The following is a 72,089-nucleotide window of genomic DNA, read 5'->3' on the forward strand; positions in this document are numbered from 1 at the left end:
GTTTTTATTTGCTTGTGTTGGCACTGATCTCTGAAAGACAGTAAAAATATTTATTCAGCACAAGCAGGGTGACAGATATCTCTTGTATGAAGAACTATTTGATGAGCTGTTAGTTTTGAGTGCCTTTCCTATTCATTGAACTAATTAGCTCTACAAATCTTGCTGTCAACCAGTCATATAGCCACTTATTTATTTCCCCATGTGCAGAATTTTTACTTTGCTGCATATACACAGAGCTGTAAAACCAAATGCACCAAAAATTGTCTCTTAGTTGGATCTAAATGGAAACAAAATACACTTGGAATTATTATTACATGTTCCATTAATTTTTATTTGAACTGTCTTATAAAAATGCCAAGCTGTTTTCATTGTTTTTCACTGTTGCACTCATGTAATGAGTGTAATGCTCGTTTCCTGCATTACTGGGAGAGAAGGAAAATGCCTGTGTGTGGGACAGGGAGAATTAGAGGCTTTAGTGCTGACCACATGGGCACCTGGAGACTCCAGCTGTCACTGACTGCTATGGTTCTGTAAAATTACTGCTTGGTTTTAACCTCCTCTTGTGCTTTCTCTCCTTCTGCAAGCTTTGCTTTTTTTCATTTCTTTTTCCCCACAGCCTTTTAAACATCCCAGTGAGCAGAGTTAAGCATTTAATGCAAATTTCCAGCTCGTGCTCAGTCGCAGCAAGCCTGGCTGCTGCTGGCAGTGACAGTGCAGAGGGCATTCTCATGAAAGAGATACAGAAAATGTGCTTTGTGGGAAAGAAAAACCTGAGTTATGTGATTCCTGGCACAAATATCTCTGGTGATCTGATTGCTGTGGTGTTTCTGATTTGGGGACAGTATCATGTGGGCTCTAGAGACACAGCAGTATCTGGACCCAGGAGCTGAATGAGCACCCTGTGAAATGCAGCCAGATGTTTTATAGCTGCACAGTTGCCTTCTAAAATTGCCTGTAATCCCTGGAAGTTCTGTGATGTAATGGCCAACTGGAAATGCTGCCTGTTGGAAAGAGTTTTTCCATTTTGTAACCTGATATCTCCAAAGTAATCACAGCCAAAATTCCTCTTCAACATATGCATTTATGTACATATAGGTGCTGTAAAATACTGTTGTGGTACTCAGCTCCTCACAACTTCTGAAGAGGAGAAAAAGATTCAGTTTGTTGAGGTAAATGGAAAGATTTTGCTAGAACTGTGTGGGCTTTTGAGCCAAGAATTAACCTGAAGGGCATTGAGACATGCCTAAGGAAATTTATTTTAGAAGGAAATACATACCACATTAGAATAAATTACAAAGTAATGGGGTTTACTAAAGTGGAGTTTGAGAGTTGAAACTGGAGTGGTCTTTTAATCCATGATGGCTGCTCATTTATTGTAATAGTAAGTTTACAGAACCTACAGTAAAAGAGACTATAAAAGATGTAACTTTTTAAAATTATGCTGTAAACCCTAAGAATTCCTCTGTATCCAGCTTAAAGCAAGCGTGGCATTATGTTAAAAACATGTGTCCTTACAGACTCTTCCTCAGGGTGACAAATCTCAGTGGTGTCATTTTCCAGATGTGTTTGATTATAAGTCATGCTTTTATTTCAAATTGTAGGAAGCTGAGTGTTCAGGTTTATGCTTATCTTTGAGTTTTAATTCAACTTATGGCACATGTAATATTTTCTTTAGTCCTAGCACGTCGTTGTCAACTCTACAGAGTATATTTTAGTAGAGTTTTGAAACATTTCTTTGGTAGTAAGCACTTCTGTCTTGGCAATATTAGAAATGCTTTTCCATATCAGCAGCAGTGCATGAATGCTGAACACTCACTGGAGAATTGGGCTGGGTGTTGAGAGAGATTCTAATTCAAAAAAGCAAATGCATTACTGGTAATCGTATTTGGGAAGTTAATGTAATAAAATTAAGAATTAGTCATCTGTGATGAAGTATTTTTTTCATATACAGAATTTTTCACATCCCAAAATTTCTGAATAAAAGCACACCCTGGAATGAATTATAACAGAGGAAAACCCTCCCATTGCATTTACAGCACCTCAGGACCTTGGGATCTGTTTCTACATCTGCACTCAGGGTGCCACAGGGGAAGAATTCTCCTGTTTCAGAGAGGTTTTGCTGCCTGGAGGTACCTGTGGCACACACAGGTGAGCTGGGCTGCAGCATCTCTGCTCTTCTCAGGCTGTCCAGGTTTAGCCCTGAGCTGCAGCAGCTTCAGGAACTGCCAGAGTCATCAGAGAGGAGTTTTGACCTGGAAAAGATACAAATTATGTTTATAAAAGAGCATTTTTATTTCTGTCATGTCCTTATAATAATGTATTAGTAATTTTGCATTTCCTCCCAAACTGGAGTTCCTTCTCTCTCACCAGTACTTGAGTGTTTGAAAGCCAGGGTGGGTTTTTTTTTCACAGACATTGCCAGTGATCCACAAGGATGCCTGTTAGGGATACTAGAAGGATACCCACTGAAGCAACATTTTATTCTGATTTATTTTATCAGAAAAACTTACACTGAGGAAAGCCAGGGCCATTTTTAATGCTGCTATTCATCATTTATCATTTAGCAGCTACAATAAAATTTGGGGAAGCAACCAATGTTCTCAGTGACATATTAGTGCAGATCTCCTCGGACCTTTATTGCCATGCTGGTTAACTCTGCAGGGGGAGGTGGGCAGAACCTCTGGGAGGGCTGCACTCAATCCTCTATTTAACAGCAGAGGGGGAAAAAAAAGCCTGGTAAAGTTTTTAGTAATCTTGGCTTGAAGGGTAATTTTCTTGTCAACTCTATAATTAATGCACCACACATTACAGTAGCCCATTGTTATTCCAGAATGCCAGGGTGCATTTCAGACTGAATGGCTGTTTAACAAAACACTTGGCAGATTTATTACCCTCAGGTGATTCTGTCAGTCAGCATTTCCCCGTGTTCAACCTGAAGGAGGCAGAATCAATTTTGGTATCTATTTTGTGAAAATCCTGGCTCTTTAAATTAAGCCACACACATACGCAAAGGCCCCTAGAAAATCAGGACTAGTATTGGATCTTCATCTTTTAGCAGGAAAACAGGAATTACCCTTGCAAACTCCTTGGATTTTTCCCTCCACAATTGAGGCATCATCTGCCACTTCCAATATCTCACAAGAAACATTTGTGGTCATTTTCACATCATGTCTTGAGCATTATGTTTGTTTTTTTGTTCCTGTACAGTGAGTACAGAGCACTTATTTGGCAGTGTCAGAAACAGGTTCAGCAGTGACTTGGTATGGAATGAAAATCCTGAAACAAAGGAGGTGTCATACTGAATTTCCTGTTGCCAGCTCTGCAAAAGTTCACAGTTCATAGAGACTGCTGCTCTTCTGGCTGAGCTGGATTGGTGCAACCTCTGCACTGTAGGTTTTATCCACTGGAATTGAGTTACAGTGCACAACAGCTGGATAAATTAATCAAGTGCTGGCTTTGAGTTCTTGTAGATGATTTCCTGGGCTGGATCCCTCCCTGGGTGCCCTGACTGGAGTAGCAATGATGTGACCTGCAGGGATGACACTGCAGGAAAAGGGGCTGGAGCTGGGGGAGCTCTGCCCAGAACTCTCCCCAGAAAAGTCTCTGTAGCTCTGGGCCAGGAAAGGAGCACAGCTCTCCTGAGCCAGAAGCTATGTTAGCACTGTTAGGTTTTTTTAGGGATTTATTCTCTGTGATGTGTGTCCAACATCTCTTTGAGTTTTTATTTTACACCCACAGAGTCTTGTGGCAGTGAGTTCCAAAATACGAGTTGTTCTGTTGAAAATGTCACCAGTGTCCCCAAGCTCTTCTAGAATGAAATGAACTTTTTTTTTTCTTCCTTTAGTGACTTTTTGGTGCCATTCTTAATGTCATAGACTTCTACTGTGGCAGATTCTCTCTTCAGTCCTTGAGCATGTCTTAGGGCAAAGCAAATCCAAGTAAGGGACACCTGTAAATGTTCTGATATAATCCACAGCAAAACAGAGCTTGAATCCTTGAGCATGTAATGAATACACAGTTGGCTCCAGTATGTCTGTGGAGAGATTTTTCAAAGTCTCAGGCATAATTTGTCTTCCAAGGGAGACAGATGCCAAGCTGTCCTTTGAAAACTTCCTTTTCTACTCCTTCTCCCTTAGTACTTACTGTGTTTGATTTCATGCTCACCTATAAAATTATTGTTGTCAACCAGTTTGACACTCAGCATTATGCAAGAGGTTTTCTAGCCCCTCACAGCTGGTTGTGGTTTGGCATGTTTGCAGGAAAATGTATAGACCTAAGGATTTCACAGATGGAATTTCAACCATACCCTGAGGTGTGCTGTTCTGGTGGTTAATTATCCCAGAAGTTCTGTTCAGCTTTACCTGTGGGAAATGAACCCACTGTGTTTATTCAGCTGCCATTGCATAAGTGGATGAGCACTGAGGTTGTTTTCCAGATTGAAGAAAACACACAGGGAACTAAGAAGGCAAATTTACTTTTATACTTCAATAAATGTGAACATGAGCTAGAAAGAACTTTCATTGTTTTTAGTAAACAGGATAAATCCTTTTACTTGTGTTTTATTTTATGTGCTTCCACTTGTTCCATGCCTCAAGGAGAGCCACCCCAAAATATAAAATGATGTCTATGAGTAAGGAAGTGAAAGATCAGCCCCATATTTGCTGTTGATTATTTCTATGCAGGTGTAGGAATTAATATTTCTCTGTTCCTTAAAGATCTCTCTTGCTCCACAAACACTGTATTTGCTGTTGCATTGTCTGAGTTATTTTCATAATTCATAATTACCTTGGTTCTTAAAAATTTAGACATTCATTTAAAAGCATGATCCAATCTTGCCTGATTGCCACCACATTGTGTTTGAAGTAATTACCATTCACTTGGCTTTTGAGGCTGTTGAATGAATTTTCCACATGAGATTCCTTAATTTGTACATATTTTATTGCTATAAAATAGGTATTGGCAAGCTGCCTGAACTGTAGTGAAGGCCTTTAATTCCTATTCCTGTGTTATGAAACAAGTGCAAACGAGGAGGCATAAGAGAGACTCCTTAAAAAATATTTTGTTGACATTTCCAAATTGTCCTTGCGCAGGTGCAAGGTGCAGAGGTAAAACCAAGGTAGCTTAGTTCTGCACTTAAAGAGCCAAAACCAGTTAGTTTTCATCCAAGAAAGATAATGTTCTTTTATGGTATAAAAGCTCTCTCTATCCTTGAGCTATTATCCCCACGAGAAATGTTCTCTGCTTGAAGAGGTTATTAGTGCCTTTGTGCTGGCTTCCTGCAGACTAAGGAAAACCTCCAAGAATATTAATCTTCCCTGCCCTGTACATCTATTCTCCTGTGGCTGAGAGGCTGCCCTGCTAGCTTGGCTTTAGAGCAAGGAGGTGCTTTAAAATAGCCAAGGTTGGGGGTTGTGAAATAAGAAAATTCCTGCTCTGTTTCCTCCTCTCCCAGGGAAAAATCTTGGGGCCTTCCTTGAATATGGGACTCCTTTCTCCCCACCAATTAAACTGACACTTTCCCCTCTGGGTGGCTTTATAAAAAGTCTAATGATAGATTTAAATATGTCAGAATGATGTAAGTAAGGAGCAAATTCTAGAACTGCTCTTAAAGCAGTCAGGTTTCATAGCTGTGTTGTCCTAAACAGTATTACAACAAAATTTTAGGAGAAAATCTAATGTTAACAAAAAAACTGAGGAAATTTTTTTTGGTTTTGTTACTAATTTACTGTAAAGAATTGCATGGAAGGATCTGCCTGTATCCCTACCAGGGTATTTCAGTACAGCCTTTAAGGAAAAATAACAAAATAATAATTCTTGGCACATGCCCAGGAATAACTGGTACAAAATTCTGCCCAGCCCAAACTAACAAACCATCCCTGGTGGTCTGGCATTTCACCATCATGATCTCTCATAAATCAAACAGCAAGGCTCTGGAGGCTTTGGGTGGTACTAATGAGCATTTGCTGGCAGCCAGGCATTCCAGGAGAAATCCAACCTCCCTTCGTGCTTCTGATGGGAGCTCCAGGAGCTCCCTGAATGCTGCTCTTGGTAACAAACCTGGCTAACTGTAGGAAAAGATTGAGAAAAGATCAGAAATCCTTCCAGATTGAGGAATGGACTGTGCAGGAACACCAGGGCTTCCACAGACAGGATTTTAGGGAATGGAATAAGCGTGGAGTGTGCCCTGAAGTGATGTTGAGGTGAGTGGTCTGAAAGTTGATGTAAATGTGTTGGGTTACTCTAATTCAAACCTGCTGCTCTTCAGCCTCACTGAAACCATTGCAAAAAGGCAGAAATTGCAAAAAGCTTGAAGGTTTTGAATTTGAGATCCAGATTTGCAACTTCAAACGTAAGAAATAGATGGAGAATAAGGAATGTGCCTGATACTGGGCACCACAGGGAGCAGCTCTCCCTTCCCCTTCCCTGAATATTCTTACCCTGTTCCATTAGTCTTTACTGAGGCTGAGAATCCCAGAGAGGACAAAGGCTCTGTTGTATTGTGGCAATAAATGACTTAATTTTGAGGCAGATCACAGATTTGTGCCTGACATTTCTACCTTTCAGCTGTTGCAAGTTTTTCAGCAAACAGTGGAGGAAAGGGAGAAAGACAAAACCACCATGTTAAATGTTAACATGCTTTTCTTCTCCCTCTGGAGGTAGAGTTCAATAAAATGTATAACAGTTTTAAATCTTGTTCCAATACATTTTTATGTGAAAATATATGAAGTATAGTCTGAAAGGACAAAAGACAAGTCTCATTTGTCCTTTAGGCAAAGGTTTTTAAGTGTTCATATATAAAATATGATTGAGAATACCAGTGACATTTCAACTAGAGACAAAAACAAGGTTAAAAACATTCTGGATTGTCCTAAAAGCAGAAGTTTCATTCCTAGGTTCTTTATGAAACCTAATAAATGAAGTGGTGTGCAATACAATTGAATTGCTGAATACAAATGTACCAAGTTAAAGGGAGAATTCAGCTGGACAACAGTGGCTGAATTTCGTGGTGTCAGTGGCACTGTGTCCTGGTTTGTTGGTGGTCTTTCTCTTCCAAAAAACAGACAAATGTACAGATTTACTTCTGTACAGGAAACTTCCACCTTAACTGTCAATTCTTAGGAACAACCTCTGCAGCTTGGTTTTATCACTTGAAAAATAAAGCCCCAGCCTGGACTCAGAACTGAAATGTGCAGGTGTAACTTTCTGTCCCCCTGTTTCAAGGAATATTCCTTATGTTCCTAGAAACAGCAATACTCCATCAGAGGGGGCTGTGGTTAAGAAAACAGCACAGGTGAACTCTGTGCATTCACAAAGAGAAAAATCCCCTTTGTGTTTCAGGCCTCAGCAGAATGGCTTTGCTCGCTGTGAGGAGCAGCTCCTGCTCTTCCACTGCTGCTCTCTGGATTTGGCCAGTCGTGAAGCTGGGAGGTGCAGAAGTGAGGAAACCTCAATTTGTGCCTTTTCCTGGGAGGAAGAGGAGCAGTGTGCTTGTGTCTCAGCCTGTCAGTGTGATGGGACTTGCATTCCAGCTCACTCAATCACTGATCTACCTGTTGCTGCAGTGTTTCATGCTGGCTGCAGCAGATTCCAAGGGGAAAGATGGGACAGGGGGATTTTTCCAGGAGTCTCGTAGGAGATTTCTCTCTTATTGTCTATTATATTGCTTTCCCCTGGCCAGTGCAGTTGTGGGAGTGCCTGAGCCCCTGATGGAGCAGGCAGGAGATGCACGTGGGCAGAGAGGATGGAAACTCTGGAATTCTCCTAGGAAATGCAACAGATCTCAGCTTTGAGGTTCTGCTGGGATAGAGCCACCCCAGCTTGGGACAGTGTTGGTTGGCAGTGTGGAGCAGTCTGCTGTGTGCACTCTTCAGCGCTGATAGTGGCACAGTGCATTTTTTGGGAGGCTGATTTTGTTTGAGGAACCAATAGAATGACTTTGCAGTCACTGGGGGTTTCACAGCTACACTGCAGCTCTCCAGCAGGTCAGGTTGTGACTCGGTGCAGGCCACAGCTGGCTGACAGGTTGGATGGAATAGCGAGTTGCTGGATAAAAAAAGCCCCTCTTTAGATGTCTCCCCTGACTTTACATTCCTAATGTGTGATGTATGCCCATGTTTCTTATTTACATTTTATTTTGAACAACTTTTATCAACTTGTTACAAAGGTGTCATAATTTCTTCTTCATAGCACTAGCTATTTATTTAGAATTTTTTTTTTTTTGGGTATTGTTTGCAATCCAAACAGGCCTTCTTGCTTAGCACTTGAAAAAGAGATGTCCTGCTCACGTAAGGAATGCCTCTAGAGAAGGGCAGTCCTGCATAATTTCCAGTTCTCTCAGAGAAACCCTTCATATTGGAGAACTGGGGAATATTACTTTCTGGCCCTGCACACTCTCCTGGGTAGAAGGGTCCTGAAACACAATTTATTGTAAAACACACAGTGGTTACAGAGCTAGCACAGTCAATGATATTCCTTTTATTACCACTCAGATGAGAACACAAAATGACATTGGAAAGCAGTGAACTCACCAGAAGGGCAGAGAAAGCCATTAAATTCAACACGCATCATATTTCATAATCAGAATCCTGCAGTCAGAGCTGACACCACTGAATGAGTTTGTTGCAGTCATGATAATATAAAACCTGCTGCATCTGCTTCCCTTGGCACTTTTCTTTGTAGCCCCTTGCAGTGTACGGGCTATTAATCATCAGTAGCCAGGGACACTGCAGACCAATGCACTTTGTATTGCATAAATTGAAAATGCATCACTATTAGAGAGAAAACTGCCTTCCCTACATCTCTATTTAGATAGGCAGTTTCCTGAAGAGCTGCCATGCTATTATGGCTAACCACTTAATTGGAGTTCTTTTCACAGCCTGGTAATTGGGGTTGAGGGGGGGGGAGGATAATGCAATCCCTTTTGTAGCACTCACGAAAACAAGGCAGGGAGAGAGTTCCTTGCTCTACCTGGGAACCTGACAGGGCTCCAGCTGGAGGTGAGAAAATGTAGAAATGATCATTTCACCTCCCTAAATTGACTTGACAAAGCAGAGGGCTGGGTGTAGCTGTGGGGGGAGAGGGGTGCTGTGCCACTGGTGCCTTCACGTGTTTCCAGTGGCTGCGTGGAGCGACAGCTGAGCCACGGGAGGGCTGCTGCCTTTCCTCCCATTAGCTCTCTTCACAGAAGAGGGTAAGGCTAGCTTTAGGAGGATGAAAAAGTTTTAGTGGCAACCTGAGAAAAGACAGTTGTAAATCCAGCCCTCAGAGGTGCTCCTTTTAAAGAGAACCCGTTTTATTCTACAGCCATTTGTCCAAGTTTTATATGTAAAGAGGAAAGATGAGCATCTAATGAAAGTGGGACATATAAAGTAATTTGTAAATGAAATTATAGCTTTTGAACTACTTGTGTTTAACTGTACATTTCTTCATAGTTGGAGTATTTTCTCTTGAATGGCTGTGGCCAGTGTTTGGAACTTCATCATCTTTGGTTATAGCTGCCCACACTTAATTCTCATTACACCTGCCGTACTCTGGGGATCTTGTTTCCCAGGGTGTGCAGTGATGTATCAACAAGGCATGAGTCTGAGCTGAATGATACGAACTTGTGTTGAATCCCACATCTTCTGACACCTGCTGCTCAGACACAGGTGTATCAGCTGAACTGCTCTGGCCAGATCCAAATCAGAACAGAGTTTAAATTAGGATTTATACACAAAGTTAGTTCTGAACTGTGATCTTCAGCCTCTCCCAGCTGCTCCCTCACATGGGTGTTCGTACATTTCAGCTCCTTGATGATGAAGAACATGGAATCGTAGAACCATGGAGCATCCTGAGCTAGAAGAACCCACAAGAATTCTTGAGTCCAGCCCCTGGCCCTGCACAGACACCCCAAAAACCCCACCCTGGGCATCCCTGGGAGCTCCTGGAGCTCTGGCAGCCTCGGGGCTGTGCTCATTCCCTGGGCATTTTCCTGATATCCAGCCTAATCCTCTCCTGGCACAGCTCCAGCCATTCCCTGGGAATGCTGTTCAGTGCCTGACCCCACTCTGGGGAAAAACCTTTTCCTCATATTTCCATCTTCAACTGGAGGTAACAAGGAATATGTGATATATTAAAATAATTGAGTGGCTTTCTGTGCTGTAATCAGGAAAGGAGGAAAACTGTATTTTATGTGAGTTCAGCACAGGGCAGGCTAAGCTGTGGCTCTGGGACTCATGTCTGTGTCTAATACCCAACCATTAATTCTACCTGTAGAAAAAAAAGGCAAAATGCATTTAGGGAGATTTTGTATGCTCTCTGCTGTCAATCACAAAGGACTCTGAAATCTTGAGAGCTACTAGATCTGATTTTAAAATGTAAGTAGCTACAATAACCACATTCAAGTTATGAAAAAGCCCTTTTGAAAAACAAGCAATGCTGTCTGCTCAGACTATTGCTGCTGCTCAGTGTTGGTTTCTACAAAGTTACCTGTTCAAAAATACTGAAAGTTTTCCTCTTTAAAACCAGGGATACAAAATCCCCAAATCCACACACTCACTTTTAATGTTATTTGTGCATGGAAGTATTTTGTTGAAAGAAATAAATTATGCAGAGGTTCCCTAAATAATTTAGCAGATAGAGTAAGCAAAAATTATGACTTCTTACAAAACACCCTCAGCTTGCTGGCATTTTGTTCCTGTGGTAACACATGTGGATTCTGTGTTTTGAGGCTTTAATTTTAATCACACAGTATCCTGTCCTTTGTCAGAGCAATGTTGCAGATGCCATGTCCCAAAACCCTGTCAAATTCTGTGCATCCTGTAAAAGTTTCTCCCGTAAATTAAACATTAACATTGTTTTTCATACTATTGACAACATTTTTCATTGTGATTGTGATTACAGTAACTGTTCCCTACCAAGAGCTGATCCTGCTGTGGGAGGGAATGGGCAGGAACTTCAGGATTCCCAGTTTAGGAGCACATTGAAGTGAGCTGAGGAGTCAGACAGTGGGACAGTGCCAGAGTCAGGAAGAGAAATGACTCATTTCAAATTCTCATACCCATCTGCACATTATTTCTCTAGGATGACATGTGCTGCTGCATCCTTTGAGATGAAGCACATCAGAGGAGGTACCCACTGTTGGCAGTGCTGCAGAGGAGAGAGTGGACTGCACAGCCACTGGCTTAAGATCACTCAGCAAACTTTCTTTTCCTTCCCTTTCTATCTTTACATTGTATTCATTTGCCTTTTGCTTTCTTGAGTGTGCAGAATAATAGGAAATGGGTTTGCCTGCCTCGGAGTGCAAGAGTGGAAGAGCTTTGGTCTTGTCCCTGGCAAGAGGCAGCACACAAGGGAAGGGCAGCAAGGTCAGGCTGAGTGTCTGTGCCAGCCCCAGCTGCTCTCTGGGCATAGAAGGAAGGTAAGAACTGAGCCCCAAGGTGAAATTGCTTCACAGGTGCTGAGAACAGAACAGTTTGTGTAACACCACCTGTCTGCCCTGGGCTGTGCTACAGACACAGTGTAGTTCTCTCCATGGTGAAACTGCTCATGGATTTGACTTCACTCTCTGTGTGGGAGTAAATTGGAGGTGAATTCAGTGGCACTGCCAGGCTGTGGGGTTCAGGCTGGCCTGCTCTGCTGGCAGGGAAGGGAGGCAGTGCTTGCTGTGAGCTGGCTCAGCCTGGTGCTTTACTCCAGGGGTGTCAGCGTGGATCACACACTAAAATCATCCCCAGGGATCTGCCTGGGAGCAGACTGTGCTCTGAGAATCCTTCCTGGCACCACTGATCCTGCTGACTGAGTGCCATTCCCCAGCTCCAGGGGACACCGAGGGATTCCCTCACAGGCTGCAGTTGTGTGTCCCATGGAGTCAGCTGGGAATGGCTCCATGTGGCAGCAGCCTGGTATTCTCACTGTGGGGAAAACACAGCTCTGAAATCACCTGGTCATTTCTGTGAAACAACATGTTCAGGATTGATTACTTACTTCTGGAATCTCTTGCAGCTGAAAGTGGAGCTGTTTAAAGACTTACAGGAGCAGCGAGTCAGGGTCATCCACGTAAATCACTGCCTGCTGACAAGAAATGTAACAGTTTGGCTCACTTGTTAGGAAAGCATGCACAACTGGTTATGTTGAAATCTTAATGGTGCTTTTCCTTATTATTTGATAGAGCTAGTAAAAAAAAACCTCAAACAATAAAACTCCCTCACCACAAGTTTTAATTATTTTATGAAGTCAGCAGAAGCGTCTCGAGACTTAACATTTGGAAAAAAGCTTCAGCTGATCAAAACCAAATCCCTCCCTCTGTGTATGCACAAACACTTGATTTACATTAATTTAATATTTCAACCAGCTATATTTGGAAAAATCATTATTACTAGCTTCCCTGTCATCTTCTATTCTGCTGAGCTCCTTTGCCATATTGTAGGCTGAAAGCATTAATGCAAATACTGAATATACTTTGTAGGAACACCAGTCTTCTTTTTCTATTCTGCAATTTTTGTTTCCATTATGGAAGACATTAGGAAAAGAATACTTAATACTAAAAATATAGTGAGTTCTTTGAAGTTATACAGGGTTGAATGTGGAAATGAGGTACCATTTTATTTGAAATTCATGTTGTGACTGAGTACAATCCCTTCTTCCAGCCATACCATTCATCCTCAGGCCCCCAAGATAATAATGTTGTTTGATTTGTAAATTTTAACAACCTGTGGTTTTGCAAATATAACTCAAATTCTGTGTACTGGTTTGAGTTAGATTTATAGTATAAAGAAATTGCCACTTAGAGTGAATTTCTCTTGTAGAAATTCCAAACGTGGCTCTCCTAAAACACTAAATGCCCCCCTTCATTCCAACACATAACACGTGTTTGCAAAGCAAAACCAGAATTATAACAGCAGTTTTCACAGCTCCAGCTTGTAGTATTGCTGCAGAGAATATCACAAGGCTCATGTTAACCAGGCAGAGAGGAAGGAAAAGGTCAAAATTTTCCTCAAAACAACTTTGTCTGAAGTAACCCCCACAAAAACAGAATCAAGAATGTTGTTGGGCATAATCACAGATCAGTGTTTTCTATTAACAGCAGTTTGTAGCAGTTCCAGGTTCTGTGGCAGTGCTCATTAGAGAGAAGCCCCAGCACAGAGTGTTTGGAACTCCTCCTGCTGCTGTTTACACTGTGTTTTGTCAGGGGCCTTGTCAGCTTTTGCTCTGCTGGGTTTTCCTTGAGCTCTTTAAAGATCCCTCTTCAAAGTTACATGGCTCTTAAAATCAAAGTAAAACAAAGACCTAATATCACTGTTTAATATTTGCATTAATTGTAGCTTATTAATTGCAAAGGACAACATCTTGTTTTGTTGTACTTAAAGATTTTATTAGTAACAGACACTTTTAGTTAGTGTTTGTTGCCCCAAGAGCTTTAGAGGAACTGATTTTCTGTCAGAAAAGATTGGAATCAATTGCATTTCTCCCTTCCAGATAGTGCTAAAACATTTATTTAAAGGTTTATATGCTCACCCTGCCTTATCTGTATTCCAAGTCACTTGTCCAATGAAATAAAATTCATTCATGCCTTCCTTCACTGTGTTATTGACAAAGTAAGCTTTATGTGGCTGGAAGCCAAAATTCTGTCTTTTGGGAATACCTCTCTCTAAACTTGTCCAAAAGAATTATTTTATTGCATTTTTCATGCCACTTCAAGTGTGTTTGGATGGTAAATCCTAGAAGCTGGGCTGTCTGTGACCATATCAGCCTTTTCAATTAGGAGCAAGCACAGCATGATCTAAGTATGAGATTTTAAGGAGTGTGTGTGGCTATGCAATTTTTAATAGAATATTTTTTTCCCCCTATATTAACCTACATGACACTACTTGATTCTCCTATTGAAGAATTAGGTCAAATAATTATTTTTAAATGCCTGGCATTAAAGTGATGGAAAGTTTGCCAGCAATGAATGTTCTTTAGCCCATTCTCTGTGAGCAGTATGGGGAGAGCAAGTGCTAAAATCTAGTTTCATCAAATGTTTCATTTGAGGAAAGGGAACATCTGCAGCTGCTGTGTCCAGCCCTGCAGCCAGTGCTGCAGGAGCCACATCCAGCTGGCTGTCAGGGTGGGATACAGAAAAGCTGCTGTGATCCAGGTGGTTTCTCTTCTACAAAAGATAGAGCAGGTCATCACCGAGTTAAATATTTAACAAACCAGAGCAGCCTGGCCTGGCAGCCACAGAACTGCTGCAAGAGTCCAGAAACACAAGCCAGGTGTCACTTCCCTTCTGTGTTGGCACAGAGATCCTGTAAAGCCAACGAGAGGGAGAGGAAAGAGGAGAATTCAGCAGTGGTGTGCTGGTCTGGGACTAGAAGGTGGCAGAGGGAAGCAGTGATGTTACCTTTGCTTCTGTCACTGAGCACGTTCCCAGAGCTGACCCTGGAGAGAACAATGTGCACAGAGGCACTGGGATATCACAGCACTTAATTCCACTGCCTCCACCACTAACTAATTAAAAACCCTCTGATTCTACCAAAGCCCTTCCTCTCTATTTTCATTTCCTTTCCAAACAGGAATTCAGTTTAAATTTGACAACCTTTGGGAACTCTGCAATAAATAAGACTATTTGAGTTGTTCTAGAGCTTTCTTAAGCTTTCCTCAGAGAAACTATCTACACATTCAGAGACGTGGATGAACTGAGAATTGAAAGCTGAATAGATCCAATTGTTTAAGTTCTCACAACTAAGGGTAGAGAGGGGGCTGGGAAAGAGGAATTAATCCCATTTCTCTTCCAGAAGCTGCTTTCTCTCTAGTGATGCTCATGAGATGAGCCAGCTTGGGGGAACCCAGTTGTGGGAAGAGGTGACACCCCAAGGCTGAGGTACCCTGGGCTGCAGAGGGTGGGAGCTCTCAGGGAAGGGGGAGAACATCTCTATCACTGTGCAGCTGAGATAGAGAGCTGTAGCATAAATAATTCACTGATGAATTGGCCTCTGCCTCGATAAGCAGAGTGTCTGTAAACTCTCTAAGGTGATGCCAGGCTGGGCACCCTTGGCCCAGCCCCAACCCAAGTGACTCACATTAATGAGCACCAAATCCATTTCTCACAGAGATGAGAATAGAGGTGGGAGAAATGAACCCTTCCCCTTAGGGCACACACCCGAGGGCACAGAGCTCCTCTCCAGCCCTTGGGGTGCTGCTGAGGGGCTCCCCCAGGGCACCCCAGGGTGAGAGCTCAAGGCACAGACCCCTCCTGCTGTCCCAGGGGCAGCTGTGGGCTCAGCAAATGTGATGGAACACATCCCATACAGCAGGAAATGGAATCTCAGTGGGAGAATGGGAGCTCCTAACAGAAATCAAACTCATTCACGAGCCACACGTGCCCCAGGAGCTGCTTTGCAGTGACCTCATTTGCCCTCTGCTGTTACACCTTTGTCCCAGCAGCACTATTATTCCACAGGCAGCAAACATTTTAAAATAGCTTCAGATATGACTAATCAAAGACAAAATGTTGCTTTCAGCTGCTACTTGGCAGCTTTCACCCTTCTGGTGGGTAGGTGGTTTAAAGAGGTAGAAAACAAATATTTGGATTCTGGAAAAACTCTTACTGCACCTTGTTTGTGTGTTTATATTTGATTAAACTAGCAGCTGAATGGATGAGTAATTCTAGAGAGATGGATACATAGAAAGTAAAATGATCATTTTGTGTTCAAGCCAACTTGCTAATGCAAAGCTGATACTTTCCTGATGGGCCAAAGTAATTTTCCTTATGATTATGAAGAAACTCAAACATGTTTATGTGGAGTTTTCCAAATTGATAAATTAGGAAGGGAGGATTTCTGCACTGAAAAATAGGCAAGTCTCCCAGCCTTCATCTTCCAGAACATTGCCAAAGAAAGACCTGTCCAGAAGCTACAGTGCCTGTGTTGTTTCTGCTTATTTTATGAGGGGATCCTCTGATGTTAAGACTATGATCTGAATTTGAAAGACCTGAATGCTCTTTGCTGTGAAAATGCTGGGCCAACCTTGTCTAGCAACCTTTGACATATAAAGAAGGCTGGTAATTGCCATTTTCATTTCTAAATGTTGTAAATGACAGAAAATTTGATAGGATCTATTTTTAGATCTCACTGTAAAAGACAGTTTCAGAGAATAAATCAATTTTCTTCTCCCATACTTTTGGTTTACACTCCTTCCCCCAGCAAATATCTAATTTTAATGTTTAATAAACATCTGTAAATGAGCCTTCCACTCCATAATCCACCTCCTATGTTCCTGGTTTATACTGAAATTAATAAGCTCAGTCTATTTACCATACTACTTAAAATAATGCTTTTAATGCTCTATGCAACTTCATTGTCTTTTACTAGGAGTGAAAAAAGCATGGAATTAGGGAATGATCATCTTTGATGGGTCTGGGTTCAACACCAGAGACTTCTAACCTATGAATCTACGAACAGAAATGCCAGTAAACAGATTTGCAGAAGTGCTTGATCTGTTTTCCAAGAGCATTAATTTTCATTTTTATCCTGTTTATCCTTCTGTGTAATAATTCCTCATTCTTGATTTGGAGAGGAGAACCATGCATTATCATTCAGAATGCCACAAAATTCAATTAAGGGCTGGCTACAGCATCCCTTCTTGGTTTGTGAATGATTCTGGAGAGAAAAGCAGATGACTTTTTCCATCACACAGCCTGCCTGCTAATTTTAACCGAGCAGACAGCCTTAAGCTATGCAAGCTATCATTAAACAATAAAGAAACATTAATAAAATGGCTCAAGGGGTAGTCTCATTCAGCCAGGGGTAAAACTATCCTTTGAACATTTTAGGGAGTGAGGACATAAAATAGTGTCACATCTCAGATAATGGAATTCCACATCCACCAGGCTCCAGCCTCTGGAAGCTCAGCTTGCTCCTCCAGCTGGATCCTGGCAATTCTGCTGTCTGTCAGTCAAGTGTCACCACTCTGCTGTCAACCATCTTCACCTCACAGGTGTACAGGCACCTGTCAGCTTGATGGAAGCAGCCTGTATATAATGACAGGGTGAAATGTTGATTCTGCTCCTCTGACATCATTATTATCATTTTTAATATGTATGTTTCAGTTTACTTTTCAAGATGACCAAAAGTTGCCAATGCAAGCTTTAATTTTTCTTATTTAGAAACCCTGAGATATCTTTAGGCATTTGGAAAATGCCTCACTTTCCCCCACAAGTATTTAATGAGAATTTTCTGACTTCTACCCACTTAGTACATAGTCATGTTTTTAATTCTTTACTTCATGACTCCAGGGAGAGAGGCATGGATTAAATGTTCTATTTAAAAATGCTTTGACACATTTTGTTGAAGCCAAGACAATTCTGTTGAAGTATTATCATGATTTACTTGAGGTAAATCAGCAAATAAATCATGTTGCCCCATAGGGCCACTCAGCTGAGCGTGTGTTTTATAAACACTGAGCCCTATAGCGGCAGCAATTGGCACATTTCCTTCAAGTCAGAGATTACACACTAAGACAGAGACACTTAGAGAGCTGCTGCTGGTGGTGTCTGAGCCCCTAGGCTTTGTTCAGGCAGCTCCAATCTGAATGGATCACTTCCTTACCAAAGGAAACAACAACAGCAAAATCTCTGGAGTGCAGTGCGAAGTGTTTTCCATTAATGGCAACGTGAACGTTATTGCCGAGCCGAGTTATGCCAGATGATTGTATGCAGCAGAAGGTAATTTAATTCACCAGAATTTTCCTGTGCTTTCCCCTCCAGGTTAAAAGTCTGATCAGATGCTGGCTCTACATGCAGAATCACTGAGTGAGTGCAGCAGCTCCTGGGAGAACACAGAGCTGCATCAGGCAGCAGCTGGAGCATCCCCACTTTGGGGGAGCAAACACTGGGGCTGGGGTTCCCCACTGCTGTCCCCAGCCCTCAGCTGCCGAGGGAAAGCTTCCCAGAGGCAGAAGGAAAAGGTAAGTTGGAAGTAAGTAAGGAAAAGGCTGTTGTGCCCAGGAATTCCTGAATTCCCAGGAAAAGGCAACAGATTTCCCCCCCTGAGACCACGCTCACACAGGATACAAACTGCTAACATGAACTCAGGACGGTATCACCCTGTTCCATTATTATTATTTGAAATGTTGAGTTGTTAGTTTTAGCATATTTACCTGCTGAGCATTTAGAAAAGCTTTGGTTTAGGTATATTTTTAAAGAAGAATGGAAAAAAAGCTATCCCAAGATCCTTGGTTTTCATTTCATAAAAACTTTTAAGAACTCTTTTAATTAAATTATTAAAAAACAAAATAAAATTACTTAAACTGAGAGGAATACTTCATTTTCTTGAACATAGTTTTTCAATAATGAATTTTTCAACAGAGTTGTATTAAAACAGGACTACTTGCTAACGAGAACCTGCCATCATGTTTAGAGTGATATTCTAGGGTATTACTAGTACTGTGCTAATGGCTTCACAAGCAGTTAGTTTCTCAAAAACAGATTTAACACATTTCCAAATAGAAAATGTGTGTATTATTTTGTGGCTTAAATCTGTTTTATCATGCTATCACTTCCAAAATACTGAAGATATAAAATGCTTTATAGTCCAAAAGATAAAGCAGCACAAGCTGCTACGTTGGAATATAAGAAAGGATCTGAGAAAGTGCTAAAAGCTATTATTACTGCTACAGAATGGACTTGTAAATCTTTTATGCAACTTGATCAGTTCCCCTTGGAACCACAGTGTATTGTTTTCATAAATAAACACCCAGAGTTGCTGTGCACAGTATTTCTGGTCTATCACACACTGCTTTTGTGCTTTAACAGGGTTTGTGCTAAACTGTAAACTACAAACATTCCCATGAAAAATCCTCGTTTGCAGGTGGTGGATGCATCCTTGTGACAATCAGCACAGCCTTCATCCTTCATCCTTCACATCCTCCCTCAGGTGAAGTGCTGCAGCTCCCAGCCCCGCTGGGAGGAGCAGCCCAGCCAGAGCTTGATTTCCTGACCTTGAATTTGTCCATGGTAATGAGATTTAGGGGATTATTCCCCCCCTGCATTGGTTTCTTTTTACAGGAAGAAGCAGTAGAGAATAACCCTCCATTTTTATCCATCACAACTCCAAAAGCCTCCCCATGCTGGCCTGTCTTTGCCTGCATTTAAAGCATCCAGCTCCCTGGGTTGTTGCTCAGGATTCTCAGCCAAACCTGGCAGGTAAGTTTGCATTTATCCATTTCCAGTAGAAATGAATAATTTCCTTCTGTTAGACCGTTATTTTCCAGCTCAATTTTAAAATGGACTGCTCTTCAGAAGATCACTGGTTACAGATCAGTGATTTAAGAAGGACAAAGCTCTACATCCTGCAGGCTGGAGCCCCCAAAATGCCCTTGTTGTGCCAACTCCTCACACTTGTGTCACACTCACCCTCCTTCCCACTCAGGAAGATTGCAGAGATACCTGACAGAGGAAACACAGCTTGTCCAGAGGATTCTCATGGCTTGGTTGCAGCTCATATGATGTGCTCCCCAGTGAACTACAATCTGAGATTGTTAAACTCTAAGCACTGCTGTTGATAAAAGTAAAATTTAATAAAAAACCAAAAACTGACAACTCTGTGAGGATGTGGAAGAGGTGAAGATGCACTCTGATGAACAGTGGCAAATGAAATCACACAAAGGTAGTTTCAGAAATAAGGACTCTTGAAAGGAATTGTTGGAGAGTCTGTGGAGTCCAAGACACATAAAAAGCATCTAAACTATAAATATTGAAAAAAAATCTTTTGGTAAGAGAACAAAACATTTTAAGTGCTGCACAGGAAAGAATGGAAATCTGTGCAGTATAATTGTGCATTTTATAATTCTGAATTAGTGACAGAAAGGTAAAAAGGGAAAATTGGTGTAGTTATCTTTTCAGGGCACTGATGAGAGGTATTCTTTAAATGTTCTTCCCTGAGTCAGGATCCAATACTGAAGTCAAGTAAGACAAAACCATCTGCAGCTCACCATTGTGCAGAAAGTGTTTCATTCTGGGGAATGGGACAATTTAACCCATCATCTTTTCCAGAAGAGAAAACCCATGGCTGTCTACATGGACCACTTGGTGCACAGATGGTGGTACCTCAGAGAACAAGATGTGAACAAATGGAAGATTTGGCACTTTAAAGAAAAACATCTGTATAAGCTCTGAATGAGCACTAACCTTGCTGCCATGGAGTGGCAATAATCTCAGCATGCAGCAGCAAATAATTTGTCCCAGAATGGTTTAAGTTTCTTAGCCTAAAGCAGAAATTCCAGTCTCCACCCCTGAAATGCCTCCAGGCTGTTCTGTTGGCCAGAACATGAGGACAGCTTGGAGAGAGAGGAAAGAACTCTCAGTGCATGAGGATCAGCTGGGATCCAGACATTCATGGAGAAGTTTCTGCTCTTCTCTGAGCCTCCTGCTGTTTACACAGAAAGGATCATTAGCTGTGTCTTGCAGAGGAATTCAGAGATTTGCTGTGAGTCTCACATGGACTTGAGCCAGAAACTCAGCACAAAGGCCTGAAAGTTGAACTTCAACGGCCTGAAGCCCAGAGCCATCCAGAACAGGGCAGTGGATGGACCACAGGACTTGTTACAGAGCTGTGCTGGTCTGAAATGAGCTGAAGGAATGTCTGCAGTGGCATTTGTGCAGCTGAGCCCCAGCTTTGCATTGGGACCCTTTATTTTTCCCTCAGCTGATGGAGAGTTGAAGAGATACTTTCAAACCTGATTTCATGTGACAGGTTACAGATCCAACCTCTGAGGACTAAACCAATGGTTCTGCACCTCCAAAGGAATCTGCAGGAATTCAGACACAAACCAGAAGCAGTTTCAAGGTTGTGCCTTGGTTTGAACCAATTCTGAGGAAGACAGAAGAAATGAGCAGCCATTTAAAGCACGTGCTGCTGTTAAGGCTCATGAGCTCTACCCATGTAGCAGCTCTCAAGGATATAAAGTGGACTTGAACAATAACACTGGATATTTCCTTCCCCTTCATGCCACAAAAGGTAAAGTTCATCAAGTGTCTTTCATTAGAAGCCATGCAAAAAATGCACTGCTGCTGTCTCATTATGTGTTTAGAAGGAAATTAAAGAGAAATAAAACCTTTGGCCCCACAGCCAAAGGAAAACCCAAAATGTTTCCTGTATGAGTGGAAAGCAAACACTGAAGGAATAAAAGTGGATATATAGGAGCATGTGCCTATGCACACTGACAAGACATAATTTAAAGAGCTATGGGGCTGCTGAATATGAGGTCACTTTTGCTGATATCTGTTGAAAATCACTGTAACATAACTCATACCCCAGCACAGAAAGATGTCAGGGAGCAGCAGCAAAAATACAGCTTGGAAAGATTTGTCTTCACAGATGGTCTAAATTGTACCACAGAGCACAGACTGTGTTTTCTCCTACAGCATTTTGCAGGTTGTGTATCCTGTATTCCCAGCTACAGCGTTAGGAATGGATCCTGAAATAAATAATTTCTTAGTGCCAAGTCAGCAAATTTTAAACTAGTGAATGAGCCTTGACTGAACATGACTTTCTCTGGGTGCCAAACCAGACCTTATGCTAGGACAAGCTAAGATCTACCAGTTCTGATTTCATTGCAGATATCACAGAGAACAAACAAACACTGAAGGAGTGGAAATATTGGTCAGTGCTCATCAGGACCAGCTGTCAGCTTTTTACTGAGCCAGATGTGCTGGTTTAGGTTAGGTATGTTCAGTTTTGTTTTGAAACAAATGGGCCTGCATTGCAGTGACATGAAGGGTCACAGGGCCAGCAAATTCTGAGGAATTACAAGGCTTTTCTGAGGATGCCACATGTACTGAAAAGTACCTTGCAAAATCTGTGCCACCCTTCATGGTTCTCCACTCATTTGGTTTTCCTCATGGATCTTTTTTTGCTCACAGATCACCTTCAGGATTCCTATTTACTTCCTCTGCACTGATTTTATCCATGAAGGAGTCTGGCTGCCTGCAGCAGTTCATCTCTCTCCTCTTCCTCAGTGGATTCCTTGGTATGTTCCCATTCTAATGTGATGCATGATGTCTGCTTTGATTGCCTACTGGTCAGAAGTAGTTTATCAATAATCCTCTGAATGTATCAACTCTCACCAGCTTAGAAAAAGAAGAGCAGAATTTACTAGTAACTTTTCAGTAACCCAGAAAAATTCTTTTGGCTTTTGTTTGTGTGGCTCCTGGAAAGTGAGGGGTGTGAGAGAAAGGTAGAGCCAGTCCATAGTCTACTATGAAAATTAACTTTAATGGGGAAAATAATGTTGAATACAAACCAAGGAAGCTGCACTGCATGGGAAATAGAGCATGAAAAGGATTTGTGCTGTGATGTCAAGATTAGAGACAATAAGCAACAAGAATTAGCAAGTGGAATGCAAATATTGTACATTCAAGTGTAACTTCAGTGTAATATCAGAGATGTGGGTTCATAAGGAATTAGAGCATCTCTAAAATAATATTCAAACTTGTGCTGTCTGCAGACTGCAGCCCATGCACTGTGGCTTAGGTGGCCCCAGCCTTCAGTGAGCTGATGCTTTCTCCTTCCTCTTTTTTATCAGTATTTATTGCATGAAATTAGAGATTTTGTTTATGCAGATACATTGCATTTAGGTCAGTGACTTGCTTACAGGAACACGTGGAGGTGGACACAGCTTTGGACAGAGATGGCAGCAGCAAAGCTTCTGGTGCTTCTGGAGGGTGAGAGCTGAGCAGAACAAACATCTGAGGGTGGGGACAGTGCCAGGTGGGACAGGAACCACAGACTGCACACCCAGCCTTCTGCAATTCTCTGAGGATGAAGGAACAGGGCATCTTTTAATAGAGATGATTTCTAATAGTGCACCATTATTTAGTTTAAAGGGTGCAAAACCACCTTGCCCCTGAATGTGGAACCCAGAGTTGTATGAAACATGGTGCACTTGACAATAAAACAGCAATTTAAATGATTTACTGAATCAGGGCTGTGATATACTAAAAGCTTCCCATAACTGAAGGGGTTGGACTGGGAACCTCCTGAATGCAGACAAGAAAAATAAGTTTCCTTATGTAAAAAAAAAAAGAAATTTAAAGTCATTACGTGTCCTATGGGCTTGGAGGAAGAAGTGTTTCAAAATAAGAGCAAATGTTCAGTTTCCTTCAATTCTGCATGAACAGAGCAGAATTTTCCTTTTTCTAAAGGACAGGCTCTAGGTCTCAGCTTGTCTGTGCCATTCATGTCCAGTGGTAAATTTAAGGATGATCAATATTACCTCCTCATTACCAGGCTCTCTGCTTGTGAGCTCCAGACTTGAATACAAAAATGAGAGGTTTAAGGCTCACACCATATAATTCCTTCCTATTTTTCCCTAATTTGCAGGTTTAATGCCACAGAAATTGTCTTCTCTCACCCTCATTACTTGCCCTTTCCCCCCTAAATTGTGTAGTTGCATTGCAGAGACTCCACTTGTCTCAACAGCTGTCTTCTGTGTGCATTGTGCTTCTCCACTTGACCCAAAATCATCTCAGTACTTCATTTTCGGAGGCATTTAATTGCTTTTCCTTAAGGAAATTAATTCCTTCCTTGTAGAAGAAAGCCAGCTTCTGTTTTCCACTTTTTTGGGCAGAGAGGGGAGGAGGAATGAAGTGGGTGATTTGGGTTTTTAAATCAATGAACTGCCAAGCTACAGCACTAGTGCAGGAGGGCAAGTGTGTAATTTTCTCAGTAGCAAATATAGCTACATGTATCTAAATCTGAGCCATTCATCAGCTCCTTTATAGGATAAGACAGGGCTCAGAAATGATTTTCTGTTTAAGTATATAAGATCAAACATGTTTGTCATTTTAGCCTTCTCTTTCTTCTATCTGATTTCAAGATCTTCAGACTCTCTTTAGATGTCATTGCTTCAAGCTTCTGCTTTTATCACATTAACCACTCTTCATGAGCTTTTCCACATCAAAATGTATTTAGATACATTGCTGAAGAGAGCACACTTGTGAAGACCTCAATAAAAAGTTAGAGAATTTGTGCCTGAAACTTCATACAAACACACTTAGAGGAAATAAAAACATTGAAACAAAAATGAAACACTCTAACAAAAATCCACAATGCTTCACTCACATTTTGCTTTTTCAGTGAGAAAAAAAGATGTTTTCCTTATGTTTGAATAGAGCTTTGTGTGCAAAACTCCAGACACAGTGAGCCGTCTCCTGCCTGTCAGATCCTTGTGTTTGCTGAGGTTTTGTGGTTTTGAATTCTTCTCTTCCTGCTCTATGAGGCAGAGTGTTACACCAAACTCTAATTAGGAAGTCCTGCACTTTCTAATGAATTGTCAAGGCCTTTATTGAGCCACTTCTTCAGGTGTCTGTGGATCTATTTGAGTTTTTGACTAGAGAAAATGACATGCAGGGCATTGAAGCTCTCATCCCTCACACATGCAGGATTGGGCTCAGCTTTGGCAGGAGCCGTGTTTGTGCCTGCAAGAGACTGTTCCAGTGCACACCAGCAGTGTGGGATGACAAGGGGACACCAGCAGGATGTTTCCTCTGCAAGCATTTCAGACTGGCAGGTTTCTTTATCACTTATTTTTGGGATAAGGCTGCTGCTTTTGCCACAGCTGCTTGCTGGACTGGAGTGAAGGGCTGTTAGAAACTCCAGCAGCTTTTCAGGACATGTTTGTGGCTGGGTTCTGTCACCTGGGATGGGGAGCTGCAGCAGCAGCATTTGCTGCAGTATAAACCTCCTCTCTTCCATCAGCATCGCTGTGCTGTTGGAATTTGGCTGAAGCATGACACTGATGTGACAGCATGTCAAATGAGATAAAGCCCAGTCCCCACATTTGCATCACCAGGTCTAAGGGTCACATGCACCCAGCTTGCTCAATTAATACATTCTCCTGCATTTCCTCAGAATAACTGAAGCTTTGTTTGAAAAGTACCTACTTTAGTTCCTTGAATTAAAAAAAGACCAACCCCAAACAATTAGAAAAGAGTACTGACATGTGTCTGGCCATCTCCCAGGTTCTGCTGTGGAGTTTGTCTCTCAGAGGAGGGAGGCCACGTGCAAATGCACTCACATCCCAAGTGAGTGGAATTTGTGAGTACAACATAAGCACTACAGGGATGCTTAATCCAAGGTGGAAAGCCATTGGCTTCCTTGTTAGAAAGGAAAGGTGCATCTCCTACATCTTTAGCAAAGATTTTCTTCCCTGTCCAGGAGGTGCCTGAGCAGCACAGAGCCCCCTGCTCTCAGCTGGGTCCAGCTGCACAGCCCACACCTCCCAAACACTATTTCCAGAGTGTTGCCTGGAGGAAGTTCAGAGCAAAGGTGTTATTAATCACTAGGAGCAGTTTTCCCTCAGCCATTTCAATTCTTCCATTGCAGAGAGTCCTGTAATGTCTCAGCTGTTAACAATCAAGTCCCAAAATGACCAGTTCACAGTCCTAATCAGTTCTGAAATTAAACACCCCTCCCAGCACATCATCCCTCAGAAACAAGACTATTTATTGAAAGTCTAACAAAAACACCCCACACTCTCAAACTCATGCAGTGTGAAGATAATGAGCAGTACTCTATATTTTTGGTTTAATAATTGATGTCTCTTAGATATAATTGCATTGAAAAGGAAAATTTGTATTTAAAATATTTTCATAAATGAGACCCAAAGGAAACATCTTAATAAAATGCAGAAAATCTTTGAACTGAGAAGACCTAAATGGTAAATTCAATTGTCTTCCATTTTCCACTCTCAATAACACAGGATAAAATGGTTACCTTACAAAGGAGATGTGTGACACCCAGCTCGTCAAAAGGTGTTACTTCCTTAAAGAAGGCTGGGCTTGAATACCTTGCACTGGATTTTGTAAAAGATTAAATGCTAATAATCAGATCAAATGTGGATATATGAGCTGGGAGATGAGGCTGGGAAATTGCTTGCCAGACTGAGCAAAGAGGAGGACAGCAGTAAAGTTATTAGCTCAATTAAGGAGAAAGATGGTTTGGTGAAAACCTATATTCACAGAAATAAATCAAGTATTTAGAATATTTTAAAAAACCACCAGCTTAAATCTGTGGGCAGCTTTTCTCTGACATCCTCTATGCCAAAGTAACCTGAAGATTTCTGTGTTTGTGATTGAATATTACAAGAAGTTAACTACAAGAAATAAATATGACAACATTTAGCAGCCTTTCAGTATTTTAGTTACTCAAATGGATCTCACAGATGGGAAATTACTGTTATCCTTGTTTTTTATGGACAGGAAGGGACAACACTCATGGCTGCAGCTTTCCCTGTTCTAACCTGCATCCCTCAGGCTCAGGGCAGTACATGGCTCTCCTGGTGCTCATCCCCTTGTGGGCCAGCTGTGAGGCCATGAACTCTGATTTCAAGATTGATTTCAATGCTGAAGCATTAAAGCAGCATTTTAGGTACCAGTGATCCCCAGTGCAAGATATTGGTGGATGTTTATGAAGCATTTTCTTACATCCCAGTCTGTTAGCTTTTCATTAATTCAGGGATAGCTCTAGAAACATAAAATGTGTAACAGTGGATTGCCTACGTGATATCTAAAAAAGAAAATAACTATCTTAAACTCCAGAGACCCTCACTAATTGACCTGACATGCTTATTAAGCAGTTTTGATCAGAAATAATTAACATAATCCAGCTAGACCAATTAGAGCTCAGAAAAGGGAAAAAAAAAAAGAGAAATTGGAACATTGTAGAAGCTTCAATTTGAAGAGCATCATTTGCAAGATGAAATACCAGCTGATTCAGCAAACAAGTATGAGTTCAGGAAAAAAGTTATAACCCCTCACCCAGGGAAATAGTAGATAAACTGAAAAGCCATGACAAGATGTTTTCTTCATGGCAGACATGCAGAAGACCTTTAGAACTTTATCACCTCTAGAAGAGGTGGGCAGAAGACAGAGTAGTTTAGCCAGTGCAGCAGCACTAAGAGAATAATCTAAGAGTGTTGGTTCTACACCAGAGGCCCCGTGGATAGGTGAGATAAACAGCTTGTGGGAAGCCTGCTTTGGAAATTTACCCCTGAGAGACACTTTATTAATTACTGTTTGTTGTTTCCCCTGCAGAAGACTGGAGATCTCAGATGTAACCATCCGAAAGGGAAGAGAGAACTCTGCTATGAGACTGAGCAGTGAGTGCACACACAGGAAAAGGTCCCCCATGTGCTTTAATTAAACTATCTCAGTACCTCTCCTGATGAGTTTTCATTCCCTGCAGGATGGCCTGGCCTTGTCCTGGGCACACCATCCCCAGCTTCACCCTCCAGACAATCCCCAGCCCCGTCCTGAGACACCTTCTGCAGGCCTGGCCACATGGGAGGAGCAAGGAGCACTTGCTTGTATCAGCAGGAGGAATATCAAGCTGCTGTGACAATGGATTGTACAGATTTAATTCTTTTCTGGCAGAAAGTTGTCATGAGAATTGTGAGCAGGTGCTCAGAGAGACTGATTTTTAGAACAAATGTTTTGGTTGTTAGATATGAGATAATATGGTCCCAGGGAGAACTTTTAGTAAAATAAGTGTATGAAAACCTTTGTAAATGGAAGTTCCCTGCCACACAATATCACGTTTATAATGGCCTATTTAAGAAATTTAATGTCAGTGGGGTTGGTTAGAGGTTTTGTGCTTTTGTTAATTATTTTTGATCATACCTGTTTTCACAGACAGGGGTGTTCATCTGTGTGTAACATGAAGTTGTCAGATCCTGTAGGAAAATAGCAGCAAATCTCAGCATCTCAAGATGCTGTCTTGAAACTTCATCTTCTCTTAGTGGCACCAGAAAACTAATTCCTTTGTGCACAAAATGAACAGGTTTAAAATCTCAAACTTCATGTGAATATGAAATATTTGAGGAAATTTTTTTCATCTTCAACCTTGATGCACACTTTGCATTCCTGCACATCCCCAAAATTCCTGTCATCTCAGGGAATGTGGATTTCAAGGCTTGGATTCAGTTGGACTGACTAATTACTTGTGTTGTAATGATCAACCTGCTTAATTTATCACTTCTTTGAACATTTAATTAGCCAACAGTGCAAGGCAATTTAGTTCTGAATTAGGATAAATTAAAATGCTAGCTTTGCAGCTTTAAGGATATGTGAACTACCACCAATTGCTGCTATGAAAACATTCAACAAAGCAGAGAGAAGAATGCAAAGATCTCAGCCAGGTTAATGATTCTGAAGTAACAGCCTTTGAAAAGCTAACTGTGAAATGTGTCTGCTCAATCACATGTCAATCTGTCTGTGCTGAAGGATAAAAACAAGAAGCTGAAAATGGCAATTTCCTCCTCCTCCTCTTCCTCCTCCATGCTCAGCTCCAGCTCCTTCCAGTGCAGGAGGCTCCTCAGCCCATTCCAAGCCCTGTGTGATGGGATCCCAGTTCAATCCCTGTGCACATCCATTTGGGACAAGCTCACGTGATTTCCTGTAAGCAAAGCTGTAATTTGTATTTCTAAGTACTCTGAAACTGCTTTGGAACTGCCCTGGTATCTGACAGTTAAATGTTCTCAAACTGATAGGGAATAAGAAACCTGAATTTAGAACTTTAATTGGAAAAATGAGGTTTTAAGATCAGAAATCCACGGAGATGCTTTTGTGCAGATACCCAAACTGCTTCCATTATGTGTACTGTCATTTGGCTTCCATGACTGAGCTATTGTGATAAACTGAAAAGGACAATGGATAACACTTTTAGGGGTGCTAAAGGATCACAAGTCAATTCTTGCTGGTTTTCTGAGTGGCTCATTCTCAGCCTTGCACCTGCAGCACACATTTAGGTGTCTTCTTCATATATTTCCATCCTCACTGTGGAAAGGATGAAACTCCTGATATCTTTGTGTGTCTTGATATCTTGGTCAAAGCCACAAAAGAAAAAAATTGACTGTCCAAATCCTTGGGCTGTTTTGACCTCTTTGTTCTTGAGGTGTTTATCCAGAACATGAGTGCACATTGTTTGTAGAGCAGAGATGAGGACCAGTGAATCCATTTCTTTCTTGTCTAATGAATGTAACTCTGCAACTGCAGCCACCAGTGAGCTGCAAATGCATTCAGAATCTCCCAAAGAGCTCTGAGAGATGCCCACATGCATTGGTATCAAACATCTCCTGACACAGAAACCAAAGGTGGCAAGCAGAAATACCAGTTCAGTTCCAAATTAGTCTGACTACACTTTTCAATGGTGTATTTAGTGCTAATTAGTCCATTTTGAATTGTTTGCCCAAACTATACAATAATGTCATTTCGTTAAAAAGGCTTCAATTAAAGAAGAGAGGAAAAACTTCCCATCAGAAAGCTATCTGCACACTTATTATATCTGCACACCCCATATATGTGCACTGTATAATCAGGCATGCTCAAATTAGAGATGAAATTACAGCTTTCCTGTTACCATGAGAACAGCAACATTTCTCACAGCCTGTTAAAATTATTAACTCAAGTAGCTTATATCTTCTTAAACTTCATTATTATTTATCTAGGGTTGTATAAGCTTTGGCTGTGCCCACACTAGCCAGCATTAATCACAGCTCAAGTGAACTACTGCCAGCATGGAGAGAGCCTCCACCATTTTTTACCAGCCACTATAATTAGCTTTTATCCTTCTGTTGTCTACATTTTTTTTTTTCCTGGTAGCCATGTGTGGACATTACAGCAACTGCTACAATGAAAAAACCAGAAAAGCTTACAGGAATCTCACAGCCTGTGCTCCTCAGCAGTGAGCAAGATCAGTGGTGCTCTCAGTTCAGCGGTGTGGGGTAAAGGAATGATGATGATGATGATGAGAGCCTCAAAGCCTTGCAGGCAGTGCAGGTCCAGGTCTCAGGGAAGGTTTTGTCACCCTGAGGTTGCCATGGCAATGTGCAGGGATGCCAGCCTTGCTCCAGCAGGACGAGCTGTGTGTTTTCCCATCTGGTGGTGGCTTGATCCTCTGACGCACAGCCTGCCCTGTCCTCTCCTTCTCACCTCAGCAGCACTTGGAACAGTTTTGCTTTCAGCACGGAGAGGGTGAGGAAAAGCTGCTGTGAGTGTTTGGCTCGGTGCAAAGGAGATTAACGGCAGGAGCGCGGGTCTGAGGCAGATCTGAACCAGAAATCCTGCTGGCAGCGAGTGCTGGCGGCAGAACTGGCCTGATTCGTGCTGCACTTCATATGCTTTACATGTCCTGGAGCCTCAGAGGAGATGGAGGGGACATTCGGAAAAACAAAGGATTCCAGCTGCCTTGTTACCCGCTGACACAGGAGTCACTGTGGCTGCCTGGGCAATCCATCATGCTCTGGCTCCCACCTAGCTGCCAGCTTTCAGGTTATTCCAGGAAAAGGGGACTCATTTGGCCGTGTATCAAAAGGAAGCACAGGTGAATTCAGTTTTGGTCTGCTCAGCTGAGAGGTGTTTTAGGCTTTCCTCGTGACATGCTCATCATTAGATTCCTGCTGCCATCCCAGAGAGGGGCAGATAAAGGCATTAGGATTTCAGAAGTCAAATTCACAGAATTCCTTGACAATTCTGTTTCTCTTCTTTTGTTTAATTGTTACTCAGATACAGTCAAAGAGGCTTTAGGGACTTTGAGATGAACTGTGTTGTCTCCTTTGGTTTCCAGTATCAGAGCAGCTCAAACAGGGGCAGTGGCACAAGCCCAGGAAGGGAAGTGAGTGAGTGGCAGCTCACCTTGGGACACCTGAGCAGCCTCCAGGAGCCCTCTGGCTCTGCAGGTGCTCCTGGGACCACCATACGTGTGCAGAGCTTGGGCCACACGCTGCAGTCCTGCACTCTGTAAGTGCAATGTGGGTAACAATCACCCTGGATTCCTGTTCCTTCTGCCTGCTTTTTCTGGGGATGAAAATAACCCCTGCACTTGCCAGTTTTCAGTTTTGAGACTCTTGGGGGCTTTGTGCCCCATGTCTGTGCAGCAGGGCCTTCACCAAGAGCTGAGCTGGAGGCCACACTAACCTGTCCTGCTCTCAGAACAGCTCTTGTGCTTGTAAATCACAGAGGTTAGTGCAAACAGCTCAGAGGTGCATTCCAATAAATCTTTGCAACCACATCATTTTAGTTTTGCTGGAGTCCTTACAAGGTACAAAATATTTCCAGAGGGAAAAGGACCTTATGATTGGAGAGCAGCTCTTTAACCCCCACTGCAGCCCATTTTTAAGTATGCTCAGGCATGAGGCAGGTAGACAGACCAGTTCCAGTACAGCCAGGTTATTAAAATCTGTCCCCCAACCGTATAAATTTGATGTGTGCACTTGATGTGCATTTTACCTGTATGAAAGGGGCCCAGTGTATTTCCTGCAGCATTCACAGTATAATAAACTAAGCTGACACTTCTCAACACTATTGGAATTACTAGTTTTTAAATGACTTTATATTACTTTGCTATCTATTAGATTTTTGGTTACATGTAAACCCAAAATTTCTTCTTACCCAGCTCTTCCTGTAGTTTTGCTGCCTCATCTTTTAAAGACTCTAAGGCTTTTGTGATCAGTAGCCACTTACTGTTTTGCAAACAGAAGTAGGATAATGAAGATATGTTCATGCTAACTGTGAGGGTAAAGATAAGATAAAGGAGGAATGTTTCAATAGATGAAAATAGTTTTGAAGAGAAGGAATGCCCATGAATTCAGGGGAAAATAATAAGGTTCCAGAGATAAAGTAAACTATAACAATCTTTATGATAATGGGAGAGGAACACATTAAGAATTTTATTAGCAAGAACTACAAAAATTAGCTCTCTCCAATTTCATCTTAGAATCAGTGAACATTTTGTTTCCATAATAAAAACAGCAATGAAAAGAAAATTGGACACAGGGCATTACACTTTTTCCTCTGTAGGGGAAGATGATTTCTCCTCTCTGAGGAGTAATATGGACAATCAAGGCTGCAGCTCTGCGGGACACGGTGCAGGTCAGGGTGTGCCACCTCCCTCCACTTCACAGTTCCCACTGCATTTGATGAGCACAGTCCTGGGAGAGCCCCATCTCCTCAGCTGGTCACCCCAGAAGAGGAATCATCATAAACAAAGGGGAAATGTTTCCTTTTTTCCTTTTCTGCTCAATGACTACAAATGCACCTGGGGCAGGAGTGGGTATCCACAGGGTGTCCCAGCTCCTGGCAGATGCTGGCCCTGCCTGGCCTGAGCAGGCCATGAAGCACCACAGACACCTTGAGCTCAGGAAGAAAAAATCTGGGTACACTGAATGTGCAGTGAGAGGCTCCTTATGGCCTCCTCCCTGCCTGCTTTAAGAATCAGGTCAGGACTTGGGCATTGCAGAGTGAGCGTGAGCAGCAAAAGGACTCACGAGATAAAGTTCAGGAGAGTGAAAAAATCCTAAAAACAGAGCCACTGGTAGACCTGCAGGGAGCAGAAATCATCTGGGGACAGCTCTGGATACATTCCTGGAGCAGAGGGAAGAAACTCTGCTCAGCTTGGCTGAGTCTTAGGTTCAGCCTAAGGAGCCAACATTTGGCACTCAGTTACTAGAGCCATTTTCATTTTCTTAATCTCTGTCAGGAAGTGTAAATACTACAAAGCATGTGGTGCAAGAACAGCTTTGTCAGAAAAAAAAAAGAGAATTAAAAAATTTACTATCAATTCAACATTAACTTGAATTCAGATTCCTTAGGTTTTGCAACATGGCAGTTACCACCTGCAGCTGCAAGGCTGTAGCTGTGATAGGCTTCAGGATTAGAAATTCTTGCATCTTTACTTTTTCCTAAATACTTTTCAGCAATCCACATCAGCTGCATCAGCCCTTCTCAGCACCATCCTAGAGATGTAGAACTTGAAGTTCATGAATGCCTCATTGCCAAAGCCCAAATTGGGTTCCAGTTGGTTACTGAAGCCTCACTCTCTGGGATATTTTCTCCCATCTCAATAAAATGTGGGTGGTAGTTCAAGACCAAAATGCATCCCCTTGTAATGATCATTATGCTGCATTTTGAAGCCCATTTATCACTTCTCAGGAGCCATTTGTAATATCTTAACTTTGCTCGCTCACTCACTGTAAAAAAAATTAGCTGTTTCTAACATCTAATCCTGCAAGAGGAGGTTGAGTGCAGTGATTGCTCCAACTGCCTTGCCAATGAGTCGAAACACTTTTTGCTAGGGCCATTAAGCAGACCAGGGGAACATTCAGTTATGTTTAATGCTCAGGAAATCAGTACAATTGAATTCCAAGGATCAGGGAGAAAACAAGTAAAATTAGAAAGGCTGATGAAATGAGCAAGGGAAAATGTGCATGTTGTTAAAGAACCTGAGCTTGTAAAACATGGCTTTGGAATTTTTTGCAAGCTTGAGATGTAGGAATCTTATCCTGGATCAGTTTATCTACTCGATTATCTTGGTATAAGCACCAGCTCTAAACCAGGAGATGGATCCCAGGGCCATTACAGCTCCTGCAGAGCTCAGTCAACCAATAAGACACATTTAAGGCTTCAAGTTAACTGAATTCCTGGATTCACAGCACTGAAGAGTTAACTGAGCACAGCATCTTCGCATTGCAGAGCCCCAGTCACTGCCCAGGCTAAGGTAAGATTCAGAGTGTTAGTTTAGAGTTAGTAGGTACTCAGAGTTGTAAGTACTCTGAGCTGATGTTGAGCTAGGCCAGTTGATAAAGACTGTTCAAATGTGGACAATGAATTCTGTGGGTTTCTGCAGTGAGGCATGAGACAGACTGATTGACTTCCAGGCTACTACAGGACCATCCTGCCAATACTCCTTCCCTTCCATTGCTCTCCTTCCTTTCCAGATATGGAGGAAGACCTCACATCTATTTTTTGAATAGCAGCAGCTGTGGCACCTTACCCCAGAGAAGGAAGTCCTCCTTCAAGTATTCCTGCCAGCATCTCACAATGCTCCAGCGCTATGTGTTGGGTGAAGGGCAGTGAATTTCTCTCCAGGCTGCTCTATGATGTCCAAGAGAAGCAGTGCCCACTTGCCCCATCTCAATGCTGCCCTCTGTGAGTCCATTGGCACCAAAACCTCTCTTTTTTTGGCTTTTTTTTGGTGATATTTTTGCCCCTTTCATGGCGAGCGGTAGACAGGGCACAGCTGGGAGCTTTGGAAGTAGGTCTCCATGTCTTACTGCTGCAGTAAACAAGTGGTTTCATTCCTCCCACTAAAGAGAAGAAAAAATAATCTATACAAGGTGATGGATGATTGCACTCACCATTTGTAACAAGTTCTAATAAAACTGTAGGAGAGTTTTTCCTCCCTACCGCATTCTAGCACAAAGTAAATTTTTAGAACCTCTCACAGTGTCACAAATGTTACATCCTTCTCTTTAGCTTAGAGATATTCCTTTTTTTAACAGGTACTTAAAAGGCACAGAGATTTTCCTTTCAAGATTGTGAGGTTGATATGTCATCCACACGACTCGCTATGAGTAACACTGGCAGTGAGCACACCACGTACCCAGGATTTCCCTTACTGTGCCTGCACACACCTGCAGGGGCACATTTCAAGAACCTGCACCATATTTTGGGGGAATTTGGGGCTCGAGGCTGCCTGGTTGTTGTTGTGAGAGTGAGATGTGCAGGGGGATGGCTGGGGAGGCACAAAGCCAGGCCTGGAGAGAGATCCCCGTGTGAGGGAGAGGCACCGCACAGACAGGGGGAGGCCAGAAAAACCCCCAGGGTTGTCTTTTGGTTTGCTTTGATTCGTTTTTTGTAAAAAATAAGCCCTTACCTCACAGCAACTCTAAAGCATGGTGATATAAAGCGTCAAAGACACATTTGTGGAAGAACTGAGGTAGCTAATTTGTCCTGGATCTGGAGAGGCCTGTGCAGGCCGTGGGAGCACAGTGGCCTCCGAGCGCCATGGAAGGGACAGGAGAGATATAACAGGGACAGGGGAGGTACAACAGGGACAGGTGAGGTGTAACAGGGACAGGGGAGGTACAGCAGGGACAGGGGAGATAGAACAGGGACAGGGGAGATATAAACAGGGACAGGTGAGGTACAACAGGGACAGGGGAGATACAACAGGGACAGGGGAGGTACAACAGGGACAGGTGAGGTACAACAGGGACAGGGGAGATAGAGCAGGGACAGGGGAGATAGAGCAGGGACAGGGGAGGTACAGCAGGGACAGGGAAGGTACAGCAGGGTCAGGTGAGGTAAAACAGGGACAGGTGAGGTGTAACAGGGACAGGGGAGGTACAGCAGGGACAAGGGAGGTGTAACAGGGACACAGGAGGTGCAGCAGGGACAGGGGAGGTACAGCAGGGACAGTGAAGGTACAGCAGGGACAGGGGAAGTAAAGCAGGGACAGGTGAGGTACAACAGGGACAGGAGAGGTACAAAAGGGACAGGTGAGGTGTAACAGGGACAGGGGAGGTGTAGCAGGGACACAGGAGGTGCAGCAGGGCCAGGTGAGGTATAACAGGGACACAGGAGGTACAACAGGGACACAGGAGGTACAACAGGGACACAGGAGGTATAACAGGGCCAGGTGAGGTACAACAGGGCCAGGGGAGGTACAGCAGGGACAGGTGAGGTGTAACAGGGACAGGTGAGATAGAGCAGGGACAGGTGAGATAGAGCAGGGACAGGTGAGGTATAACAGGGACACAGGAGGTATAATGGGGACAGGGGAGGTACAACAGGGCCAGGTGAGGTACAGCAGGGACAGGGGAGGTGCAGCAGGGCCAGGTGAGGTACAGCAGGGACAGAGGAGGTACAACAGGGACACAGGAGGTGCAGCAGGGCCAGGTGAGGTACAACAGGGACAGGTGAGGTACAACAGGGACAGGTGAGGTATAACAGGGACACAGGAGGTACAACAGGGACACAGGAGGTGCAGCAGGGCCAGGTAAGGTATAACAGGGCCAGGTGAGGTACAACAGGGACAGGTGAGATAGAGCAGGGACAGGTGAGGTATAACAGGGACACAGGAGGTATAACAGGGACAGGGGAGGTACAACAGGGACACAGGAGGTACAGCAGGGACAGGGGAGGTGCAGCAGGGCCAGGTGAGGTACAACAGGGACAGGTGAGGTACAACAGGGCCAGGTGAGGTGCAACAGGGACACAGGAGGTGCAGCAGGGCCAGGTAAGGTATAACAGGGCCAGGTGAGGTATAACAGGGCCAGGTGAGGTACAGCAGGGACAGGTGAGGTACAAAAGAGACAAGAGAGGTACAAAAGGGACAGGTGAGGTACAAAAGGGACAAGAGAGGTACAAAAGGGACAGGTGAGGTACAACAGGGACAGGTGAGGTATAACAGGGACACAGGAGGTACAACAGGGCCAGGTGAGCTGCACCTGCCCAGCACAGGAATCCCAGCTCTGCTCTAACTGAGAACAAGGCGCCAGGAGCCACGGGCACTGCCACGGGAAGGTGAGGAAAGGGAGCCCTGCGCTGTGACCTCGCCACGTGGCAGTGGAGCACAAAGAGAAAACACCAGCACTGTTTCCTAGAGAAAAATCTGCAGTTTTAATTATGTGAAACCACCACTTCCTAATGAGTATAATGAATATACAAGTAATGAGGGTAGGAGAATAAAGTCAGCTCATACGGGGGGAAGAAGGAGCTTTACAAATTCTGTAGCACTGCTCAGCGCTGATTTACAGTAATTCCTTTCATTTCTTTTCTAATTAAACATCTCCTGAAGGATCAGGCCTGTCAATGTGATCTGAGGCCTATAGCCTGAAGTGTAAAGTGAGGCAAATTGCCTGACTTACTTGTGATGATAGAGTCATTTTGGAAGGAGATTGAAAATCAATACTTGTCATCCCTGTGCAGTGCTCTTTATTCAGAGGGGCAATTTGTAAGTGTAATCTGTATGAGTGTAGTGGGAGCATACAAAGTTACAGTACTAGTCATGCAGAGTGAAATGACAGAATATAAAATACAGGCTTTTTGCCATTTTATTCATATTAATGTCAAGGAATCTTATGAATAAGCACAACATTTTAATTCAGTGCTGTGCAGTGAGGCCACTTGCTGCATCTTTTGACTTTAGCTGCAGCCAACATTACAGGTCCCAGTGTTTGACATGACTTCCCCTCTGACAATGTCAGGGCATATCTGTGTGCAACTGCTTTCAGCCACAGCAAGGCAAACAAGGGCTGAAAAAAAAGAGAAAAGGGATGGATCAGCCCTGTGTGTGCTGAGAAAACAGCAAACAAGCTCTCAGTGATGGTGGGGTTTAGTCAAACTCCAGGAGGATGGCAGTGCTGGAGTGCAGATGCAATCACAGAGGACAAGAGGCACTCAAGATCTTGTGCTTTTCTCAAATGAGAGCACTCAAGAGCAAAGACTGACAGCTCCTTACTCCAGGCATTAGAGAGTCAGGTGCCTTGTTAGCTCCCCCTTGCAGCTCACTTTAATCTGCACTGCTAACTAGGAACACTTTTCCTCCTGAATCTCTCCTGGAATGAATTTGCCAGCTATGACAATTTTTGGGACAAATTAATTAGGTCAAATTGGAGAGGGCCAAATGGGCTTTGGTTACTGATTATTCAGTAAGTGTTAAACTCACTTTAGCTATTCATTGTGTCAAAGTTAGAGGAGTGAGCTGTAATTCTGGTCAGCATTTTTGCTTTGCTTTATTCAATGTGCTATTTTGCTATTATTCAATGTGCCTCTTTGCTGTTACCCATCTAAAGTATTCTCTCATGCTGAAAAAATCAGTGACATCATAAAATACAATATATTTCTCTCTATGTAAAATGAGTTTTAAAGAAATAAAATTACACAATTACTCAGGAGGAAAAAAATAGTTATTTTGAAGAGAACTTTCTTCTCCTCAAAGCACTGCTTCCCTCCCAAGATAGAGATATTAAAATTATAAAGGTTATGAAACTGGCCTAAACCCTTCCTGTGAGGAGTCTGTGCCCAAGAATCATCCAGTGGAAGACAGGGGCTTCCTGTGGATGTGCATTTTACATCTCATCTGACTAGGAGTGCGTTTTAAATTGATGTTTTAACTATTTTTCTGAGGGTGTTTTCAGTTCCTTTGCACTCTGCTCAGGAGACAGAGTGGACAAACACAAACCAAACACTTCTTGCATCACCTGCCAGAGCTCCTAAATGGCATTATAATTATTTTAAACAATGAAAACCTTTCATTTGCACTCCTTTTCCATTTCAAGAGCGGTACTTTACTACCAGCCCTGCTGACAAAAGCTGATATTTGGAAATGCTGTAAAGCAAGGTCTCATTGGATTCACAAACTTTATGGTACTTAGGTGGGAAGAATAGAAGAGCTCAGTGACACGCTGGTTGTGATGCTGCATCCCTTTGCCAGCCCTCTTGAAATCAATTGGCACGTCACGTTTCCTGCAGATGGACCACAAATGGCACATGTACAGCTGATGTGCTCTGGCACTGGGGAATGAGATTGCATTTGCCAGTTAGCTTGCCAGCCAGAAGCCAGATTTAATTTGGAAGAGAATGGTCCACAGTTGTTTAGAAATAGCAAGGAGCAGATTTTAAATCATCTTCTGTTCCTCCCTGTTCAGTCTCATCCTGTAATTGGTAAATGGGAGTCCCAGTCAGCTCAAATCACGGGAAAAATGTGTCTCAAGCAGCCAGTGAGACAGAAAACAGAGGTACCCACTCCTTGATACCATGATCTTGCAGCTGTTTGCAAGTCAGATGTAGCTAATCACAGGGTCCCAGGGAGCAATTAGTCTCTCTTTCTAGATTCCATGTGTAAGTTCTAGTAGAAAAGAGCTTTTTTTTCTGCTTGCTGCCCTGATTATTTTTGCATGCTCTTAACTATTTGCCATTTTATCCACCAGAAGGGACATATAATGTCATTTTATATGTTTGTAGATAAACATAGCTAGACTGAACAGAAAACATTTTAAATGGAGTGTAGTAAAGTGCTTGGAAGTAAATTTTCTGTGTTTATTAATCATGGTGGTTTTCACTTCCCTCTATTTCTTCTTTGGTAATGTACCATCCTTCAGTCTGAATGAATTCCTTAAGCCATGATCCTTAAAAATGAATTAAGACTGTCTCAGCCTCCAGACTTTGAGAGGCTTGCACAGGGCTCGTTTTCAGCTGACAGCAGCTTGGTAATCAGCCTTTCATCTTGAATCTGGGCAACTTTAAACTACATCTGGGATATGTCTGGCCTGATTGTGGATGCTTGTCCTTCATAAGGAGATGGCTTTGGATAGTGCCATTCCCAGGCAGGGACACCCTGTTCTGGGAGGGATGGGTGGCAGAGTTTCTGAGTATCATTGTTTAGCTCTGTATCTTGAGGAGTGATCTGTCAAAGCTCTTGTTTTCCATCTGATGGAGCCCCAGACATGTTGCAGACACTGAACCGTGGTGCCCTGGTGCCTGCACATTATTTCACTGACTGCTTCCTGTAAGCTCTGCTCTGTAGTGCCCGGCCTTCTGCACCTCTGCCCCACAGGCTCGTGTCCTGTGGGCTCCAATTGTCTCCTTGGTGATTTCTGGTACTGCCAGATTATCTGAATTGGCAGCTGGGAAATACATTAGTTGTGGTTTTTTTTTTCAGCTGAGGACTTTTTTATATCTAGTTATTGTGTCTTCACTTATTATTCTGCTATCTGCCAAGAGTATTTTAAAGTGTGCATTTTACAAGCTGCTGTGTGTTTCTCATGGTTCTTTATGCTGCTTTTAAAGTTGGTTTTCCTTGGCTTTAGTCTGTCAGGCTGCCTGGAGCTTCAGCACTGGATTTGCAGAAGTACACTTGATGCCTGAAGGCCTTTGAGCACATCGAATAAAGCTCTGGGCATCACTGGCCTGGCCCTGAGATGTTATCCATGGCCTTGTTCTTCTCTTGAAAAATGCCAGGTTTCTAAAGGCATCAGTAAATGCATCTGAGCTGAAATATGATTCAGCCAAAATCTCCTTTCCTCCCTGCAGGCCAGGTCTGAGCCTCAGCACCTGCGATCTGCCAAAGCCCTCGTGGCATGTCCTGCAGTCAATGGCAAGGGCCATCAGTGGCCACAACCAGAGGAAGAGAGGTCACCCCACTGCAGGACGAGCTCAGTGAACCCCTGGACCACCCTGGGTGAAGAATTAGGGTTTCACTGCCTGTCCTTGCCATTCACTTCCCAAGAAAAAGGGAGACGATACCTTGGTGACAGCTTGGGGCGGTACCTGGAGCAAACTGACATAAGCGACTTGAATTACACTTTGGAGATATGGTAACCATGGAAACCTGAGGGAGAAACAGTTCTTCAACTTTCAGTGCCTGGTGGTTTAAAAACTCTCCATTGATACTTTGAGGTGGCAGTCTGAGTCCCAGATACAAGCTCTTTTGGGGGCAAACAAGAGCACTGAGATTAACAGAGGAGAAGTCAGGTTCTTACATCAGCTGATGGGCTCAGATGAAGCAGTGCTGGTTGATTCCAGCTGGTGTTTTTAGACAGTGAAAGGATAATTTAGTTGTGCCTGACCTTGTGCCTTGCCAAGTATTTCGGGTAGGAACAGGTTACAAATGTGATTCAGTCAGAACAGCTGCCAGTGCATGTAGGGTTACACAGCTGTAGAAGTATTTTGTTGCATACAGGTAGAGATTTTATAAAAGAAAGGCCTTATAAAATCATAGCTTAGGCCTGCTACTTCAGCTAAGTGCAGTTGGCCTGTTATTTCACTTCCCCAGTTCATATATAAACCAACAAGAGTTTAGCTGGAAACATTTTTGGCTTTTTAGAGAAACTCTCCCCCTAAAAATTTGGACTCCAAAGGCTGTTTGTACTCTGATATTTTTCTTTCTTGTGGCTGTATCAGCATGTGGCAGAAGGCTCTACCTTGCAGCATGATCCCTCATGCTGGAATTGTGCCTGGTGCCAAGATCTGAGATCTTGTCAGGAAAAACTTCCAAAGGGCAGATTGTTGCTCTTTCAGAGCCTCTGTTAAAGGACAATGAACCAAAGCAGTGTCAGGCTTGTGCACAGAACTGGAATGGAAATGCTGGGGTTTCCATCCTTTGCAATGACCCAGGATTTTCCTCGGTCAGTTTTGCCTAATCCAGCTTTGTAAATTGGAATATTTCTGTATGAAGTAACAGATGTGTAACTGTGATCCTCCAGGGATGAACAGTGGGAGAACAAGAAGTCTGCCCAAGGATTCCCAGAGTTTTCCCATGTGTTTGTTTCCCTGTGTTAGCCTGAACCTTTCAGAGTCAAGAGAACTAAGAGTACAACGTGCTCTAAGTTTTCTAATGTTGACCCTTTCAAAGCTGCCTTTCAATCACAAGGAAGCATCAGGAGATACTAAAGATAACAGGAACTGTGAGGTTTCATGCAGCTAATTCCTCTTTATTTAATAGAAGTCTTCAATTTTTTACATTTGACTCATGGCTCCACTGGTCTAAGTTGGGTTCAGAGGTTTTGACCTTTCAAATGAAAAATAACTATTGAGTGATTGGACTGCCTGAATGTTTCTAGGTGTCCAGTAATAGCCATTAATGTAAATCAGCTATTTATTTCATTAACTAAGCCAAAACTTACATTGGCCAAATGCTGACAAAGAAAAAAAATAAAAAAATCCCTGTCTGAATTAGATCAAAGGAATTAAAATAAGAACCACTCGATGGTAGCAGTTAATGAAGTGTAGCTAACTGAAAAAGTCTCCTTCCAGGAGCAAGAAAGGATCAGTTTGGTCTGTAAATGCTCTGAGCACACAATTTGCATTTCCCTCCACCACTAATTTGTCTGAACATCCCCAGGTGTGGGCTGTTGCCTGCCAGGCTCTAAATGTAACTCAGCTGTGCTGCATTGAGGGGATTCTCTCCAGGTTTCTTGAATTTTCACTGCTAGACCCAGCCATTTCCTCAGAGGCTGCATAGCACCAGAAGATTCTGATGTACAGGTCCACTCTGAGTCCTCTAGCACTTCTGGGAGGTAATTTTTATGAATTTTTTTTACTTCTTGAAAATTTTAATATGAAAGTATATAAAAAAATTTAATTATGTAACTCTCAAACAGTTGGTGAAAAAGGATAATTTTAGAAAAGTGTTTAATGTGGTTGCTTAAACAAAGCAAAAGTGGGAAGTGTGTGTGCAAGAAAGGCTAAATAGATGTGAACATGTAAAGAGAAAAACATGAATCCACTGGTTTTCTTTGCTTTGGGATAAAGATTTATAAAGACTATTCACAGCCTGGAAAAACAATTTATTTTCAGCCCTGGTAATAATGTTTCTGTAATATTTTTAGTCATCAAATTAGGCCTGTTAACAAAGCTAGGGCAGAGTCCCCCATGCTGAATTCAATCCACAATGCTGGTATGGAACAACGTGGGGAGATTTAGCAAAGAGCAAAAAGAGTCCTTGAAGGAGGAGGTGCTGCAGTTCAGGTTCTTTCCCTGTGTTTCCTGTGCTGCTTTCTGCCATCTCAGCCTGGCAAGAGATATTTTAAAGGTATCATTTGGAATGTGGTATTGATTTCCATCAGGCACAGATCAGATCAGAAAAAAGTTTCTTCAGCTGTCTAGCTTGGATTCAGTCAAGCATCATTCATCTTGATTTCTTCAACACAGGAAAGTTTAAAACTACAGAAGGGAGATACGAAAAAACCAAACAAAAAACAAAGAGGGGGGAAGTATTTTATTGAGCTGACTTTACCATTTTTGCCAAGGTTTTCATTCCTCATTTTCTTATATGATGACTGGGTTTCTTTCCCAACTGATAAACATAAAAAAATTTACATTAGCTTTCCCCTGATATCAAAATCACTAGGTTTTCCTCTGCTTACAGTAAATATAACTGTAAATACCCCAAATGTATCTGGAATATATTTGCTGTAACCTCATTGAACAATGTTAGAATCCTGAATCATACTAAATTCTTTCCTTTCTGTCTCCCAAACATTGCTTTCATCCAGTTTCCTGATATTTTCATCACCTTCATGTGGTATCTTTCCCCTTGCAGCACAACATCAATGATAAAACAATTAATACTGGATTTCTCATACAAGAGCAGGCCCCACGTCTTGGGTAGATCAGACCTGTGGGGAGATTGAGTCTGAAAGCCTTTGAATTTGGATTTCCCCAGAGGCTGTTGTGTTTTATTTACATTTCCTATTTCCTGTCAGAGTGTTTTCTTTCTCTTCAGTAGAAAGGAGAGGAGTGTAAGGTGTGAACTAAAAGGCTGTAAATTGTCAGCTGCTGCCAGGAGGCAGCTCTGTGCTGATCCCCTGTGCCTGCAGCCAAGTTTCTCCTCCTCCCTGCTCTACCTGGAAACCCCTGCCCTGTCTCTGTTTGCCCATGGGGCTTTTTAAACTCCTAATTTCTCCTCAGGTGCCATCCATTGCTAGGGCTCTCTTCCAAATCCCCCTCCTCTACCTGCAAGATAAAGTGCAAAGCCTTGAAGATGGATGGCCCTTCTACATGCCACAATAGCTTTTTAATTTGACATGAACCACGCTGTTAAAGTGCAGGCAAGGGGAGATGTGTACAAGCTGTCCTTCCCAAAGTGTCACTCAATCACTCCAGACTCCTGCCCCAGACCTGTGTGCTGCAGACACTGTGGACATGCCCTTTCAACCTGCCTGATTCTTTCAGTGGCAATAGCCAGAAACAATTTTTAACCTGTAGATTTTCCCTTTCCCCTACAGGAGAGGCTAGATTGGGGGGTGGGGAACCCCACAGCTTTGCTATTTGACTTTGCATCATTGCAGCACTCTCAGTGGGAGCTATTTGATCAAAAATTTAACAGCTTCGTGTTCCTATATTTCCAACACAGGTACTGGAAAGACATTGTTAAATAATGGGCCTGCATTTCACATGGTTTCTTCTGAAGTCTTTAATCAATAAAATGTTCTTTAGATCAATACAGATGTTATTTCGCTGCTTGGAGCCATTTGTAAGTGTATGGTGGGGGTGGTTACAGCCCAGTCAGTGCCTGGTAAGGATAAACTCTTGGGCACAATGCACTTACAGCTCCACTCAAACACAGCAGGTGTCAATACAGAATTGGGCACACCGGCATAAAATCACAATATCCTCTCTGCCCAGCAGCTCCAGATAAGCTGCACTGGGGGAATGAGGGTTGAGTGTGTTTAAAACCCTGTTTTGTTCCCTATCAACAATGTCAGCAGAAGTGCTTTGCAGATTTATGTTGATTATTGTATCAGTAAAGTGTGACATAGTCCCTTGCTGAAAGGATGTCTGCAAAATGTGCCTGGTGCCTTGGTAATGGAAAATCTAGAGGATAATTCTAATTCTGCCAGCTCATTTCAAACTAGATGAGTTTTAAGCTGCATGTCATGGGTGGAAAGTTTGGACATTGCTGACGGTGAGAGGCTGTTGTCACAGTAATATTGGTGCAAATAACACTTAAAGTGTTGCAGAATGAAGGCTGGAAGATATTAGAACCTGGTTTATAATGATTTTAAAACTCTGGGATACATTTTATGCCTTCAAAGCATTATACAAACTCTGAATAATTAAGCACTTGGGTTGGCAAAGTAGATATTTTGAAATGAAACCTTCAGGTCATGGACAGGTCTAGCAGTTTTCCTTTCCTCTTGTGTCAGGTGTAGGATTTTGTCTGCTGGCAACAAGCCTGACTTTTTGAGGAGCTCAGTGTTGGTGTTGAGCCAGCTCGTGCCTGTTCTTCATCTCCAAACTCTAAGCCATGCTCTAAAACCTTTTCATGCCTCAATAGCGAAATAGGGGGACCACTTTGTCACAGCACCTGGAAAGTTCTCAGATGTGGCTGCCAGACAGAAATGTGATGAGTGAACCCACGGGAGAAGGGGGAGCATCATCTCCCAGCCAGGGCAGAGGAGGCTGCAGCAGGACTGGCCCAGGCTGCCTGTGCCAGGGGCGGTGTTACAACAATAATTAAGCATGCAGGAACACTGACTGCCTTCCAAGGGCTTAATTTTGCTATCAATTTTAATTTTCATATTAATTGCCATTAGTTAAAGCGATGTAATGAGCCTAGAGTGGCAGATAAAAATGACAGTGGGGGTGAGTGTGAATTCTGACTCCTGCTAGTGGAAGTAGCAGCTCGTTAGTGAAGGTCTGTGCTGGCTATCAGCAAACTCACAGTTAAAGCCTCAATTCAGCCTCACTTTCAGTCTCTTCCTGTTGTGTTTTGAAACCACTGAATCCCTCAGACAAGTAATTGTTCATTTTGGTGCAAACTCCATGCATTCAGACTCAAATCTCCTGTTTTCAAACCCAATTAGGAGATGGTAATTACCTGTGGGACTTGGGGTTTTGTTTGTCTGCCGGGGCAATGCAGATATTCTGTTTGTATCTCCCCTTCTAGTTATCAATAAAACACTAGAGCAAAACAGTGTTTTCCTCTTGGTGTTTTCAGGCAGTGTTATGCCAAATGAAGGCAATATTATGAGACTGCATGTGTTTGGGAATAATCATGCAAGCTATTAGTAATCATGCTTCACTGTTCTCCAGCGCTGCTCATCCCTCGCTTTTTTTGTGTTTGACACACAAGAACAATTTCACTGTGTGATAATTCCCATCACTGCCCCTGCAATGCTGGACCTGAGGTCATTGGGCAGCCAGTGATGCAGTCTCTGTGAAGAGGATGAGTGCAATCTCTTGAGCTTTGGTACAGCTGTACTTCTGTGAGCTCAGACTTTGTGAAAAACTTGTCTCTAACACATTCTCTACCCTGGTATAAAGCAGCCACTCCATCTCAAGGACAAGCTGAGCAGAGGAAGGATATTGCTAAGTGGCTGTTGAGTAAAGGAGACCTGCAGAACATGGAGAACGCTGATTTCTTTTGAAAAGTGCACAGAGGAGTGGATTGGGAGTCTTTTGTGACATAGTCAGCACTCAGTTGCCAACCACTCTAGTAGGTGAGAAGAGATATTCTCAACTCTCATATAATTTCCAAAGGGCAGAAAAAGCAGTTGTCAGCTCTTTGATCTCTGGATGAGGATTTCCTCTTCATCTTCCCCTTCATAATGGACCCAGCCCTGGTGAGGCTGAGAGCGTTAAGGAAGAGAATTGCTTCAAATATGCAGCAGTCTCTTTTTGAAAAGAGAACACTTGCCATCTGGCTATCAACCCATTTGAAAATCATTTCTTCCTCAGTGTGCTGATTAACTGGGTGATTGTCAGGAACTGTGGTAATCTTTATCCTACAAAGCAAATTTAGCACATTTACTGCTGCTGCAAAGAGTCCAGGAGTTTATGCAATTTATTAATTGAAAACACTATTTGAATTCATTAGTTTTGTTCTTTTCCTTCTCCTAAGACTTGCAGTGAGTTTGGCCTTGTGATGTGCCTGTGGCAAAGGTAATCATTACTGGGACCAGAATGAACATGAATTGAGCAAGAAAGTTACACCACCAGCCCCTGAATCAGCCTAAATATTCAAATGCCAAATTCATTGTCATTTCTTACAGTTCTCAAGTCAGTACCAGATGCTTTTGTCTTAGTCAAATGCAAGTTACTGATCTAAGCCTTGCAGTAAATGGATTAAGAGTTATGGTCTGTGTGACAAAGAAACTGAGACTAGAAAATCTGCTTTGGACTGAAATCTGAAGAATGAGAATTATGTTGCAACATTATTGATCCAATAATGGCAAAAAAAAGAACAATAATAACATGTTCTTGAACAACCGCCAACTGAAAAAAAAAAAAGGATGAATTCTTGCCTTCCTCTTTGCTATTCAGACATTAGACATGACAAATTAAAGAAAGGGAGATGTCTTATTGTAGGGCATTGGCTTCCTGGATCTATCTCTGTGGATTCCAAAGTATCAGTGCATTTTTGGGATGGCCACTTAGGCAGAATCTCAGCTGGCTGCCACTGTGGAGACAGCCCAGTCTCAGAAACAATGTCTGATTCAGATGTTCAGAAGTAAATACAAAAGGTTTTTCCTTTCACCATCAGATACCTGCTGAACTGTTCAGTGCTCTGTAAGTCTGCTGCTACTTGTCTCTAGCTTTTTCCCCTTAGGGGAAATTTTGTGAAGGTTGACTTGACTGGAAGCTGAACAATGCCAGAGTGAGGAGCAAGTCAGCCTCATGCAGATGTATTTCAGCTGAACCTTATTTTATTGGAAGTGGAGTCCCAGAATTCAAAAGCATGAGAACACAATGGGATAAATGTGTATTTAGAGCTGCAGTGTCTCTGGGGCTGGGTCTAGTCCTTTGTCCCAAATGTACACGTTTTGGGTAGTGGGATTCATCCTGTGCAACTATAGACCAAAATCACTTCCATGGTATGGAGACATCTGGAGATGTAGGTGCTGGGAGATGAGATAAATCATCCTGTATTCCACCAGCTACACAGGGAGAGGAGGGGGAAAACTCATGTCCAGCTGTGTACAGCACAGCTTTCAGAATTTCACCTGATCATCCTCAGCCACCATGCTGACTGTGGCTAAAAAGCAACATAAGTTCAGCCCCAAGAAATTTGGGATTGTTTTCACGTCCACTTTCAGTCCAGGCATGGAACTGTCCATGAGTTCACTGCAGCCATCAACTCCCAGCTGCATTTCAGCAATACTTTTCTGTCTGAGAAATTAATTGTGTCTGGTATCATTGGGGTGATTTTAAAGCACTTCAAAGGATATATCAGTTGCTAGTGTCAAAGGGACATGTTGAAGCTGGGCAAATCTGAGGCACCATGGATCAGAAGAGGAAATATTTGTTGTAGCTTGCTGGCTTTACACTTACTCTGGCATCCATGGTGAGATGGTTGAGAATCATGTCCACTTTGTATATCTCAATTTTGAGTTGTGAAATAGGAAGCAGCCTTTTCCTTTCAGTTAAGTGCTTTGACTTTTACAAGTGAGAAATGTTAAACAAACAGATTGAAATCACTATAGTCCTGGGAATATTTCCTTTAACTTCAGGGAGATCTGGCTTATGGCCCGTACCATATTGTATTGCACCAGCTCAATTAGGAAAAGAATAATGAATTTAAAGGTCACAGCTTTTTAAACTAGAATGCAGGAATAAGGGTAAAAGATGTGTGGTGGGGTTCCTCTTGAACTGCCCTGGGTGTTTGCCATTAGGTACGAATGGGAGCTCTCCAACCAACAAATTCACTAATCTCCTTTTAATCTCATTGAATTCTGAACATTTTCTGGAAAACATTTTTCAGAACTAATCTGCCCAGGCAGGGCGGGGAAAATGTTAAAACACACAAAAATCTGCGCAACAGGAAATAATGTTAGAAAGCTGTGAAAATCATTTATCCTTTTGAAGCGTAATGGTTTTTAATTTTCTCATGCCCTGATCTCCCTGGCAACAATTTAAAAGTACATAAGCATTCATGAATCAAAGCCATTCACGTCTGCATTTTTAATTACGTGTCATAGGATTGAAACTTTCCCTTTGATCTTTGCATTTAAAGGGATTTACAATTTAATGATTACCATCCGCCTCCCCCCAAAGCCTGTGCTCATTACTGAGCAATGTCACAAAGGGGTCACTGTTGGACAAGGGAAGAGAATCCTGTTCTGGATGTTCCAAGAGTGAAACCTGCCTGTGCTCTGGCTCCTGGAGGAGATCCCTGTGTGCTGGTGGCTTTTCCCAGAGCTGCTGACTCCTTCTGCTCCAGGCAAGGGTTTTTAGAACCAAAGTGAGATAAAACAGAACAAAAATAATCTGGCTGCCCACAAAGCAGTCCTGTGCTCCAGGCTCTGCCTCTCTTGCCCTGGGTGACAAAGGGAGGCAGGAACACTCCCAGCCATGTGAGGGGTGGTGGAAGCAGTCACTGGCTTTGAGTGAAGGGAGAGCTTTGTCCTTGAAACCAGAAATCAAAAAGAAACACTCAAACATTTTAATGGAAGCTGGAGAAAACACAGGGCTATTCTGTTGTGCCTCTGTGAGAGAATGGTCCCTGAGGAGGTTGTCAGCAGGGCAGAGAGGGAACCTTGTGGCTGACACACAAACAGGGAGATGTCTCCCCTTGGAGGGGAGAGAGCTCTGGGGTGTGCTGGGGAGATGATGATGTGGCTCTGGGATGGGGATGCTCAGCACTGGCATCACCAGATGTCAGCAGTTTCCCATTAGAGGTGTGTGATGGTGCAGTGTGCAGCACAAACTCAGCACTTTCTAATGAATTGTTCTTTCAAAGCTTTTTGCTGGATATTTAATTTTCTTGCTTAATAACAGTTTAAAGGTCACACGGATCAGTGACACTTGCAAAATAAATGAGGGGTACTTCTGATGGGCCTGTGCAGAATTAAGGCCTTGTGCAGACTGCTTTATATGCATAATGATGTTGTATTTTCTTGTTAAAACATCAATAAAAAAGTACTGAGTTAAAAACCCTGATCAGAATATTTTATGTCTTATTAAGCTACTTATGGGTGTAGATAGGATAGCAAGGGTTCTGTTAATGCTTTAAGTTGACTCCATGGTGAGCTGATGAGCTGAAAAATGTGTTTAGATCCCTTCTTGTCTCTCTTTAGAGGGTCTTAATATAGTAGATTTTGTGGAGTGAGCATAGGTTACACGATTTAACCTTAAAAACATCATTTATTGAGCTTACACTCAAAACCATCCAATGGGTATTTTCACTGGAATGCACTCTATGATGATCCAATTTTACAATGACTTTCCCAGATGAAAAAATTCATGGTTACAGTATTGACAGCTGCTGTTAAATTACTCCAGATGGGATTACACTAGAGGTAGACAACTCAGCCACATAAAGGCCACAGGAAAAGATCCTAAAAGTCATGAAAATGGGAATCAGGGATCAGGAAACAGTGATGCTTTTTAGAGCACAGGTACCATTCATAGCCCAGAGAAGTGCTACAGTTCAAAAATAAATGTCAATCAAATTTTGAGGATCAGTAAGGATAGCAAGCAGCTGAGAACCAGGGAGGCAGACAACTGCTAGAAAAGGAGAAGACTTGAGCAGAATTTTTTCTTTCTCTGTTGCATTTTGGTTGGGTTTGGATTTTTGGAATCTTTTTTTTTTATTGAATGAAAATATTCCTAAGTTATGAGAGAGTAGGAGGAGCAGCAGTTAAGTTTTTGAAGCAGCAGCAATCTATAGACTGTTTTTGCCCATAAGATAATTAGTGCCATGGTATAATTAGAGAGGAAAGAACAAAAGGAAGAAAAGTATTGCTGAGGGCTTCAGTTTAATTTACAAGGAAATCTAGGTAAGCAGCTAAATATACTCCTTTTGAAACATTATAGTTTGGTGTTTTATTTTAAAGAGGAAAGATCATCAGTTTATAAAGGTAGAAAAACCAGCTCTAAGAAATAAATCCGTACCTTTTAAAATCTCTTCTGTAGATTGAATTTCCTTTTATTGAAATACATTTTATTTAAATAGTCTGTGATACTCCTATTGAACCATAACTGAACTCTGTAGCCCAAATAGAGTGCTGAGAATTTTAATTAAGCAGGAGCTGGGAAAGATGAGACCATTGCAGTTTGGTCTCTCCTCCAAGTCCTGCATCCCTGCAAGTAGCTGCTGTGTGGTTGTGGTTCTGCAGGGCTCAAGTCTCCTTTTGTCACATCTGTCTTGGCATTCTCACACTGTCAGTGAGACCAAGGATGCAGAACACGTGGATCTTGTTTGGAGCCTGGAAAAGGGGCTTGGGACCTGAGTGATTTGCTCATTCTTGCACTCACCTGTGGTCTGTCGCTCCAGTTGCCTTCTGTGGCACACGGGAAATAAATTGTTTGGAAGGGCTCACTAAATCTGGAATAAAACCAGGACTGTCTTTGTTGGCAGTGGCACTAGAAGGATTAAGAAAGCAATGAACTGGGTGCCAATTTTCCTTTTGCCTGCAGAAGTGGTTCTTGGCACAGCTGGTACAGTGTGCCAGCAACAGGCTGTTGGCAAGAAATCAAATTGTTACTGAAGAGGTTTTTAACGTTGTGTGCCCTGAATTGCTCTGGCCTTTGGTATATGAACGTGGCATCTCCTTTCCCAGGTTACAGATGTGAAACACAACATGAGGAAGTGCAAAGCTGACGTACTCCTGGCCTGGAACATCCCATGTGTGAGTGTGCTGAACCTCTTTCTGACAGTTTTGCTCTAAAACTCCAGGCTTGGAGCACCCCACGTGTGTGACTGTACTGAACTTCTTCCTGCTAGAATTCCTCTAGAGCATTTGGGGACTCCAGCTAAGCCATCATCCAGCAAGGGCCTTTGCTGGCTCTATAAATTTATTTTATGTATATATATATATATATATATCTAGATTTCTTCCCCTGTTCACTGCCTTCTTCTTGTCTCTGTTGTATTTGTGACATAAGGTTATGGACTACAGGGGACATTCAGTATCTCATTTTCTGCTGAGTTCCTATTAGAAAGTTCCTGTGTTCTTCATAGTACTGCAGGAAATTATTACAACTGGCTAAAAACACGTTGACTACAATAGAAAGTCAGAAAGACTCACTGCACGTACTTAACATTTGTTATCTAAAGTATTCAGGTAATTATTTTAAATGATTAGCATGTTTGGGGAAAATATTACAGGGATGTGCAGTTTTTGCAAAAAGCAAACCCACTAGATTAATTGAAAGAAAAATGCTTAGCTCAGGGCTGCCCTTGTTTCTATTATGGCTGGAATGGTGGCACATCAGAGCCCCTGCCATGAAATTCAGGTGAGATTCCAGGAGCCTTCATTTCATAGTCACCATTTCTTACCTAGCCTTATTTAGGCTTCTGGCTGAGATTTGTCCCTGAGGAAAAAAAGGCATCAGCACCAGAGTGAAATGTTTCTGTTTGGTGGGAATTCACCTTCTGCAGTATTTAACTGTCTTTTTCCTGGTTCCCCATCCTCCTGGTGGGGAGACAGCTACACACCAGACGTGTCATGTGGAGGGAGCTTTAGTGGCTGCACTGGAGGAGGAACCTCCTGCCTGCAGAACTGCACAGAACTGACTTTATGGGGCTGTATTTTCTTTGTCTGCCTAGATTTGAAAGATTTAGAACAATTATTCCAGCTCCTGAATGTCAGTGAGCTAGTTTGAAGGGATAGCTTGGCTTGCCAGATGTGTTGAAACCCCAGACATGTTCCCTGCACAAATCAACTCTGCACATCACATGCAGCGAATTTAATGATACCAAAGCCATGCTGAAATCATTCTGGCTGTGCTGTATAATGCCTGCACACAGAGACTCGTTTGGGAGGTCCTGATTGCAAAAGTGGCACCTTCCTGCTCCCTTCTCTGTATTTGTAAAGCCCTGAGAAGCAGGCAGAGAGCAGGGTGTGCTGCTGGTGGCTTCAGGCTTTGGTCCCACAGCAGCCTTGGTGCAGGGTCACAATGCTCTGCTCACAGGCTGTCATCTTTGGACACAAATTCCTGAACAACTCCACTAGCATCACTCAAAACCTTTGTGGAGGGTGCTCACATCTCTCTTACTAGTGTTTCCAGTAGAGGAAGTCAAACATCACACTCCAGCCTTGGGTGATGACTTAGATTGATGAAAGAAAATTAAAACTTTCAACTCCCTGCCCTAGAGGGAGAACATAATGATCCAGACCAATCCCACTTACCTCTTTGAAATTATTGTTATCTTTTTAAAGGAAGTCAATGATTTATGAGATGTTTAGTGGGCAAAACTCTCTGCAAACACTGGGCTGGTGAGGTTATAAATGATCTGTGCACAACCTGGGATTTTTCTAGCAATTCATATGCTGTCTAACTATGACTAGGGCTTCTTGCTCTGAGTTGCAGAGCATACTGAAATAAAAATGATTTGCTGGGCTTTGGTATAAGCTTAGGCAACAATAATTACTGCACAGAAAAGTTCCCTACTTAATCAATGGGCTGATGCACAGTGTCCTCTTTTGCTCCAGCATAAACAGGGAAAACAGATATAGAGGTGATGGAAAACATTCAAACTCATTACTAAAAGCTTTCTGCACTGTGGATTATACAAATGCAGAAGAATAGAAAATACAGAGGTGAAAAACCTCCCATCACAACAAGAAAAAGGACAGTCCCTGACCTGTAAATTGTAGAATAAGAACAGAAAACATGGACCAGTAGGAAGATGAAAATAGGGAGTGCTGAGAAATAATGCAACATTAAAATAAGAGATTTACTAAAGTGGATTTAGGCATCATATTCCATGTCTGCAGGAATGAATAGAAGTCATGCACATGCATTGTTTTTGAAAGAAAGCAGAGGAGAGAGACTCAGAAAGCTGCTGGATTTTTTTGCTCTTCTGAAAATCAGGCTGCTGGGTAGTGAATCTGGATCTTCAAAATATGAAGCCCTTGTGGGAATTGTATCTGTGCAGGAGTTTGATCAAACTCCCAGCACAACAATTCCCAGAGTGTTTTGGTGATGTGAGTGGAAGTGGTGTGTGCCACTCCTGCACATCTCACAAGTGAATCAACCCTGTACATTTCTGCAAAATGCTGTGTGTTCTCTAAATGGAGAAGACATTAGATTAGTCACTTAGAAGCTGCATAAAATAACTCTGTGCTTTATAAATCTTAACCTTATAAAGCTCAGGGACAAGGTTCTGTAAATGCTGTGTTTGTTTTCTTTCATGGCTATCTAACTGGAATTTAACAAAAGCATAGCTGGAAGCTGTGAAGACTTGTGTAGCATCATGATAGTCATGTAGGAGTATTGTCAGAGGATATGAAAGAGACTGGGGTCATAGGCAGAACTGTATTTTATTAGACTGATGTTCCTGGGAAAAACACATTTTTCAAGCTCCAAGATGGGTATTTCTGGCAACAGCTTAGTTTGTGTCAGACACAGTCTGAGTGGAGGCTGAGATCAGGGATAGAAAAGTGATGTCCCCTCTCTTGTTCTCTCCCTGTGGAACACCTGAAGTGGCCAGAATGAGCTGCTGTGTGGGTCAGGACTTGGCTTTTCAGGGAGCATCAGGTGAAGGATGTTTGGGTGTAGACTGTATGTGACACCTCGTGTATGCTCAGTGTGCAGCCACATTGCACAGAAAATATCCTGGTCTGCAGCATTGTTGAACCAAGGGTCAGGCCCAAGCTGCCATGGCCTTTCTGGAAGCTTCTCTGTGCAAAACCCATGCCAGCACATTCTGCCTCATTACAGAGCTACTCAAGCTACAGGAATGTGATTGTCTCCTTGTCTGGGCATGTAACTCCACAAACAAATGTGTGTACAGTACACCAAGTGTGAAAATGAGACATCCCTCTGAGGCTTTCAGGGACACAGGTACAGCATCCCAGGAATGTGCTGTGAACCAGGAGGGCTCAGCTCACAGAGCCCACAGGGGAAATTGTGTGCAAATTTAGGATTTCTTCTGCCCTTTGCATTTCCCTTTGAAAATTGCTCCCTTTGGGATGTCAACATGTGTTGAAGGTGTCTAACCATAGGTACTCTGACATGGAGTTGTTTGTCTGTGTGCCATAAACACTAAGCAGCCATCCATAACACAGCACAGCAGAAATAAAACTGTGCTTGTTAAAGCAGTCAGGTTTCAGGTCACAAGACTCTATTTTCTTTTTCCTGATCAGCCCTGTGTTTGAGGCCTGCTTGTAGGGAGACAGGACTAGCACCTCATCAGTGATTCCTTTCCTAATGAAATGGAAACTGGCATCAGGAATGGAGGAAAAAACCCCAAAACCTGTGCAAAAAAGGCAAGATAAATGGCTGGCTTACTGCAAAGCATGAAACAATGGGACTAAATGAGATACATTCCTGACAAAGATCTCTTCTGTTCTCTAAAAGGCTTTCCTTGTACCTGGAGATATGTTTTATCTTTAAAAAGTGGTCTTTATTTTATGTGAGCTCTCTCTCCCTCACCCTCTTTTCTGCTTGCTGAGATTTAAGTAAGCTCTTGTAGTGCTCTATCTCTGATCAGGCTTAAAGATTTGGAAAGCCCCGAGTTTGCAAGGATAAAAAAGGCCTTTGTATCTAGACATGATAGATCTGATTCATCACCTGTGCTGGACATAACCACACAGCCTATGCCACAGATTGTCTTGATAACAAGCTCTGGATTTTTCTTGGCATTCATCTTCATTTAAAGGTCAAAGCTCTTCCAAAGAAAGAGGAATTGCTGGGTTAGGGAAAAGATTAAAAAATAGTCACATTATTTTGACAAAGCTGGAGTCTTCACTAGGGCCAGGGGACTTAGAGTGAGCACAGGGATCATGATTCTGCCTGAGGGAAGGTGCTTTTGAGCTGTTCTGGGCTCCAGAGAACAAACAGAGCCAGAGCAGGGCTGAGATCCAGCCTGGGCTGGGTTAAATATCCAGCTGGAGCAGGAGGGCTCAGGTCCTGCTCCTTCCCCACTTGGAAGCAAACAAATCCAAAACCAGGGGCATTTCAGCCCAGTCCCTGCAAAACCCTGACCTTAGGGATGGGGAGAGAAGGACACCTCAGTTCAGTGGATCCCCAGCCCTGCTCTGGCTTTGTCTAGCAAAAATGAGCACCTTCAGCTTCAGAGTGAAATACCTTAGTCTCATATTTCTGATTTTCCATTTCTTCCCTTCGTATCTGAGCAATAATCTACTGCCCAAGATGTGCTAAACTTCATCTGCTCTCAGTTAGGACACCTCTCTGGACAGCAATTAGGCAATGACTGCTGCCACTTAATGGGGATGGTTATTTTCACTTCACTGGGGTGTTTTCCAGTGCCTTGTGTGGGTCTCTGTGCATTGTCTGTTCCTGGCTTTATGTGACATTCCAGCACTGGGACATGCAAACAGAGCTTTTCCACCATGTCAGCTCACTGCACCTTTCTGAAAACAGGCAGGCTCCATCAATATGGAAATACTGATGGAAATACCAACATTTCCTTCTCAAATCCCAGTGGTCATCTAACAGCTGACCTTGCTCTCTGGGGAATTTCTTGACCCAGCACACAATCTCTTTCCTTTCCTCCCCACATTTTGGCATTAAATTCACCAAGAACAGTAAAACAAGGCCCCTGTTATGTGTTCAAAGCACTGATGGCTCTGTGCAGCAGAATTGAGTTTCACCACCCAGCAGCAGCAGGGCTTGAGCCCCAGGAGAATGCGATTAGCAGCAGATCTAATTCTTTTCTCCAGGCTGCCCCGTAATCTACTCTTTGACACCAGCCTAATCTTTTTATCACTCTGCACTGAAATTTCATGATCTGGAAAATTATTCCACTGTGGAGTCAGCTGTGTGTGAATAACTGATTTGGTTTGGGTTGCTTTGGTTGTAAGAGTGGATCAAAAGGAAGCCAGGCTCACCATTTGACTGAGAATCAAAAAGCTGAAAAGCAGTTTTCCCTGTCATAAAGCATTAGTAATATCCTAAACACAGATTTAAAAGTAAATAACACTGAAGAAGTAATACATGGTTTGTAGCTAAAACAGAAAAGGAAAAAAAAACCAAAATGTCACATGTCAACAGTTTGAGAATTTTTAAATTTACTGAAATGACAGTATTGGAAATGCACTGCTTGCCTGAGCATTGCCTTCCAGCCTGTCTGATAGAATCTTGAAGAGAAGAAAACTACCAGCAAATGGCAACATCTTTTCCCACGTGCTGATGGAATGAAAAGCCCACAAGACACTCCCAGAGAGAACAAATGAGCAAGTCAAGTGTGTTTCTTTAATTGACATGATACCTGTAACAGGAAATGGTTTTATCTTCACAGTGTCTGGCAACACACAACACAGATTTTAAGGCTGGAGAACCTATTGGAGATACTGTTTGTCATAAATAGATTCCATCAAGGCTCCTAGGTATTTTCCATTTTAATCCTATCTGTAAAACTTTGACTTTTCTAATCAATTGTGAAAGTAAATCCCCAGGATTTGCCAGATTATGTGTGAAATGCAAAAGGGAGTACTTAAATCTATCAGTAAATAAACAAACACATAAATCAAAAGCTAGAGGGGGAGAAAGCAGCACTCAGTATCCTGGCTGCAATCCATGTTTATTATTTAACTTTAAAATGACAAATCAATGGCAAAATGGAATTAAGTAGCTGTGTAAGCACAGAAGTAATTTTATCAGTGTATGAGATGCTCATGTTTTATATTGCACAGAACATGGTGTGTTTACTGAGCAAATGCAGAAACACCAGGGAGAGCTGGAATTGGAGCCAGGGCTGAAGGGAGCAGGGGGATGAGACCCTGGAGACAAGGGGTGGGAATGGGAATGTGATGCATTCAGAGAAGATCATGAAATTTGGTTTATGATTTGAAGGTAAAAGAGGAATCAGAAGAGGAAGGAGCTTGCCCAGAGGTCAAGGCTGACACAGTCTGGGCTGTGGCCACAGCTGTGAGCCTGGGACTGACCTTCATTAGCTCATGTGTCCCAAAGAAGGGATTCCTGTTTTCTCTTGAGGTGAAACCATGGAAAAGTGCTGCTGCTGGAACACAAGCACTGTGTAGAGGTTTTGTGTTGCCCCCTAGGAAATATCTCATAATAAATATCTGTTTCAGCCATCACAGGTTTACTGTTTGTGGGGAATTCCTGCCCTTGTTGTGGTTTAGTTTTATTTTGTACTTCATTTAAACCCATGTTTTTGGGAGAATCAGTGAAACAATGTCATCTGTGTGCATATTCAGGGGAAATGGTGTTAGGACCAATAAGTACAATTTATTTAAAAATGAAAACAAACTATTACATGATAGAGTTCAAGAGGATAGCAGATAACAGAGATTAATTAAACCACTAGTTGTTATTCCTAAACCAGCATTTCTGAGGATGACAACACGTGGTCTGGGATGGTCCTGTGGTCACTTGGGGTCAGCTGTCCTGGCTGTGTCCCCTCACTGGGGGGGTGAGGAGCAGAAAAGGCCTTGGCTCTGTACAAACACTGCTCAGAGGAAATGAAAACATCCCTGGGTTATCATCCCTGTTCCCAGCAGAAATCCAACACATGGTCCTGTACTGGCTGCTGTGAGGAGAATGAATTCTACCCAGCCCAAAGCAGCAGAAGCTGTGAGGGTATAACACACTAGGGTCTCACTGGACCTGCCTGCACCAGAATTTGGATCGAATTTCAGACACTGAGGCTCAGATGCAAACAGAAATTCTGTGTGTGTTTTTACTGCTGTTCCTGTCTGCCCCTGTGCCAGGCCAAGCCACAATTGTCCCATACTTACATGACAGAGGTCTCAAAAGTTCCTAGTAAAGAAAAAATGCAATACAAAACAATACATAGAGGTCACTGGAAATGGAGGCAAGTGAGGAAATCCAGATTTCGTGCTGAACAGGGGAATTTCTGGGATCTGTCTTGCAAGAAGCAGTAAATGCTCTGAATAAAGCCTGAATTTATATGTGGAAAACCAGATGGGAAGAGTGCTGAGGGAGAGTTCCTTCTGTTCACCAGGGCTCCTGAGCTGGTCATGCAATCACAGAATCACAAACCCAGAATCTCTTCTGGGTTGGAAGAGACCTTAAAGCTCATCTTGTTCCAACACACATTCCACAGGACCAGAGCTCCATCCAGCCTGGCCTTGGACACCTCCAGGGGTGATAAATGCTTTGGCTACCTGGTCTCTGTCCCACAGTGAAAAAGCCAAACTACTCATCACCCAAATTTTGCTCTCCCAGAGCTGTTTTTTCCTTCCCCAGGTCAAGGCAGCTCCTGTGGGACCTGCTGTGAAGGGACAGTGTAAACCAAGGCAGGAGGATGCTGCAGGTCACTGAGCAGGGAAGGGCATTCTTGAAGAAGTAGAAAGGAAGAGAGAGCAATTAATTATTTCCCTAAATCAGTGAAGTGATCTTAAAACAGCAAAACATCCCAGACTGTGGATTTTATGGCTCTTACAGAGCTCTATTGATGTATTTCTGGTGTAGATGCGAGAAAATGCTTTTATACAAGGAGAAAAGAAAGCTGGAGAGCAATTGAGGATTGACTACTAAATCAACAGAAGGCTTTCAGATGCTAGGAGTCAACAAATTACAGACAAGTGACTGCTTGTTCTTTTGTTGTTATGTGCTGTAGCAGTGTTTTATAACTCAGTACTACCAGCAGGCTTCAACTAAGATTAGAACCTCCTTGGGCTGCATTAGGAAGGAATTTTGAGGTATTTTTCTTCACAGCCATGAGAACCAGAATCTTTATTTTTCTGCTCACAAGACCAAATAGCAGAAGCTGTAGAGGAGACGTGAGGGTATCCCAGCCCTTTAGTGGTGTCAGGAGAGCTGGCAATGCTGACCTCCTTTCCTCTACGTTTTCACTTCAGTTTTTATTTCAAATCTTCTTTACTCATGCCTTCAGCAGATGCTTTGGTTGCTGAAGGTCTCGAGGATGGGATTCAGTAGGTGTTGACCTTGGTTGGAGGGAGCTGCATTTAACTGGAAGGCAGCACTTGATGTGCCAGCGTTGGTGTTACAGCTGTGGTTGTTTAAGAGAGATGCAAGGTTTGCAGAAAGATTAAAATCTTTTATAAATCGATCTGATGTGGCTGGAAAAGCAATTCTGGGCACGCCAGCCTTCTGTCAAATCATTCTTTCAGCCTGATGTCTGGGTAAAGGTGGACAGAGGGAGGCCTCAGCCTGGCTCTGGTTCTGCCTGTTTCTTGTTTCTGCCAAGTTCACTCCTCCTGTTCCAGGACTCAGTTTCCCTGTTAAAGACACACAACACAACTGAATGTGTGCAGGAGTCTTGCTTGCTCTAAAGGATATCACCTTGATGTGTCCTTGGCAGAAGACCTGAAATACCTTCTCTGTATTTTACACAGTCGTGCTCAGCAAATATTAACTCACTGGCTATGCTTTTCTAAGACTATAAAATCCATAAAATATAATTAAAATATGTAAATCTATTATATTATTTAATGAGTACATTGAGCCTTTAAAGTTTAAATTAAATGTAAAGTTGATACAGACATATTGCTATTGATTAGATATATTAATAAATCACTGCAGCTTTAGACAGAGATTTTTTCCCATACCAAGTGGAAATATCTTTTCTCCATCATTTCATCCATCAGTTCTTACATTTATTCAGCCATTTAAAACTACTATGGAGTACCAATGAATAACTGTGTAGCTTTTCTGCAACTAATATCCATTCTTTAGCATAATTGCTTCAAGTTCTGTTCCCTTCTGTTGCTCTTTCTTGGAAGGCACTGCAGACCACTAGCAGTAAAAATGAAGCAGCACAAATAAGCTCCAACCCCTTCCCCCCACCATTTTAGTTTAGATGTTACATCAGACACATATTTCAGGATTAGTATCATTTTCTGGGAGCCTGGATGCCAGTACTGTGAAGTTACAGCACTAAAACCTGACAGATTTGGAAGTCACCCTTACCTTCTCTGCCCCAGGCAAGGAAAATTTAGCAGTAAGGGCTGTGCTGGCCCTGCACTGGGAAAAACTCCTTTACTCCTTGCATGCAGCTTGCTGGCTGCTAATAAACATCTATTAAGGGGGTAGAGCTATGTGAGTCCTAAAGTAGCAAGTGAAAGTCTTGCCAAATCAAGAAAATGGAAGGTAATACAGATGCCTGTGCTAAAGGGCTGTCTTTTGCTGCCAAGTTTTTCCTCTAGTTAAATACATTTTTCTTCAAATGTACTCTGTGCTTGTTTCATGCTGGAGGATTTTTTCATCAGTGTGAGAAAGTCAGGGTGCTGCTTTCCCTCGAGGGCTGGGTGTCAGACCCTGGGCAGCTCTGTGTAGTCCTCCATCCTCCTCCTGCCCTCCCATCCCACATCCCACCCCTCTCCAGAGCTGCTGACAGCAAAATCCAAAGGGTATTTCACAAGAGATTATAAAGTATTTGAAACCAGAGCAAATGTCAGGCTGCTTGACAGCAAAAGATAGCCCTTTAGCACAGGCACCTGTATTGCCTTCCATTTTCCTGATTTGGCAAGATCACAGGCTTCAACCTCATTTAAAACCTTTTATCTGCATTTCCTTCCTGTAGGGTAGACATACATCTCCTCTCCCCTCACTTGTGCTGCACGGCTCACCAGCTGCATGCCAAAACTTCCCAGGGAAATATTCAGGAGATGAGAAGTCATCAGCAGCAAAGTACCAATTTCACGTCAGGCAGTGTGTCAGTAATGTGAGATAAAACAGCTCTTTCACCTGCTTAAAACCCTGATGCCTGCTAGACATCAGGATCAGCAGTTCAGGAAGTTTGGTATTTTCAGGTACCAAGGTCAGATTCTTAAAGATGGGCAGAGAAGTCAAATGCACAAATAGGCATGAGGGGTGCAGAGAGGTAATGGTGCATGTGAAATATGCAGTTCAATCACCCACTGGGTAATTGCTCACAAGCATCCAGCTGCACCTGCAGTTTCCTGCTTTCCTTTTGGAATGATTTGTCTGTGCCTGGGTGTGTGTGTGTGTGTATTTGGCACTTTTCTTCTCTGCACTTGAAACTGTGGCCCAAAGCACTGTGTTGCTGTTTAGCACAGATTTAAGCTTCTGATTTCAAAGCTGCTGTAATTAGTGACTTGCAGTCAGTGTACTCTACCAATTCTCAGCCCACTGGGATATTACCAGACTTTATTGTTTCTTTCTGTCTTTGTGGAACTTCTGTAAATCTTTTCTTTGATAGCAGCTAGGGTTTCAAAGCTGCCCACGTTTGAGCCAGAGGAGACTAATAATGATCTAATTAGTGAAAGATGTTTTTCTCTGCATTGCTGTATTTTATCTCTTCCCCAAAGCCTTGTTGGGGCAAGCCAACCTCAGGCACCAGCTAGATCCTTTTTTTCCTTGTGTATTTGAGAAATACACAGACACATCTGTACACAGCCCATGCTGTTCTCACTTGAGTGTGTAAATCTTGAAAAATCTTCCCAAGTGTAACTTGGATTTAGGAAGTAGCTTTGTTATTCCCAGAAGATTTTTCTTCCAGCTAAGGTTTGTTTCTCTAGCTCAAACCACAAAGCCACTTTAAAAGACTTCAGACTGTGTAAGCTGCAGTGTAGGACATACTTCTTATCCCCCAGTGGGTATTCAGTGCCCCTCTCCTCCTGTTTTTGCAATTTCACTCTCTTTTTATTAATTAATGAGCTCCCTTAATTATTTATAGAAGCCTTAAAATGCACCAGGGTTGGATTGCAGTCTCTTCCTTGGCACAGGAGGGGCACACGTTCCTTCCCCAAGGCCCCAGCAGAGTCAGAGCTCTCACTGGCAGTGATGTGCACTCAGGGGCTGCAAAGCCCTGCTGCACATTTGGGATCAGTGACTCTTCCTCTGCAGCTCCTTGGGACCAAATGTCACTGGGCAGGGCCTTCAGCATCCTCTTGTTTATTGCAGGAGGGTGCAGGACAAGGTCTGTGGGCTGCAGGTCTGTTCTCCTGTCCCCCTGACAGGCTCTCTTGCTGCTTGGCCTTGCCATTACAGCAGATTTTCTCTGTTTTCTCCCCTTCTTGCTCCTACCTGATTGCTTGCCAGCTTTCTAATTTCTTTATAAGAGCCATTAATGGAAGTATTTTCTTTTAGCTTCTCCTTTGGCAGATTTGTTTTACAAATACCCTGGAACACAACACCTCGGCCCAGCTTTGCTGTCCCTAAACCTTTGCAGTGCTGCCTCAGAGGTATTAAATTAGCCCCCAAAGGTATCTAAAGTGTTAAGCCTGACTCCATCCAGCCACAGAGATGCTGGATAGTGTGGGTGGAGGCACAAGAAGCATGACAGAGCAGGAGAGAAGGGAGCACTTCATTGGCAGAGATTCCAGCTGGCGAGCAGGTTGTGTCCCTTTGTGGTTCTTTATGACCTTGTTAAACTGTCTCCATAAATCATGCCAAGTAATTAGAGACATAATTTAGAACTTAACTAGCATGTCACTATGAACATTTGGTATCTTTCTGTTTTCCTTCCCTCTTCCACTGAGCTCCATGGAAAAAAAAAAAACCTTCAGAGGATGAGCCTTGGGCAGTGCAAGAACCCGGCTGTGGCTCCACCCAAATGCAGCCACACCTCCACCTGCTCAGGAGTTCTCACACTTTTCTAAGTTTTGGTCCATTTCCATATTGGGGTTAATTGTGCAATTTCAGGTTATGGAGTCCCAGATTGCTTTTAATTCACTGTTAATACTTTTGGGGCCTGAAGCTGCAGTGGTGTCCTTGGTTCTCAGGTGGAAAAGGATTGTTTTGTGTGACTACACCGTGAGGAGAACTTGCAAACCCTTTATATGAAGCCCAGAGTTATACAGTTATATAGCAATGCAGTAGAGAATCTGGGAAATGCCTGACCCAATACATTCCATCAAGGTCAGAGACTTCTGTGTGAGAGGGTTTGATTTGGGTTTGCACATGTCATATTTCTAGGGTTAAATATTGAATGAATTATCTCTGGATTTTATCAATCCTATCTCCTTTGGATAATTTCTTACATAATGCTGAATAAGGGCAATGAAGTCCCAGGTGCTCTGGGACAAATCAGGATTTGGCTCTTTACAGTTTAAATCCTGGACCCACAGATCTAAAGCCCTCCCTGGGCTGGAGTGTGGCAGAGCCTTGCCTGGAGGTGGCTGACCCTGGAGCAGCACTTCACAGCTGCTGCCTTTCCTTCAAGGACACAGGCTATTTGTTTAAAGGGCAGCAACCATGGGAATATTTCAAAGTCAAGTAATTAATTTCAGTGGGGAACAGGAATATGATACTGGCAGCATCGATGTGAGGCTCCCACAGCAATGCACCTCCAAATCTGAGCAGCTGGCATTCATCTCCTGTAGGCTCAGAGGAGAGGTGGCCTCAAATTCCCCCTCTCCAGCCTATTTCCCCCTCCCATCTGTGGACCCCAAAGATGCTGGTTATGTTTCCTGCAGGGTTTCAGTTATCTCTCAGATCTTCGAGTCAAATGGGGAAAAAAAAAAAAAATAATAACTGTGCTTCACTGAGCCAAGGGAGAAAGAAAAAGATGAGCTATTCAGAAATATCAAATGCAAATATTCACTTTGCCCCATCCCCCCAACATTGGTTATTACTGAAAAATTAAGGAAGTTTGAAATGCACTTTGCACACAGACTCAGCATAAATAATGCTACTTTGCATTTCATCAGCCTTATTTCCCCTATGGGTTCTCTGTCATTTCTCATTTAGGCACCACAGGGATGATCAGCTTCAGAAAGAGGTTGAGATGAAAGGTGCCAAAACACAAGTGGGTAAAAAAAAATTCCTGGTAGTCAAGAGCTATCCAGAAAACTTTCCACTCCACAGGTTCATGAGCACTGAGAGATTGAGTCAGGTTTTTTCTTTAAAAGGAAAAGTTTTCTCTATCAAGAGTATAAAGATTTTATGAAGTAACAATTTGCTTTTAAAGTATTTACCATCAATGCTTGGTGGCATTTGATGTGATCACTGTGAGACTAGGAATTCCTGTGGAATTGAAATGGACACACAAGGAGCACAGGGAAGCCTTTCTTTAAATGGGGCTTGTAAGAGAAAATGCAAAGATTAGTAACACTAGACAAGTGATTAAAAATACCTCCACAGCAACAAAAAAGGGATAAGGTGAGATCAATTCATACCTTTTCAATACAGTCTGGTACACATAGATGTGCACAGAATAATTTTGGGAAAGGTGAAGCAATATTCCAAGAGCTAAATATCACCATTTTATTTGTTCTGTGTGCAATGATCTCCCAAAAAGGGATTCATTCAAGACATCTCAGTAATACAGAAGAGCTAATCCACAGTGGTTCAGTAAAAGGTCACTATACTGCATCCTCCAGAGGAGGTTTATGTACCTCAGTATACTTACATTTGTTTTCTTATTTGACTGTGTGTATTCTTTTGGAGAGCAGTGCATTTTAGGTCAGTATGAGGAGCCTTTGAAAACTTAGAGGGGCAGGGAGGGGTGTCTGCCTCTCTCAGGTGCCTGCCCAATCTTCACCAAGGCCAAGCAGAAACCCTGGGTTCTCCAGAAATCTGCATATCAGCCCCTTAAGGCCTCATAAAACTGCTTCTGAAGCAATCTCTATAGGGCTGGCTGCTCAATTGGTTAGTTTAAAGACTAGCTCAGAATAATTTAGCAGCTGACTAAGAGAGAAGCCAGTTATGCTGCTCCAGAATTGATAATCCATAATGTTATCCACATGTTATTGCTATTGTGGCAGTGTTGAATGGTGGGTATGAAATAGCAGCAGCGTTTTTGACTGAGCTTGGCTATCTGTCATCTTGATTTTGTTGGCTCAATGATAAAAGGAAGTGCTATTTGAAGCTTTGCTGGTGTCTTTCTGTTGTAATGAAACTGCCTTATGCTAAAGATATTCCAAGGAAGGAAAAGCTGTAGCCCTGGTGGCCACTAACTCTGAGATAGATGAGAAGACATCAGATTAATTTTTGTAGCCACTAAAAATAATTACTGTCCTGCTTTCACCAGTTCTGTTGCTGAAGCAGAGGGGAAATGATGGAATGTGCTGGTTACTGTTATCATAGCATAAAACAGAGCTGTGCTTCCTGTCTGGAGCAGTTTCCCCTGTGTGTGATCCAGGTGTGATACAGACTGAGCTTTATTTCCTGACCTTAACATGATTCAGGGTTCCAGAGGCAAATAACCCAGTCACCAAATGTATCTGTATCAATTGACCCCAGCACTTCTGTCCTGTCCTTTCACAGAGGTATTTTTGATTACTTAAGGGGTTATTCTTCATGTGACCACCTTCCCTGTACCAGGCAATATCTTTCATATTTTAGAAGATCTCATTCTTTCTCATCCACTGTCTGATTTCTCTCCCACTTGGTGCCACACACATTTTAACTCAATGGTAACAATTCCCACGTGCTCAGAATGGAGTTGGACATCAGTGAGACAGCAATTCCTGTCAGGATAAATCCTAGCAGAAGGAAACTCTTGGTGAGTTCAGCCATCACCATGAACACTTGACACTTCCCTGGACCCTCGGAGCTGTCCAACAGTAAAAATGTGAAATGTGGTGGGAATCTCGTGCTCCTTGCTGGAATAGGGGGGAATTTATATTAAAATTTGTATCAAGGGAGCAGCTGCTCACTGGTCACAGGCTCCTTCTGCAGTGTTTCTCCATGCAGGAAGAAATGGGGATGAATTCGTGGCTCTGAGTGGGAAGGGAGCATGGATAGATGGGAGGATGCTGGTGCTTGCAGTGGGTTAGATCCAAACCATGACAGCATTCATTTACCACAATGAATCTATGCTAATAATCTGAAAGTGCTGGGTGGAAAGGAGTCTTGTACATATATGGTGGATAACATTCATATTTCAAGAGAAATGTGGGCAAATCTGCCAGCAGAATGCTCAGTTCAGTACTAGTCCAGATATTTTATTGTTAATAGAAGCCAATTGATTAACCAGGAAAGGAAATGTATCAAGAACTGGTGCTGAATATAAAATGAAATCTCTGCTTTTTGGGTGTCTGCTTGGTCTCATTTTTCAGGACCAAGAATGAGGGAATTTATATTAAAATTTATATTTAAGATTATTAAAGCTTCTTCACAGAGTGCAGATATTAATATCTAGACCATGGTAGCAGATAATCTCCCAGCAGGGAGTGGTGTTTGAACCATGAAATGTCAGTGTTCAGTTGTAGGATGAACGAACTCAGGGCTTTGTAGATCCGTGTAGGAAAGTTTAAGTTCTTACTTGTGAATAAATATAAAATATTAATTATTGAAGGATATTTTAGAGGGAGTGTAGTCTGTCAGTGGATGGTTGTAAAGCAGCTGCCCCCTGCCTTCAGAGGAAACACAATTATAAAGGAATTGTAGTGGGTAAAGAAAAAATGTATCTAATATATTTTGAAATAAAAATAAATCCTTAGAAATTAGATATGGCTGTCAATACTCTGAGAAAATCTCTAACCAAATTAATGCCATGATAAGTATATTTGTTGTGGGTTTAGTGGATTTTACAAGGGAGGCACGCCTAAGAATTTGTAAACACTATTTATTAAATCTGATGGAGGGGAAAATTTAACCATATGGTGGTAAGGCATGGAGGGAGCATGCTCTGGCATGCAAAGCATTTCATTAGCAGAGTCACTGCTCTTCCAAAACTCACTGGCATCAGGGAGGATGCTGTTCCCCTTGTAGATGGATTGGTAAAGTTAGAATGTGGGCTGGGGAGGAGGAGATGGGCAGCAGGGATGAGGGAGGCAGTGCAGCCCTGGCTCTGGGCTCTGGGGAGATTCCCCAAAGGCTCCAGGCAGCCCTGAGGAGACAGGGAGGACACAGTGGAGGAGCTGGAGGAGCTTCATCCTCCCTCACAGGCCCTCCTTGGCTTGAGCTGATCCATCAACAGAGCTCTCACAGCCACAGAGCTGAGCTCCCAGCTTTCCTTCTCAAGACAAGGAGCTTTGGTGCTCTCTTCAGCTACTCCTCACTTCTCCCAAAAATCTTGTCCTGGCAGTTTTTCCTCTTGTGCATTTACAAAATCCTGCAGCAGTTTTCCACATATGCCATGGACACCTGCAGAAGTGTGGGGGGCCTTTCTGTGCATATGAAAGGGAGAAAGAATGCAGAAAGTAGAGCAGTTTCTCTCAAGACGTGAACACACACTCACACAGTGCTTAACATTTCTTTTCCTCCAGGATTCATTCTCCAGTTCACCTCCTTTCTAATGTTTTATTTAACCTTCAGTTAACCTTCCTCTTTAACCATCTGTTTGCTTAGTGACTTCCATCTTCTCACCCTCTGTATTCCCTTCAGCAGTCGCTGCTTTATTACACCTTGCATTATTACACCTTGCATTATTACACCTTGCATTATTACACCTTGCATTATTACACCTTGCATTATTACACCTTGCTTTATTACACCTTGCTTTATTACACCTTGCATTATTACACCTTGCTTTATTACACCTTGCATTGTCACACCTTGCATTGTCACACCTTGCATTGTCACACCTTGCATTGTCACACCTTGCATTATTACACCTTGCATTATTACACCTGCTTTATTACACCTTGCATTGTTACACGTTGCTTTAGTACACCTTGCTTTAGTACACCTTGCTTTAGTACACCTTGCTTTATTACACCTTGCATTGTTACACCTTGCTTTATTACACCTGTTTTATTGCACCTTGCTTTATTACACCTTGCATTGTTACACCTTGCATTGTTACACCTTGCATTGTTACACCTTGCATTGTTACACCTTGCTTTGTTACACCTTGCTTTGTTACACCTTGCTTTGTTACACCTTGCTTTATTACACCTTGCATTATTACACCTTGCTTTATTACACCTTGCATTATTACACCTTGCATTATTACACCTTGCTTTATTACACCTGCTTTATTACACCTTGCATTATTACACCTTGCATTATTACACCTTGCTTTATTGCACCTTGCTTTATTACACCTTGCATTATTACACCTTGCATTATTACACCTTGCATTATTACACCTGCTTTATTGCACCTTGCTTTAGTACACCTTGCATTATTACACCTTGCATTGTTACACCTTGCATTATTAGACCTTGCTTTATTACATCTTGCATTGTTACACCTTGCATTATTACACCTTGCATTATTACACCCTGCATTATTACACCTTGCATTGTTACACCTTGCATTATTACACCTTGCTTTATTACACCTTGCTTTTTCACACCTCGTTTCTTCCTGCACCTGAACCCCATCTCTTTCCAAAAGCAAGGTGCTGTTGGTTGCTCCATCGAGCTGGCTCTGGTATCGTATAAGGACAGGCTCCTGGAGCTGTTGGTGTAATTCCTAAAGCCCATGGCCAACTAATTTCCAGTCCCTAATTAGCCATGGAGCCCTTTTTGAAAGCAAGGTAACCCCCTCAGACACACCTGGATCGTGTTGCAGTGGAGTTGCTTGAGGAGATTTGCAGCACTGCACCTCCTTTGTTATTGGAGAATTATTGAGGAATTGATAGCATTTCTAATAGCTGATATGATCAGCTTCCATTAGCAGATGATCACAAATGGGTAAGATTGGAAGGGAGCACATCTGATCCAACCTCCCTCCCCACACAGATTCAAGATCCTGATTCTTGTGCATGAACCTTTAGGGAGTGCCTTGTTCATCTGGGCCCAGGAGCAGTGACTACATTGGAATTTTCACACTTTATCTATGTTTTCTCCTTAGTTTTCTGTGTCTGTACTGAATGGCAGGGCAAGGCTGTGTTCCTAATTGTACTCTGTAATTTCCAATTTACTGTTTAAGTGGTGCAGGTGCAAGAGGGAAAAACTGAAATGGAGAGAAGCCCAGCTTTGCCTAGGGCAGTCTGCTGAAAATGAGGAAGAACGAGGCACTGAATGAAAGAAAATAAAAATTGCAGGTATTAGAAAATTGGCCAATGAAGAAGTCTTGAATTCCAGCTGTAAAAAAAAAAAAGAGAAAGGGCTTTCATTCTTTCCAGTTTCAGTGTGCTATCCTGCAGATGAGCTCTGTGTATTATGGTATATTATCAAGTTTGAACAGTAATTCTACATGATTGTTCCTTAAAAATTGCTATTGATGCTTTTGGTTAACTCACTTTTTCACAGCTCTGCTGCTACAGAGCTTGTGGCTGTGAGGAGAATACTGAACCATTCTTATGCTGGCTGCTGATTTGAAAACTGTCTTTGTAAATCTGGAGAGATGACAGAGGACGGCCCTTCCATGAAATATTTGTAGGGATCCAGGAAACACATTTGAAATTGTCATACAATTCCTAAAAACATGTAAAATTCAGAGAGTAGAATTGTTTTCACTCCACAGCAAAGGTGTGGGGGTTTTCTGATGGTGCCAAGGTCACACAGTGCCAGGCACTGATGTAAAGGGAGTTTTCCTTGTGCTCTGAGTAGGGTGGATGGGATCAATGTCATTGCAGGTGTTGGGGGGAGGAGAGAACACATCGTTATCTACTGGAAATGAGACTTTTGTTATGAGGAATAGTGTTTGTTCCAACCAGCACATCAGACTCAACCTTAGGCTGACCCAGGTTATGTGGGTGAAACCAGATTTTGCATTTCTGGGATTTTTTGGAGCTGACACCTTTAATATCAAAAGGTCCAAAGATAGTCTGACCATATAAAGCCTGATAATATCAATATTTTCAAATGCTCTTTGGGAAATATGAAGTGCCTAATCCCCTACTTTCTTCATTAATTGTAAATTTAATTTGTAAACAGCTGCATGAGTTCAAAATTCCATCTCCTCTGATGAATACCGAACAATTAAGGTTATAAGTAGAAATAATTTATAGGATATGTCAAAATCAAAAATAGATTTACATAAAACTGTATTGATTGAAATGTAATTTCATCAATCTGGAGGATGCTCTGGACAGTATTCAAGGAACCTGGAGATGAAAAAGATGGGAAGACAACATAATAAACTGAACATCTTCATTTGTGAGGCAACTAAAACATATCACTGAATCTCAGCTGCTGTAATAATTCCCTCCCTTCTCACACTGCTCCACAATACTGACAAATCTAAATATGAAGAAGAAAAATGTCTGTAGAAAGCTGTTATTTTGCTGCCTGAATTGTGTCAAGGAAGTGTAAATATAATCACATTTTATCCTCCAATCTGAAATGGATTTCAGTTGCAGAGATCACAATGCAGCTTGCCTTGATTGATAACAGCTCCCTTGTTCCCATCAGTGACATGGTGAGGTGGGGAGGAAAGAGAAAGGAGATCAGCTCATGACAGAATTATTGGGTAATTCACTCAAAATCCTGTGTCTGTTTGTGCCAGGAAGGGAGAACACACCCCAAAAGTTTGTGGTGAGAACCAGACCATTCTAAAGGAAATTCTTCCTGCAATTATTCAGCTGCAGAGGCCCAGGTGGTGCCCCAGGATCCAGGCAGCAGGGTTACCTCTCTCTGAGTGATCCATAAGAAATTTGTGATTTTCTTGGACTTGTTATGCACAAACTGATTGTTTGTGATAATTTGTGGGTGATTCTTGGTGCTTTCAGAAACAGATGACCAGGGGTTGGTAGAGATTCAAAGCACAGGGTGCCTTGGTCAGCTCTGGAAGGGATTCTTGCTCCTTCTGGCTCCTTCTGAAGCTGAGCTGTTCCTCCCCTGCCTCCTGCACCCTTCCAGCACAGCTGTGCTCCCAGAGTGGAAGTTTTGTGGATTTGTTGTATTAGGAACAGCAAAGCACCACACAGACTCTCTCAGCTTTGGTTGCACAAGAGGGAAAGTTTTCTTATTCCAGATCTTCTTTTATAGACAGGTCTGAGAGGTAAAACTCTTGTTGGTCACTGAACCAACACATCCCCATTGTTGGTCAGCTGGGAACAACAGCCCTTGACTGTTTCTTGCAAGTAAACAACAAACAACACCTGCCAAGGTTGTTTTCCTTCTCCAAGGACTGTTTGGGTTCCTCCTTATGATTTCCCAGGCCAGTCTGAGAAGGTTTTGTGACTTGGTTTCACACAGGCTCAAGCTCTAATGCCTGAAGCCTAAAAATCTGTGATTTGACCATTCCCAGCCCTGTTCCGAGCCTGGTTGTGTGAGCTGCATCCCTGCTCTGCTCTCGTGCCACCTCCCCAGTGGGAACAGCCCTGTCCCTGTCCCACGGTGCCAGCAGACACCAGCTCTGCTGAGCAGCACTTGGGGCACTGCTGGGAGCAAACTGGGTGGGCTTTGGCCTCCTCTGGCCGCTCACTTGATTTATTTGGCAGCTGGAAACAGCGTGGCTGACAGCTCAGGGGAACAGTGGAAGAGAGATGGAGGGAGGAATTGCTGGTGCTGTCTGTGCTCTTGTCCAGCCTCCTCCGTGCGTGGTCATCCAGGGAAGGAATGGCTGATGTTTGGCACATCCACAGCTTTGGAATCTTAAATGAGTCCACAGGGAGCCTCAAGGATTGTAAATTAAATCCCAGACTGGAGCTGTCTCCTGGTTTTCTCTCATTCCAGTTCTTCAGAAAATGAATTCCTAAGCTGATCATCTGGCCAGCAACTGCATTTTATCCTTGTGCTTCCTGCTCACACAGCTCCATCCATTTCCTCTGCCTTCCCCAGGCGTGACTCTGCAGTAGCTGGCAGGGCTGAGAGGGAGCAGAGTGTGTCTGAGCTCCTGTGACTTGGGAGCCAGCCAAAAATGACGCATGTGGAGACTCCCCTCCACAGCTGTATCCTTTTCAAAGTGATGTTTGTAGCAGAGAGCTACAAAAGTGCTATTATGTTGTCTTGAGTGGCTATGTGGGTTGCATTCTAAGAGCAGGGATTAAATTTTGCCATCACTGCCCATGAGCAATTTGCCATTGTGCAGAGAGCAGCTTTCAGAGCAGGTTATTATTGCTGTCTGCATGGCATGAAACCTGAAACAGCACTCCCAGCCTTGGAAGAAAAAAGATAATCCCTTTTCCTCTGTTGTTGGCATTACTGTCTTGGAAGTCAGAGAAATGCAGCCCCCCCTTCTCCTG

General features: G+C 42.7%; 1 long non-coding RNA gene across 1 annotated transcript; it reads left to right on the forward strand.

Annotated features, from left to right (window-relative positions):
* The first annotated feature begins 19,023 nt into the window (after window positions 1-19,023).
* Window positions 19,024-27,143, forward strand: LOC131586874 (uncharacterized). Its single transcript, XR_009279261.1, has 3 exons — window positions 19,024-19,162; window positions 21,881-21,987; window positions 27,053-27,143. It is a non-coding gene; the product is annotated as an uncharacterized LOC131586874 (long non-coding RNA).
* Window positions 27,144-72,089: the final 44,946 nt, after the last annotated feature.

This window comes from Poecile atricapillus, chromosome 21 (genome assembly GCF_030490865.1).
Source record: "Poecile atricapillus isolate bPoeAtr1 chromosome 21, bPoeAtr1.hap1, whole genome shotgun sequence".
In the NCBI taxonomy this organism is placed as follows: Eukaryota; Metazoa; Chordata; class Aves; order Passeriformes; family Paridae; genus Poecile; species Poecile atricapillus.